Source organism: Mytilus californianus, unplaced genomic scaffold (assembly GCF_021869535.1).
Source record: "Mytilus californianus isolate M0D057914Y unplaced genomic scaffold, xbMytCali1.0.p SCAF_9, whole genome shotgun sequence".
NCBI classification, from domain to species: domain Eukaryota; kingdom Metazoa; phylum Mollusca; class Bivalvia; order Mytilida; family Mytilidae; genus Mytilus; species Mytilus californianus.
The window spans coordinates 68,668,050-68,740,138 of record NW_026262745.1 but is presented as its reverse complement, the minus strand read 5'-3'; the positions used below and the strand labels follow the sequence as shown (position 1 = coordinate 68,740,138).

Genomic DNA, 72,089 nt, shown 5'->3' with positions numbered 1-72,089 from the left:
ATCAACAGTATTTTTCTATACCTACCGTCGGTGGTTAACATACCATATAGTACTCTTATATACCGTCTATCAACAGTATATGTCTATACCTACCGTCGGTGGTTAACATACAATATAGTACTCATATGCACTATCTATCAACAGTATTTTTCTATACCTACCGTCGGTGGTTAACATACAATATAGTACTCCTATATACCGTATATCAACAGTATTTGTCTATACCTACCGTCGGTGGTTAACATACAATACAGTGCTCCATTACACAGTCTATCAACAGTATTTTTCTATACCTACCGTCGGTGGTTAACATACCATATAGTACTCTTATATACCGTCTATCAACAGTATATGTCTATACCTACCGTCGGTGGTTAACATACAATATAGTACTCATATGCACTATCTATCAACAGTATTTTTCTATACCTACCGTCGGTGGTTAACATACAATATAGTACTCCTATATACCGTATATCAACAGTATTTGTCTATACCTACCGTCGGTGGTTAACATACAATACAGTGCTCCATTACACAGTCTATCAACAGTATTTTTCTATACCTACCGTCGGTGGTTAACATACCATATAGTACTCTTATATACCGTCTATCAACAGTATATGTCTATACCTACCGTCGGTGGTTAACATACAATATAGTACTCATATGCACTATCTATCAACAGTATTTTTCTATACCTACCGTCGGTGGTTAACATACAATATAGTACTCCTATATACCGTATATCAACAGTATTTGTCTATACCTACCGTCGGTGGTTAACATACAATACAGTGCTCCATTACACAGTCTATCAACAGTATTTTTCTATACCTACCGTCGGTGGTTAACATACCATATAGTACTCTTATATACCGTCTATCAACAGTATATGTCTATACCTACCGTCGGTGGTCAACATACAATATAGTACTCATATGCACTATCTATCAACAGTATTTTTCTATACCTACCGTCGGTGGTTAACATACAATATAGTACTCCTATATACCGTATATCAACAGTATTTGTCTATACCTACCGTCGGTGGTTAACATACAATACAGTGCTCCATTACACAGTCTATCAACAGTATTTTTCTATACCTACCGTCGGTGGTTAACATACCATATAGTACTCTTATATACCGTCTATCAACAGTATATGTCTATACCTACCGTCGGTGGTCAACATACAATATAGTACTCATATGCACTATCTATCAACAGTATTTTTCTATACCTACCGTCGGTGGTTAACATACAATATAGTACTCCTATATACCGTATATCAACAGTATTTGTCTATACCTACCGTCGGTGGTTAACATACAATACAGTGCTCCATTACACAGTCTATCAACAGTATTTTTCTATACCTACCGTCGGTGGTTAACATACCATATAGTACTCTTATATACCGTCTATCAACAGTATATGTCTATACCTACCGTCGGTGGTCAACATACAATATAGTACTCATATGCACTATCTATCAACAGTATTTTTCTATACCTACCGTCGGTGGTTAACATACAATATAGTACTCCTATATACCGTATATCAACAGTATTTGTCTATACCTACCGTCGGTGGTTAACATACAATACAGTGCTCCATTACACAGTCTATCAACAGTATTTTTCTATACCTACCGTCGGTGGTTAACATACCATATAGTACTCTTATATACCGTCTATCAACAGTATATGTCTATACCTACCGTCGGTGGTTAACATACAATATAGTACTCATATGCACTATCTATCAACAGTATTTTTCTATACCTACCGTCGGTGGTTAACATACAATATAGTACTCCTATATACCGTATATCAACAGTATTTGTCTATACCTACCGTCGGTGGTTAACATACAATACAGTGCTCCATTACAGAGTCTATCAACAGTATTTTTCTATACCTACCGTCGGTGGTTAACATACCATATAGTACTCTTATATACCGTCTATCAACAGTATATGTCTATACCTACCGTCGGTGGTTAACATACAATATAGTACTCATATGCACTATCTATCAACAGTATTTTTCTATACCTACCGTCGGTGGTTAACATACAATATAGTACTCCTATATACCGTATATCAACAGTATTTGTCTATACCTACCGTCGGTGGTTAACATACAATACAGTGCTCCATTACACAGTCTATCAACAGTATTTTTCTATACCTACCGTCGGTGGTTAACATACCATATAGTACTCTTATATACCGTCTATCAACAGTATATGTCTATACCTACCGTCGGTGGTCAACATACAATATAGTACTCATATGCACTATCTATCAACAGTATTTTTCTATACCTACCGTCGGTGGTTAACATACAATATAGTACTCCTATATACCGTATATCAACAGTATTTGTCTATACCTACCGTCGGTGGTTAACATACAATACAGTGCTCCATTACACAGTCTATCAACAGTATTTTTCTATACCTACCGTCGGTGGTTAACATACCATATAGTACTCTTATATACCGTCTATCAACAGTATATGTCTATACCTACCGTCGGTGGTCAACATACAATATAGTACTCATATGCACTATCTATCAACAGTATTTTTCTATACCTACCGTCGGTGGTTAACATACAATATAGTACTCCTATATACCGTATATCAACAGTATTTGTCTATACCTACCGTCGGTGGTTAACATACAATACAGTGCTCCATTACACAGTCTATCAACAGTATTTTTCTATACCTACCGTCGGTGGTTAACATACCATATAGTACTCTTATATACCGTCTATCAACAGTATATGTCTATACCTACCGTCGGTGGTTAACATACAATATAGTACTCATATGCACTATCTATCAACAGTATTTTTCTATACCTACCGTCGGTGGTTAACATACAATATAGTACTCCTATATACCGTATATCAACAGTATTTGTCTATACCTACCGTCGGTGGTTAACATACAATACAGTGCTCCATTACAGAGTCTATCAACAGTATTTTTCTATACCTACCGTCGGTGGTTAACATACCATATAGTACTCTTATATACCGTCTATCAACAGTATATGTCTATACCTACCGTCGGTGGTTAACATACAATATAGTACTCATATGCACTATCTATCAACAGTATTTTTCTATACCTACCGTCGGTGGTTAACATACAATATAGTACTCCTATATACCGTATATCAACAGTATTTGTCTATACCTACCGTCGGTGGTTAACATACAATACAGTGCTCCATTACACAGTCTATCAACAGTATTTTTCTATACCTACCGTCGGTGGTTAACATACCATATAGTACTCTTATATACCGTCTATCAACAGTATATGTCTATACCTACCGTCGGTGGTCAACATACAATATAGTACTCATATGCACTATCTATCAACAGTATTTTTCTATACCTACCGTCGGTGGTTAACATACAATATAGTACTCCTATATACCGTATATCAACAGTATTTGTCTATACCTACCGTCGGTGGTTAACATACAATACAGTGCTCCATTACACAGTCTATCAACAGTATTTTTCTATACCTACCGTCGGTGGTTAACATACCATATAGTACTCTTATATACCGTCTATCAACAGTATATGTCTATACCTACCGTCGGTGGTCAACATACAATATAGTACTCATATGCACTATCTATCAACAGTATTTTTCTATACCTACCGTCGGTGGTTAACATACAATATAGTACTCCTTTATACCGTATATCAACAGTATTTGTCTATACCTACCGTCGGTGGTTAACATACAATACAGTGCTCCATTACACAGTCTATCAACTGCTTTTAGGAAGCTAAAGGTGAAATACCACCATTGATTTTCCCCTATTAGTCTTTGTTAAATTTGCACTTTTCAAAAAATTGTGCAGAATTTATCTTTGTTTAATATAAAGAAATATTTGGCATGAGTAAAGTTTTATCCTGTCCAGTACTATGGAAAAAATTTCACATAAGATTTCATTGCATATAAGAAAATAACCATCACTGCAAGTTAACCAATCAAATTTTCCCCCTTTTTTAACCTGTGTTCAAGCTTTAGTAACCATGTAACCTCAAGTTTCCAAAATATTCTATAGAAACTCGAAATAAAAAAATAATGGTGCTTTGAAATACTCAAGATATATGTTTATGACCCAGAAATGATTTACTGCAATGAAATGTAGGATCAATTACCTACAACTGTCAAATTCAAGGGAATATTTTTTTTCGACCTATTTTCGTATGTAACCGGATGTGACGTACTATGATTTGGTGGTATTACACCTAAATCCCTATGTTTTCTGGAATCTAAGGAGCGCATTAATCCCTAATTTTAGATACAAACTCAAAATAGTCTATATATATATTTATTTTTCTTTCGCCAAAAGTTCATTTCTGGAATTTATTTGGTTAGTTGAAGAAAACAATGACACCAAAAGCACTAGTTTTTGTCAGAGTAGGGCTACTTTTACATACGTTCTAAATTTTAGGGAGTGAAATGGTTGTATCTGTTTATGCTTACCGTCGGATATTATACAATACAATAAAGTACTCCAATATGCAGTCTATAAACAGTATCTGGCATTAACTACCCCTTGCTTATATATATTCGAAATTTAATTCATGTAGAAGCACCTACTTAAAATAATACCGATAATTTAATTTTAAACTCAACAATTCTAATTCCTTTTGCATCGAAAGGTATTAACATTACAAATATAATTTTACGATATTCATAAACAGTTTCATTTGTTTTAGTTTCTTAATTCTATTCAAATCCATGAGATGTCTTATTTTAGGTTACTGTTACCTAACGCTGAAATGCAGGTTTCCATCTGTAAACGGTAAAGTCCAAATTAAAGTTAGAATACTCGGGGTTTTTAAATTTGCTGGTAAAAATATTTCCAAAGGGGATATCCTTTTGGCTGTACGGGATGTATGCATACGTATCCACGTTAAATAAAGGATACGTCTAATCGTTAGCTTCGAGTAGAGAGAGTGCAATGAAATCCGCAATTAGAGAACCCTATCAATAAATCGTTGAGGTATCCGGAGGTCGTCTCTGGCAAGACTAAAGTTCTTGTCAATCCAAAAAAGGGGGACGATTCCAAAGATATATCCAAACAAACTATTAGCAAGTGGCAGTCCAAATTTCCGCATTTATCTCACTTCACTCCGATTGACCGATTACAGGAACATTATATCCCTATTGTATTAATTGTTTAGTTCTCTCCCCGAACTTGGCTGAAATATTTGCCGCTGGACTGATGGCAAACAACAATCAATCAATTTCCTGAGGTGCTTTTAAATCTAAATATCATATTATTTTTAATCTAACCAATTAAGTGTGATCGGTAAATTATGTGCGTATATCAAATGCGCCAATTTTGAAAATATCGAAATATCATAGTTTATTTTTCATTTGCGCCAATTATCAATTTTTTATTTGCGCCAAATTAATTCAAACAGTTTAGATCTGATAAATTTTAGATAATTACATTCACTTAGGTTAACCAAACGCAGCAGTTCAATGAGTACATGTCTATGTTATAGATACATGTATATAGATACATGTTAAGCTCATTGATTTAATTATAAAACACTTCTGTTACCCGAACATTTACTTTAATTTATGCATGTCATAAAGAAAATCCAGGCATTAATCTAATATATGTAAACATGATAATCAGATCTCTCAACGTGGCAGCAACCGTAACATAACATGAAAAGGGAAAAGAATGACTTTTTTTAATAAAAAGTATATGATATATTGTAGAGAAGATATCACAAGGGAAGACTTGTAAATATGCTTTGATGTCAAACTGTTACTATCTTATTTTATAAATTGCTTTTTTAAGTGTGATGTATACAGTTTTAGAACTTTTGCAATAAATTTATCCTGCTCAAAATTCCACTTCCTCCTCCCCGTCATGGGTTAACAAGGGGCAGATGGCAGAAGGCCAGTAGGGATATTTTTGTTATTTTATCAATAAATTCTATACATCTTCTATGTCTCATGACTTGTGTTCACCTATTAATTGGTGCAAATGAAGAAAAACAAATGGCACAAAGAAAAACAAATAGGCGCAAATGAAGTGCAGAGTGGACGCGGTTATCAAATATCAAACAAATTTAGATCATTTTTGAAAATGTAATTAAAAAAAATATTTTTTCTTAAAACATAAATATATTTATTGTTTAAAAGTTCCGCTGATATGTCAACAGTTGCATAAGCATTTATTATGTATTTTGATTTTCGTTGCAAACGACTCATGCAATTGAAAGTTGATTACTGATAAACAGTATTGTAGTATTAGCTTTCGTACATTATAAAATCGTTAACTGTATGATCCTGTATGAATCCACTTCATTTCTTTATATTAATCGTGTATAAATGTTTCACATATAGGTCTTATTTGAACATAAAACAGTATGGAAACAATGAGTACATAGTATAACCAAATATGCATGCAAAAAGCACGATTTATCATGCAAAATATGCTAAGTGTCTACTGTTACTGTATTGTACATAGCTCAATTCAATTCAATTCAATTTCAATTTCATTTTTGTTTTTTCAATTTTCATCAAAAACATGATTTCTAACAATTAAAATGAACTAATGTGCTCTGACGATGACACACAGTAATTGCAACTACTTCCGGCATTTACACTCATGTTTTTATTTACATCGATGTCAATCATCCAGTAAAGATGAATATTCATTTCTACCCTCGGTGGTTAACGTCCCTCGCTGGTTAACTTTAAGTGCCGATCAATTTCCTCAAAGGAAAATTTGAAGCCGCAAATTTCCTCACAGGAAATAGAATTTCCTCAAAGGAAATATTAATGCAGCAAATTCCCTAAGGGAAATCTTTTTCCCTTGAGGAAAATACAATTTCCCTGGAGGAAAAATATTTTTCCTTTAGGGAAATTTGATTTCCCTTGAGGAAAACTACTTTTCCTCTGAGGAAATTGTTGAAAAAAGGGGCATAACTTTTAGGACAAATATCAGGGAACCAATACCAACCAAGTTATCAACTTCATTTTGACTTAACTCCAAAAATTAAGGTGACAACTTTTGCACTCAGCGGAAGTGCAAACTTGTCCCGGAGACTGTTCTATGCCAGACCCAAAGACCTCTAAATTTCTATTGGCACTATTATTCAAATGGTTTCTGTTAGATTGTCACAAACTGACCTTGTTACAAGAATAATTAATGTCGGTGTATCGCAATATTTATTAATATGGTAATACAAGTTTCAAGAAAGAGTTTGTCAATAGAAATGGATGTTTAAATATCAAAATCTAATTTCATTGAATTTTTAAAGTTTCATGTTTTTTATATGATTTCTTCAGTAGTTTTAACATTAAAAAGATTTGTACAAAAAAGTGCCAAACAAGTATACGACAGTGAAAAAGCAATCACACGACACCGAATAACGAAAAATGCATGACGAGATTAATGCATGAGTGTCTACATTATACTAATGTTTATTATTAATAACTCAAAAATCCAATGGACAAAAACATGATTGACAATGTGACAACTATCCACCAAAGTTCAAATCAAGAGGATGAAAGCAATTATAGGTAACCGTAGGCAGGGTTTATATCCCTCCTTTATCTCGAATATCAAAAACAGAGTTTCTATTGCTCCGGCTAAAAATCTATATTTCCGTTTGCAGATGCGCAAAAGTTAAATGTCAATAGAAGTGTCATGTGGCGCGGAATGTGTCCCGGATGAGAAGCCGTATTGCGAACGCGCGTATGCAATGGACGTTTTGAGATTTGGAGATCGTGATTTATATTAAAAGATGTGATAAAGAAAATTAGTGAGATTATGATTGAGATTGTGATTGTTTGATAGACTCTGGAAAAACAGCTTATGCACGTAAACTGAGAGGAATAAAGCGTGGAATTCAACTGAAATTACTAATTTATCCATTACCTTTACCTGTATCAACTGATGGCGGAAAACAAAAATGCACGGGAAAACGACTATAAATCAAATATGTTTGGATGCATTCTTTCTTAGTTCTACTACAACGGAAATCTATGAAAATGCACTGATATGCCTGGACTGGGAATTGGATAACAGGGTTGGTGTGACCCCTCTTCCTTTTTTATTCTGTTTTTCTTTGAATTAGAAATAATGAATGTTTTTTCTCTGTTAGATATTATCGTAAACACAATCTTACTTTTGAGACAGGGTTACTTGTGCCTACCATTTTCTCTTATTTCCTACATGTATGTGTTAAAAATCACCGAAATTTTAAATGAAAAATCGTTCAAAATCATTTCACGACCTGATTTGAACCAAACTTCAAGGAAAAGATAAATTCAGGAACCTCTTTGGGATTCAGATATTTCAGTTAAAGCCATAAGTTAGTGGCCTGATTCGTAACCTTGCAGGAGACTCGTAGACCAACAAAAAGGAGAGTGGTTTTTGCCCCCCCCCCCCCCCCCCCTCCTTAATTCTTTTAGAATAAAACAAATCTGAATAAGCTGTATACTTTGCAGTAAATTAATTTGCATTTTGATTTGCTTTAATGATAGAATGGAATCAATTTGCACAGTTGTTTTCCTCCAATACTAATAGTGACTTTAATTCAAAAATGTATTTGCTGCATATCAATATCTAGATGTTGGTATGCTTCTTTTGATCTCATTTGAAAAACAGTTTATTTTGACGGAATCGGTGTGTTTCATGGATTAACCAGTAGAGTATGGCCGGAATAACAGCATATAAGCAGAGTAAAGCTATCCATCCGTATGGCCAGAAGAATAGACATTTTTGCTATTTTCCGGCTAACCGGAAGAAAAGCCACTGCCTAACAAAAAAGACACTAAGTATAGATCTGAGAGTTCTCGCAGTTACTGACAGCTAGTGAAAACCAATAACAACTTATAATAAAGCATGTGAACATCCTAAGATTATAATATCAGTACATATCCAACATGCAATGGATTTAGTAAAAGCCGTCATTAAAGTCAGAGAAAAACCGTGTGCCATGCAAAAAAATAGGTATCGACAGAAATTTTAGTGATAGCATTGGAAACATATAGATAACTCGAATGTCCTAGCTTTTATTGTTTACAAAAGGTCTTAGACAGCCTGAAAAAATACAAACAAACGTCGTGCTGAGTTACTTTAGTCGAGCGCATGTGTACTTAAATTGGTCCATTTTTAAAGGCAGTGCTTTAATGCCTTTCTGGTTGCCGGGTTAATCTTCCCTTCCGCGATGTCCGACATATCTACGTGGGGGGTCACTTGGCCATAATAAAAATCCGGAAGTGATGAATTTTTTCCTCTTCTTTTTGTGATATAAAATGTTTTTCGTTCCATTTCATTTACATTGGGAAATAAAGAAACGATCAGTGTGTTTTGTTTGTTCTAAAAACTTTTGATAGATTTGTATTTTGCATTATAAGCAGTCAACCGATTGACAAACTAGAATTATTTGAATTCCGTGTGGAAAGAGGTCGGGTTAATTTCGAGTGTAATCTGCAATCTAAAGGTGTATTTAAATCATTTCAGTCGTTGATATAACAATGAAAGGTCGACTGAACATGAATTATATGGCATATTATACAATTTAAAGCACATTTCGGTTTATGCACATGAAGCCGTAGTACGTCATTGTTTTCGATTTCGGCATCAGGTATCAGCTGGTAATGTGTGTTACGTATAAGCTCTTATATAATTTCCCGCCAAAATGACCGACTAACAGCTATGGGAAAACAGTTCAAAAACGTTCCATATAATAAAATGCAAATGCATAATTGATCGTAACTTTTTTTGATAATTATAATATATTATTTTAACAAAATGGATTTCTCAAAAGAGAATAACATTATTATATGGAGATTTATATAAATTTCTTCACTTCCGGGCGCAATAATACGCAAATTTTGAAGGTCGTCACCTTTTTTCAGTATCGCTTTAGTTTCGCACCTTTTAGCTAGTTATTGTTTGAAAAGAGCGTATAACTTTCATCAAATATTTTTATGATATATGTATTGAAAATTTTAAATGAAATTGTTTTTTTAATTTTAAAAATTGATAAAGCTATAATAGCTTGATTAAATAAATTGAATAAAGTTATACGAAAATAAAGCTTAAAATACGCGCTTTAATTTTATGTTGATTTTAAATATGTAAACAGACGGGCGAAGGTGGCAAATTTAGTGGAACTCGAGATCGCTCCTAAATAATGCTGTCCATCTTTCATACCGCGTGTAAATTTCGGAAATGTCGCTGAGTTTAAACATTCGTAAGGTAGGTGTTTATGTACAAATGTTGAATAAAAAAACAGATGAAATAAAATTTAATCTGCAAATGTCTGATGCTCTTTCGATTGCCGATTGGTACAATTTTCGTAAACATATTTTAAGGGGTAAACAACTAAAATAGCATTTTAAAAACTTTTGCAAAAATCGTGACGTCTAACAGAACGTTACACTACACATGCACCAGGCTGGAGAGTTTGTAAACAGAGACAGAACAAGATGGAAGTAGATAATTAAAAACATTTAAAGTGTACAAAATAAAAAAAAGATTCACTTCACACAATTAGTGGGTGGTAACTCAAAACACTGCTGCAACGGTTCAAACTGGGTCAAGTCTAGTCCAAATAATTATGACGTCTTGGAAGGCTATTATATTTTTTTCTTTGACGACATCGCAGGAATTAAGGGGTCAGAGCAAAAATTTAAAATAGACTTCCAAGACGTCATAATTATTTGGACTAGGTCAAGTCTAAAATATGTAAAAATATCCACGTGATTTTATGTAGAAAGTAACGTACGCAATACATCTACCATTTTCTCCTTCTTTTTATTCGTCGTCTTACCAGACAATGTTCATCTTACTCATCAACACAGGTTGTATTTACGTATCTTTTCTCGCAAAATGATGTTCTCTTGCTCATAAAATTTATTAATGTGTAACTATTTCTGAAGGCAGCAATTCTATACTGTAGAGTAGTACAATTATAGTGTTACTAGAAAAGAGAAGATATATTATTACACACGGCTCAATTAGTATTTTTTCATCCATCAAGACATGTAATTTGACCTAAATTGATACAAACACACTCGTGAATGCAAATTATCCGAAATACATGCCAAGATCCAGTGACTGTGATAGCAACAACAATACCAATAAAGGATGTGTGACATTGCTAGCTTCCTAATGAGAGTAAATAAAGTACAAGCGTACTATTGTAGTATTGATTAGAAGCAAGTGATAACTTCATGTCCTTCTAAAGTACACATACAAAATATAATAGGACCAATTATCTTCATAGTTGACAATACACCTTATCGCTATTTGGAAATCTGTCCCGCTTGACCCGAGAATCTGTCCCTCTTGGACCTTTGATGCATACAACAAAAACTTTTCCATTGTGGTGTCAGATATTTTCTATCATTACGTCAAAATTTTACGGGAACTTTTGTGATGTCCAGTAATGGCGGACAAATAGCGATAAGGTGTATTGAAAATTACTAACACTAGTTATTGATCTATCTTGGAAAAAGTTTCTTGAAGTTATACTTGGAAATACTTTATACTTGGAAATGATTTTGCTTGGAGTAATAGTTTATAGAAAAAGTATTGTCATGGAAATAGTTGACATGTTGCAATGTACATTTAACATTATGTTACTTGATGTTCTTGCAATACACACAATACAGTGACTAAGCAATCATTAAGAACTACTTTTGCTAGGATTGAAGTTATTGAATATGCTAATACATTCAATAATAAAAAATAGTCTAAGGAAAAGTTCTTCTACAATGTATGTCTTAAAACTGCGTACCATGGCGAGGTACAGAAAATCATATTTATATATATATATATATAATATATATATATATACGGTGATTATCAACAAGGTTCAAATTTATTTTCTGAAGTATAGGAAGACAATGTGTACCCCATTGTTAAATTTACATTGCTTTTAAGATTAGAATAGATATCTTGAGATTGACCGTATGTTACCATAGTTTACAAATAAAATTAATATAACATATCCATATAAAGTGTATTATATAATAATGCCACAATATCTATTATCATCATCCATGCCAAAATAAATGCTTGGTATATCCAATATGTAACTACACAAATACTCCCATATACTATGTGCGAGTTAATTATATTAAACAGTCATACAAATTGCTCATGAACATCAAAGTGCACTGAGATTTAATACCAACATTCTTGTTGGCATACTTTACCATGAGCTGTGTTGCATATACATGGCATATAATCATGTGTTCACCTTATTTTTAAAGCTGTGGAATCAAGGATAGCAGTTAAATACCATCATACATATATAAAATGATAGATAGACAAAGTCATCTGTGCACGATAAGTTCAGCAGGATTATTCAACATAGTTCTATGGTACCAAATCAAAAGTTTATATAAAAGAAAGAAGTCAAAGGTTTCCCATCATAGTTTAGTTACATACATTTTTTTTTGTACCTGAGGTTGTTGAATATAGATCATTATACAAATAAGGAGATGTGGTATGATTGCCAATGAAACAACTATCATCCATACTTACTAGTAACAAACCACATTTGCAAAGTTGAATAAAATACAGTTGATAACTGGTATTTATTACCAAAAAGAAAATGCCCAACTAATATTAAACAGTATTTTACTATAAACATTGATAAACAAGGTACAAACTGGACATAATGCACTAGTTCATAAACAAGCAAGAACAATCACCTTCATATAATGCTCAGACATTGCTTCATAAAACTTGTTCAATATCATTAGAGGACTCTAAATCTTACATACTGAAAGCCACCTCTGATAAGTACACTGTACTATGCAAGATAATGATATAACTGGACTAAAAATACACACAACCTGTAATTAACTGCCTTAACAGCGCTTTCGCGCTTTGATTTGTTCTTGTTACCAACTAATATTTTTATTTAAAAACTTGTTTTAGAGAAATTATTTCTTGCAAAAGCCATGCAAACAAATGTATCAAATCGAAAGAAAAGTAAAATAAAAAGGAAATCAGAAAAAAAACACAGCTGATACGAACCAACACATTCGTTAAAATAAAAGAATTCGGGTTTGTAAAGTAGGAGTGAAACACAACAGAATTCTTTCCTAAATTGTTAAAAAAAATAAATTTGTAGTAACCCCTGGGGAAGGACGAGTGAAATGAATTGAGTGCTAGAGGTGATCCGCTGGAATCAGACTCTATCCGATGCTATATATATAATACATGATATGGGTGCACAGTTCAGGGGCAATATACCACAAGGTCAGATGCGGATCTGTAAAAAGGGGGAGGAAGCATCGGGACCCCGACGAGACGACGTTCGGAGGTAAACAGTAAACAGTCTGTATAATTATAAATGTAGCTAAAAAGGATGAGCTGGGGCACCCTGCCCCTCCCCTCTCCCATAATCCGCCTTTGAAGGTTAATATTAACACAAAAGTATTAAAAACTAGAAATCAAGTTTTCACATGTATAAAGATACATGTCAGAAATCGTTAATTGATCAGATATTTGTAAAATTGCATTACAAACTCAAATTATATTTTAGTATTATATATTGATATGACATTATATCAGAAGCGTATTCATGCGGGGACGTAGCGGGCGTGCATCTCCCCACCTAAAATTTGCAAAGCATGGGTTGTCTTCAGCTTAATAAAAGACATTTCGATAATTATAACTTAAGAAAATGTTCGCATCGCTCCGCTCGGCGAAAGTTTAAGTTTGCGCCCCCCTCCCCCTCACCTAAGATCCTGGATCCACCAGTCTTATCTGCCTTTTGTAAAATAAACCACATGCGAATACATTCTAAATATTAGAAAAAATATGGTACGGCTGCGATAGCCTCGAGGGGAGGGGAGAGGGGGGGGGGGGGCACTTCAATATTTGTTTGGTAGGGGTGAGCAGCTGAGACATCAAGTACCCCACCATTTTCATATATTTTGTTTGTAAAAAATATATACCTTGTCATATATCAATTAACAAAAAAAAAACCTATAGATATATTTGGATATTTTTCATCTTCTGGTACATTAGTATAGAGATTTTTTTTGGTCCCGCTCATCATCAAGTTCATGTTGAGAAGCAACGCAATTGTACACACCTTGCTTTTCAGTTTCCTCTATTTGACCCTTTTATATCTTTCATTTTGAAGAAATTTCAATTTCAATAGACAATAAAATATGTTTGGTAAGATAAATGTGGTAACACTCCCAGAGAGTTACATTTTCACAGGGTTTTATATTATATAATGAAAAACTGATAAAAAGTTACATTGCTCTTGATACTATGGAATTTCTTTTAATAATTGTTATCATGTTTCATTCATACAAACCTTTGAATGTTAATTAGGTGCACATGTCAAAATGGTCGGATTTATAGCATCTATATTATAACTACCATCAGTGGAAATACCACATTGGAATACATAGAGATTAGTGGATTGACAAATAACTGATGCATTTACGACTCTGGTTTTACCGCACCGAATTAAATACTGACAACTGATTAGTTTCAAATACTTATGATATAATCAAGCAACCTATTGGTATATTTAATCTGATTTTCTCACCCTTTTCATATATCATGGAGCATGAAAAAGTGACCTATTCCAGCGGCTCATCCCTAACACTCATTACATAGTAAGTGCTCCCCCCCCCCCAACCCTAATCCTCTTTAAAACTTTAAAAACAGTGTCATTCCTAGTAAAATCTTACAATCCCCAAAGTACAAACGAATTAAATAAACAACACAAAATTACTAGAAGACACTTTTTTTTAATATATAATTCGGTTAATTTTACACATATTTAATTTTTTTCTCTCGAAAATCAATCAGCTAAAAATTCATTTTTCAGGAAGTAGAAGAGATAATAAAATAAAAGTAACGTAGTTGGTGTCTCTTGATCATGACAAGTTGTTTATGAACAAAATAAGTGTGTATGTTATATACTTTTTTACGATTCACATAACTATAAGGCGGTTGTAAATTCTTAATGAAAATAAACCGAAAAATTAAAGTTAGTAATAAAACACCTGTGACTTGGTAAAAACTTTCTAACTACAAAGAAAGCATATGCCAAGTCAATCTTGGAAGCAGAATTTCTAGCAGAATCAATAGCAAACATCGGTCGAAACGTCATAGCTGGGTAATGACTATTCATATTTTAGTAGATTAACAAAACATGCAGCCATAGAAAGACAATAAAAACCGAAACAATCTACAATATACAATAGCTGCGTTCTTATCCGTGGATATGGATATTTTAACACCCTGAAGTATCCAAGTTCACCCTGAGGCAAAGCCGTACAGAAGAGTGTTTTAAAATATCTACAGCTATGAACCACCTATGAACATATATAACTAATTCATCCCCGGTCTTAGTCCAAATCTGGCGTTTTTTAGATAAATTCGACCACAAAGTGTAACGTGAAAGCAACGTAGGGTACTACTTTTGGTACAACCCTTCAGATGGTCAAATATAAGACGTTTTTAATCCAGAGACAGAGGAACTGGAATGAGTCAAATTTGGCGCCCAATGTTGTGAAAGTCAAACATCAAAGACAACAAGGAACAACCATGGAATTAAGGAAAACGCGCGTGAAGTTCCCCGGTGTAATAGGTAGCAACGTCCGGGTATATGGGTTTGGAACAACCCGGGGCTATGGGTTTTGTGACGACGTGCGTTAACCAATAAAAATTCTAGAAATATACTAGTACCCGGCCACGTCCCCTCTTTGAATTTGTTAGATGTATTTCTATGTGTATCCTTCTGATGTGTTAAGCCTTTTTCAACTGAATTTTTATAGTTCGTTCTTATGTTGTACTGTTACACCACTGTCCACGGTTAGGGGGGGGGGTTGGGATCCCGCTAACATGTTTAACCCCGCCACATTCTATATGTATGTGCCTGTCCCAAGTCAGGAGCCTGTAATTCAGTGGTTGTCGTTTGTTGATGTGTTACATATTTGTTTTTCTTTCATATTTTGTACATAAATTAGGCTGTTAGTTTTCTCGTTTGAATTGGTTTACATTTGTCATTTCGGGGTCTTTTATAGCTGACTATGCAGTATTGGCTTTGCTCATTGTTGAAGGCCGTACGGTGACCTATAGGTGTTAATTTCTGTGCCATTTGGTCTCTTGTGGAGAGTTGTCTCATTGGCAATCATACCACATCTTCTTTTTAATTTAAGCCGGGGATAAATGCTTATATTGTTGTTTCAAATTTTGAACAGAGTGTGATCAATCTTTGAGTTGGAAAATGAGTTCCAGTTCCAGTTCGAATTTAAGTTGAGTTCAAGTTCGTATTCGAGTTTGGGTTCGAGTTTAAAGTTTAAGTTATACTTTGAGTTCGAGAAAAGGTCCGAGTAATAGTTCGAGTGAGAAATCGAGTTCCAGGACGAAGTAGAGTTCGAGTTAAAAATATTGTCAGACAGTAACGAGATATATAGGTTTTGTTGAAACATGACTAAAATAAATACTAGTATATAAAAAGATGAAGTTGAATAACAAACAGAGAAATCGTCAATATTAACATGATTATGAAAAGAAAAGAAAAGAAAAATGATTTTAGAGGAAACGGGAAAAACATACATATTGAACTTAATCGTTAGTCACTAAATAAGTCTAATTTATAGTGTGTTGGTGGTGGTGTTTGGGTCTTGTTTCTCTATTTTTAATTTCTTTGCCGAAATTCTCTATTCTGAATACATTACCACACCAGCATTCTCTTTTCTTTTGAACTATTTTCCTCTATACTGTTTAAAATTTTCGCCTTTTACTTTATTCTCTATTGTTTGCCCTGATATTCTGTAAACCCTATCCAGATTCTTTGATATGTACATGTATTCACGTAAGCAATATTTCATTTTTAGTTGGACTTGAGACTAGAAAACAATGTAATGATTGCAGAAGAAAATGTTGTTTGTTTTTCGTCGTAATAATTATTAAACAAGTTACGTCAAATAGTACAGTAGCGACATTTGGTAACGAAAATAAATCTAGTATTAAAAACAAAATTAATATTATGTTAATTTTGAAAGAGTTTCCATGAATATCAAAATTACAAATGTAAGTAGGCTACAATTGCAATTAAAGTTTCATATAAACGCCTCGTTTTGACGAAGGAAATGACTTGTTATAGTTTTTTCCAGATTTTATATAGCTTGACATATGAATTAGACTAGATTACATTCACTTCATTTTAACTTTGATGGATAGTTGTCTCATTGACAATCATACCATATCTCCTTATTCTTTTATAGGACTCTTATTGAAGACCATTTCCTAAAGATACTTGATAGGTTTTTTGTTTGCTTTTTGTCGTTGGATTGGTTGTTTTTATCATACGATTCATGTTTTGCAAATCTTCTTGTATTCATAGCCTGAATTCTTCAGATTTAAGAATTCAAAGATCAATGTTTGCCACTTTGTGATTGATTGATAGATTTGTATTGGATAAGGCCACATTCAGCACTATTGACTATATCTTGGTGGCCGGGTTGTTGTCTTCAATATTGTATTAATGGAATAAACACATGTTGTTTACTCTGTTACGCCGACATAATCTCATGCGAAAAAAAAAACCCTTACTATTGAGGGGCTTCCGTTGATTGTTCGGGATATATAAAAGAGGGACAAAAGATACCAGAGGAACAGTCAAACTCATAGATCGAAAACAAACTGACAATGCGCAGCAAGGAAAACAGTCAGAATAAGTTAAATTAGATGTCTTGTACAGAATGCACTTGCATGTACTCGATCGTAGTTATTACTCTTTGACTGATCGGAGATGGGCCGGCCGGTGGCGAACCCCTCACTGGTTGGGGACGAACCACGGAAGCAACAGATTTTACCTCATGAACCTGTTGAATCCTAAAAGTTCACCGGACAACAGTTACCGATAAATCAATAAATGAATGATATATACTCAAATCCGAATGGATGCTTACAACTTTCAAGTGTTTACTAGAACCAAGCCTAATTACCAACTGTGAACTGTGAATCGTGTAAATGCATGCATTTTGAATGTTCTAAAACAAATTTAAGTTTACATTGTATTATTCTTCAATTGTCTAAACCTATATGCATAATTCTAATAGTATGGCAAATTATATAACCGAATATGAAAAAAGCACAAATCTACAACGATTGTATCTAATATGTTACTTATACTATCCTAACGTTGACTGATTGATGACTGACCGATGACTGATCGCTAATTCTGTTTTACTAAGTACTAAAGGTTGCCACGGTTCTAAGCGTATAGACCATTTTCAACAACTCATGTAGGTGGCTATTGCAGAGCAGCAGGTCAATTCCTGTAAAACTCTTATGTATACTCTTTTTAAATAGCAGTTTTTTTTTTGTTCCCCGAAACGCCTGATTTTCTCTAGACAAACTGTATTAAGGGAATAAACACATGTTATTAACTCTGTAATACCGAAACTCGGTCAACTCCGCTATACAAAATAGAAAGTTACTATTCTTCCGGTAAGCCGGAAAAATAGACAAAGCATCAGAATAAAACAGACTAAATAAAAAAAAAATGACGTAGATATGATTTTATCATTTCTCTTTTATATAAAAACAGAAAATGTCAGCAGATTTGATAATTTCGTGTAGAATTCAATTTTGGTTGAAAAGTTGCTTATGAAATACGTTCCCACCGTACTAAGTTCAATGTATATTTCTCAAATAGCTGTATACTTCGTTGGAACATGCCGTTTAAGGGGTAAAAGCTTTATTATACAAAATACTAGAAAAAAACTGCGTCTTGAGAACTAATTGAAATGTCCAGTTAGTAGCTTCTATCTCTGTGCTACACAGGTGCTCCTAGAACGGAGAAAATAACTTAGAGAAGAAGACGACAACCAAAACACTGATGATTAAAATATTTCTTAGTGGTGCTAGTTCGTAATATTTTTTATCTTCGAAAGGTGCGAGTCAAGTTCTGTCTCTGTGTGATACGGGTGCTCAAAGAACGGAGGAAATAACTGAGAGAAGACCATGATTAAAAACATGTCTTCAGTGATGCGAGTGTGTTGTATTTTTTTTTTTTTTCGAGTGGTTTGAGTTTTGTCTCTCTGACATGGGTCCTCCGAGAAAGGAGGAATTTACGCACAGAAGAAGAAAACAATTTAATGATCTTCCTAGTTTGAGTGGTGCGAGTTTGTGATGCAACTTGTAATAATTAGTAAGAGTGTTTGAGTATAGCGAGTTGGCCGTTGGCCGAGTTGTCATAAATTTAAAACAAATTGAATACAGAAACATTTCCGCCTGCTTACAATACGTAGACGGTAAGGAACTAGCTACGGAACTTTATTTGGGGTTGAATTAATTAAGCTACGCTAATTAGATAATAATCTATATTGTCATATAAACAAATCAAAAGAAATTACTATATGAAGTTATAAAGTACATTACATACACTAACTATTTATTGTTATATAATACTTCAGACGATCGTCGGCTCGGAGACAAACCGGCTAACACATTTGTTAACAAATGTAATAGTATACATGCAGATAATTATCATATTCCCCATTTCCATTCTCAATTTTATCAGGAACGGACCGAAACTTTATCACTAGACCAATGTGTTGTAGATGCTGTTCATTTTAAGGGCATATAAGTAAATAAACATTAAAATGAGGGGACAACAAAGCTAACAATGCACTATTTATGTGATTCAAGAGCTACACGATCTTCCAAAGGTAATTATTTTTCTATGTGAAACAAGTGTTACACGAGCTTCCGAATGTAATACGTACATGTTTGCTTTATTTATCATTATGCATGAATTATACTTCGGTATTCAGATATGTAAATATTCGGGGAAATCGTATGCTCTAAAAATAATCAAAAAGGAACGAAACCCCGGAAAGATTCTATGTTTGAAGAAGATTTTGATAATTCATGTACATGATAAGAGTGCACATTAGAATTCAGATGAAATTTGGGAAAAGGTTAATATTTACATTATATTCCTGGTATACGAAAATGACCCTATATATATGTAGGACTCTGAACCGCGATGGTACTCCGAACCGCGATGGTCACGCTGAAGTGCGATGGTTTGACGCTGAAGTACGTTTTTGATCACGCTGAAGTGCGATGGTGGCATTGTGACGATATCTTGTTGATAGCTACGCCGAAGTGCAATGGTGGTTACGCTGAGGTGCGATGGATTACCTAACCTTTATTGTTAATGTGTCCCATGTCGACGAAAAGGTAAATTTGTTTGCTAGAAGCAGCGTTTCATGTTTATTACGTAAATTATCGAGAGCAGTAACCTGTTTAATTAAAAACAGTCATAACTAGATTTGTAATTGCGAGCAATAACGTATGGCACCCTTCTCCACATTGCCACGGTAACGGCAGCCATTTTGAAAATTCGAAAGTCAAAGAGCGCATCTACACATGCCAATTAACATTATTGTAAAGTTTCATTAAGGATGGAGCATTTTGAAAGTTTAGACATGTTTGCTGTTTCCATGGTAACGGCAGCCATCTTGATTATGACATACCCCGATTGCAAATCTGCACATGCTGGTTAACATTATGGTATAGTTCCATGACAATTGGTTCATACAATTCCGAGATATAAGCTGGACAAAAAAAAGTGGAAGAAAAATAATAAGAAAAATAAGAAAAAAAGAGAAGTAGAATAAAAATATGTCACCCCGACTCCGTTAAGGGTGCCATAATAAATATTTCCAGTCACAATTGTAAAGTTGTAGTTCGCTTTTGGCAAAAATAAGCCAACGTTCATAAGTCATTCAAGACGCTACATACAAGATTATTCTCCATTAAAACCAATGTTAATTTCAATGACTGATATTGTGATAGCTGTTTAAGATGCAATTTAATAAGGGCCTTATATTAATTTATTACCGTCGGTGTATTTTTCTGCAACTGAAGAAAATATGGAATGTTTTTGCATATTCAACATGAATACAACTTGTATTTTTTTAATACTACCGAAAAAGGGATATAATTAGTAGACAGGGAAAATGGAAATGAGATTCTTTTTCGAAATCTATAGAGGTTTCGTTTTTTTACGTACGATGGTGCTTGGAATTCTCCAACTACATATGGGTCCGCAGAGGTTCTCCCCGTATTATGATATTAGGGTTGACGTGAAAATCATGAGAGCTGAGAGTTGATTTTACTTTCAGTAATCTCAGATGAGAGGAACAAAGTAAAGATAAGCTGTTAACGCAGAATAATGTCCTAATGCAGCAAATTTAAAGAAAACAATCTATCATTTAGTATGGAATTGTAAAAGAGAGGCGAAAGATACCAGAGGGACATTCAAACTCATGAGTCGAAAATAAACTGACAACGCCATGGCTAAAAAAGAAAAAAGACCAACAGACAAACAATGATACACAAAACACAACATAGAAAACTAAAGACTGAGCAACACGAACCCCACCAAAAACTGGGGGTGACCTCAGGTGTTCCAGAAGGGTAAGCAGATCCTACTCCACATGTGGCACCCGTCGTGTTACTCATGTTAGTACAAACCCGGTAATAAGTCTAATTCGGTAGGTCAAATTCGGGAAAAGGGGATAGGATTGTAGTTACGACATTAGGAACATATCCGTTATCATCTGTGAAACGGATATTCCAAGTAATGGCTTATATAGACCACTCGGCGGAGACCATCACACTTCAGCGTGACCATCGGACTTCAGCGTCCTCATCGCACCTCCGAGTCCTACATATATATATAAAATTTATGAAAAAGGGAGCGAGATTTACTGTTTATTTTCATCTGTCAGTACTCATGCTTTTTTTTTTCCGAAAATTTATTTTCAATTTTATATACACTATATAAAAATAAGGAGATGTAGTATGATTGCCAATGGGACATCAAAGTTCAAAACAATTTCCGGAAAACAAATATGACAGTAAAGAACCAACAACAACCACTGAAATACAGGCACATAAAGAATATAGCGGGGTTAAACATGTTTGAAGGCGCCAACCCTCTCTTTACCTGGTATAGTGGTGTGACGGAACAAAGCAGGAACAAACTAATTATGCAAAATAATAAACGAAAAACACATATTAGAAACAGCAAAAAATGACATTCGACGATTTACAGGCTTCTGATTTGGGACAGGCACATATAAGGTGTTGCGGGGTTAAACATGTTGGAAGGCTTGCACTTAAATATCAGTCCTGTTCGCTATAGTTTCTTGCATTGTGTTTTGTAAAATATTCTCATCCCGCCTTGTGTAAGATTATTTATTTACAGTTCTTACCAGGCCGGCAGGATGTTCTTTTCACCCCCACCCCAAATAAAATTAGTTGGACGTCCCGAAAGTACACACTTCGGAGGTATGAATGGATGGGGAAAACTATAAAATATATGGTAAAGTATCCTTAAGTGTGATATGAAATGCCCTGTCATTTTCTTGGTGTTAAGGCTGTTTTTTTATTCACAAATTTCCTTTCTTTTGACACTTTTGTATTCCACTTTTCCAACGCACCACACACGAAACCCAACCAATATTGATCAATATGGGAAAAGGTTACGTTTCTAAAATCAGATGAACTATACAGTTAATAGATTAAAAACTACAATGATTTGTTTGCATTTCCACTTGATTACAATATCAATAGTATTATCGATTTATTTTTGTTTCTCTAATTCTATGGAAATTTATCCCTTTCCGAACCCATTGTATAAAAAAAATTTAATCAACGTGTGGTTGCCGGTGATCTCAGAAGATGATTGGATGAATTTAAGGGTCATAACCTTTATCAGCATACAAGATGAATCAATAAATATGGCAACAGGTGTTAATGAAATTGACAACTTCATGGAATGTGGAAGGCACTCGAAGGTGATTTTCGTTAAACAAAATATAAAAATTAATTTTTTAATCATTAGAGAAACAGATTCTTGCATAGTTACTCGTGGATTATCAGATTTATCCAATCTCGATAGTTAAATTATAAATTTTAAAGTCCTCGCCGAGGCTCGGACTTTAAAATTGATAATTTAACTATCTTGATTGGATAAATCTGATAATCCACTGGTATCAATGTAAGAATCTATATTTCTCTAATTCTTTGACAATTTATACCTTTCTGCACTCATTGTATAAAAAAATTTAATCAACGTGTGGTTGCGGGTGATCTCAGAAGATGATTGGATGAGTTTAAGGATCATGGCATAACCTTTATCAGCTCAAAATATGCTAACAGGTGTTAATGAAATTGACAACTTTGTGAAATGTGGAAGGCACTCGAAGGGGGTTTTGGTTTAACAAAAAATGAAAATGTATTTTTTAATCATTAGAGAAACAGATTCTTACATAGTTACTCGTGAATTATCGGATTTATCCAATCTCGATAGTTAAATTATAAATTTTAAAGTCCCCGCCAAGGCTCAGACTTTAAAATTGATAATTTAACTATCTCGATTGGATAAATCCGATAATCAACAAGTATCAATGTAAGAATCTATATTTAACGCGTTTATAGATTTTGATCCCATATTAATTTTTATAATAAAAGACGTGTCCATTACCAATCCAAGCAACATTTTACATAGAGCGCGCCAAGTTTTTAATTATATGTCATAGATATTAAATATTATTTTCTATTTTGCTATAATATTTTGATTGACTATATGTCAGTGTCTTTCCCACTCAAGTGTTTCGGATCTCAATTTAGGTCAAAACTGTCGACCAAGGCCGTTCATCCTCATCAGTATTTGTATATAATTGTTAACAAATGTAACTAATTAAGTCGTTTTAAATAAGCATGAAATATTTGCCACTGGACGTTAAGCAACCAACAATCAATCATACATTAAGGAACATAAATGTGTGTCTCTTTTGTTAACTAAACGAACTAAACGTTCCTTTTTGGGGGTTGAGGTTTGGGAGGGTGGGGGGGGGGAGGTATTCATGCAAAGCTGGTCATTATATTTCTCCTGCAACCTAAATATTTCGTCAAATTAAAACAAAAATAGACACAAAAATTTCTAAAATCCAGTTGACTGAATGAATATAAGAAATCTAAAGGAAACACGGGACATCTAAAGCACTTGTTTAAACCATCTTAACCTATATACGTATATATTTTAGTAAGGTATATAAGTAAACAATTGCAGAGACATTTGCCTGTGATGACATCTAGCTACACAACTGTAACTATCAGAAGATGAAATCATCTGAAAAAGGCAAGGTGACATTTAAAAATATTGAATGCTCATGCATCTCTTGACAAATACACACAATTTTCAAATTGTAACGTCGAAATAAAGTTTTGTACTTTTAATAAATTTAATTTATCTATGTCCGATATAAGTTGGACGCAAAATAATTGTCAAGGTTCTTAAAAACTTTGTTTTTTGTCCGTAAGTGAACAAAAAGTAGGATGATCTTGCAATTTATAGCCTTTTGACCAAACGAAAATGTTATCGGAATGAAAATGTCAGTGACTTGATTAGTTACCCTCATTTTATTAAACATTACATGTATTCAAGAAACCTCCGACTAGCTTGAAACAAGGCCATTAGTTATTCAAAAATAAGGATTTGTGGTATGATTGCCAATGAGACATCTGAAGTGAGTGTATGCAATTATAGTCAACAACACGGCCTTCAAAATTGAGGAAAATCCATACTGTATAGTGGCTTATAGAATACTGTAAATTCAGAAATTATTGCGATGTTTTTATTATTGCGAAAAATGCGACAGGGTTATAATCGCAATAATTTAAACTCGCATTTTGAAATTTTTTATATGAATTAAACAGGATTTTTCTCAATATCGCAAAAATTAGAATCGCATTTTAGTCTAAAATGACAAAATCGCAATAATAAATGCACGCAAAAATTTCTGAATTTACAGTATAATTTATTTTAAAACTAAAAACATGAAAAGAGTATTGTGTTGTTATATTACTGTAACATAACTGTAACAACACGACTGTCACTGGTTGAGGGAGGATGAAGCGTTCGAATATGATTAACAATGTTATATTTCGTATTATGCCTGTCCTAAATTAGCAGTGGTCGTGAATTACTTTTTCTTTGATTAAATTTTCGAGATGCATTTTATTTTTCAATTAATCGGAATTAAGTTCGTGTTTGAAACAGCAAAGTGTCTTAAATTTCCAATTAAATGTTAATTATTCCTGAATAGCAATCGATTTTGTTTACATTATTTTCTGAACTAAGTCTTCTGGACGTTTACGTTCTGGTATTAAAACCGTGTGGGATGGATAGATACACAGCCACGTACGATCGGAACGTGTACGTTAAATCGGATGGTGCACGAGTAAGAGCCCTTGATGGGTTGGTTAACATACTGGTGACTGTTTGCACTATCAATACCCTAGTGATTTTGCCCTATCCATACCCTACAGTGCTTCAGTGGCAGTCTCCAATTCATAACATTAATACAGATCAGCACCTACTTTGTAAAAACAACATATTCAGCATTTCGTATCTTGTACATGCATGACATATTTGCCACTGGAGGTAAAACCACCAACTATCAATCTAGTATTGCTGTAGCGTACACATCAAGTAAAAAAATAAATGAAGATTGGAACGTAACAATTTCATTGGCACATCAACATTGTTTTTATCACATATATATTTTCTCGTATCTTTCTATTTTCATAGGGTATCTATTGTACAAACATTTTTATTCGTGTATTGTTTTGAAGGGTTTCTATTGAATTATGGCCGATGCTGAATTATGACAGATAAAGTTGTTCATGAAATTAGAAAAAAACGTCTTTTTTTGCTGTATTTTTATCCAATTTAAAAAAAATTGCATTGTTGACTTTTTTATGAAAATTGATACAAATAATCATCATACGTAATTAAACCAAATGCCATTTTTAAAAGAGGGGTCAATGAACTCGTTTTCAAGTTAAATCAGAAAACTGCATCTTTTCCCGATATGTCACAGTTTGACGTCGCGAAAATAACAGTTTACGTTAGCAACGTCATTACCTCCCCTGTAATTGTATCGTATGCCCTTAATACGAAATTCTGTCTGATCTCTGTCGGATTACATTTGGTAGAATCGGGACGCTGTCGGGACAGATTCGGTCCTTTTCTACCATGCGAAAGATAAAAATCGGATTAGAATCGGATTGAGAACGGGATTGTCGGGACAAATTCGCTTGGAAACGGTTGAATATCGACGCTTCCTGAAATTCACTAATATCTGATTGTTGTCGTGTTTAAATATATAATTTCTTTTTTACAAATTTTAATTTAAGTTTAGAATTTCCATCCACGATTCAAAGGATTTTGATCAGACTTTTGACAAATTTTAATCGAGAAATGGTCCTGTTAAGGACGGCATTAAAAATCGTAAATGTGTGACCCCAGCTTAAACTGAAAGACAAGACTAGACAAGACATATCACATACTTTTAAATTATATATATTAAACACAGATGTATTATATCTAATACATATCCGCTTATTGAAATGATGGATTAGTGGAACATGATATAGCATGCGAAGGTCACGAATTAATAAGTAGGTCCGCAGAGGTTAGCTAAACACCCGACAGTTAGGTGAGTTCCGTAACATTCGGGAAGACTCAACTGATATTATTTATAATTGGATTACAATCGTGACTATGTCGTGACAGTTTCTGCTGTATCGGATCGAAATCGTAACAATCGTTATTATGTTCTGTGTTTTCTGGACGGTGTCCTGTTGAACGGATATGATCTGGAGAAATGTGTCATTGCTGTTTTTTTGCCGATTGAGTCCAGATTGCAATAAGATCTTGCCTAGTGGGAACAGTCTCTCCAAAACCGTTCCGGATCAGTCCCGTTATTAATACGAAATTTGGCAATAATACCCACGGATATATATCTTCCGTCAGCGTCGGTTCACTGTCTGGTCACTCTCTGAACTCTGTCGGATCACATTCGGTATAATCGGGATGCTGTCGGGACATATTATGTCGTTCTTTACCATGTGAGAGATACAAATCGGATTAATACTGGATTTTAAACCGTATAATCGGGACAAATTCGGCTGGAAACGGCCGAACTTTGACGCTTTCTGAACAATATCTGATTGTAATGATTCAATATATGTTTTTACAAATTTTAATTAAAGTTTCAATTTCCAGCCCCGATTCACAGAACTCGATCAGACGTTTGACAAATCTTAATCGGGAATGGTTCTGTCAAGGACGGCAGTAAAAATCGTGAATGTGTGACCCCAACTTAAGGCCGTTAGTTTTCTCGTTTGAACTGTTTTATATTTGTTGTTTCGGGGCAATGTGTAACTTACTATGCACTATTGGTTTTGCTCATTGTTGAAGACCTTACGGTAACCTTTAGTTGTAACTTCTACGTCATTTGGTTTCCGTTTCATACCATATCTTCTTATTTTCATATCGTAAATCGAAATCAGTCAAAAATAAACTGTATTAACCAAATCATGAATGACTGTATAAGTTTTATACATATACGGTCAAAGTGTATGAACACATATGTAGTACATGGATGGAAAATAGTTAAATTTAGGCAGCTTAAGAAACGTTTAAAGGAAATGGCGCCTTTGTTTGTTTATTGTCAATAGGTTTAACAAAAATTCCAGAGGAACATAGGCATGAGAGAGATGGTAAAGTTTGTAAAATAGTTAAATGATGAGGAACACGTTTTCCTTCATTGACAAATTCATTAGTAACTACTAAATAAGATTATAAATGAGATTAAGTGCAAACATGTAGTTGGTATTAAGGAACAGTGTTTTGAAACGTCTTACTTGACACGTATGTTTTGTTTTTTTTTGCATTCAACTGCAGATCGGGATACTGAGTAGTAACTATATTATGTTTTTAATCTTCAGCTGGAAATATTTAGATGAGCATTTATCTAATCTTCTAAATCTATTGAAACTTCTTATTGGATGGTGTTAAAACTCTATTTTACGTTATTTTGTATTGTGTTGTTTGATTTGTTGGTCTGCAGTCGAATTAATATTTTATCTTCAAATCATTCTATGATTTCATTGATCAATTATTATTATTAATTTATTCACTATAGCTATGCTTTATACGTGTATATGAATATTTTATGTTATTCTAGTGGCGATACTTTTTTTTATTTAATCTGAATCTGCAAACTGTATAAAAACTTATAAACATTGTGTGTGGACAAATTATTACTTTGAAAAATGCACGGTATTTACATTTCAAATAAAAACCTACGAGTCATGTTATGCAATTCATGTGTATCTTCAAATCTTATTTCTTTCAATCTTTTCCAATGTAGATTATTATACTATTCTATAAAACTGCACTAGCAGTAAGCCTGGAACTGTGTCACTGGTTATTTATATATTTTGTTAAATTATCAGGAAGTACATCTCTCACAGCAGGTGCCCTTAGATAAGATTACCAACAAACACAGATGTGAACCGAAGAAAATTGTATTCCAAATTATTTACATTTCACATTATAAATTGTAATATGATTGTATTTTTTTATTTTTATCTTAATTGACTGCGAATTATTAAATTCTCTAACTTAAATTCTAAGGAATGAAATCAAAATATGAAAATCATTTTAATTTAATATACCCGTTACCAAAGTATCTGATCCAAATGATGCCATGCTCTACCCGTAATCGACAGAAAACGACCCCCTAGCCACCCACCCCACTACAATTACAGTACTGATTATCTCAGATCTTGTTCTGATTTTTTTTTTATTTTAACTAGCTTGAAATATCACTTTGATTAAGATAATTTATTTTGCCTGGTCAAAAGTCATCACTACGTGATATCCTGAGGTGGGATTGCCGTGAGGAGACTTCATGACCTTACTTATGCTCTGTTTTTAACTGATGTAACTGTTTTGAATCAATACTTTTCAGTTTTATCCTGCTTTAACTTAATAAGCATTTGTATACAATCACTTCTTTCATATAGAAATACCTGACAAATGTACGTAGAAATATGCACATAATACGCATTTAAATGTACAAACAGTTTGACATTTAACTGGAACCATGGTGAACAAATTGTCATCGATCAATTTATGCTGAGTAGTTTCTTTCCAAATAACAATAGGTTATTTGCCAAATGTGTTTTATCTCCATGAGCATGTGCAATTAAAAAAGATTAAAGGTATAAATATTCTTTGTTACAATTAATTCACCTCAACTCAGAATTCTACGTATATATAAAATATTATGGACATTTTGCTGTTTGTTTTTAGGCTTTTAGTGAATTTATTTTCTTTATCAGATAGCCAATGTCCATCATTTGGACATTAATAATTTGCTATGATGCAAAGAATTACTTTTCAGCTTTGTAGATTGTTAATGTTGTAATGTCAGATCCGCATCAATCGCATAAATGTCTATGCTTGTTTGTACACAGGCTATTAACAGAACGTAATAATTATTGTCATAGTTATCAGTTTTTGTGAGGAATTCGATTGTTTGTTTACCTCCCGCTGTTAGATTTTCAAACATATTTTACAGTGTTTTTTTTTAGAAATATTTTTCTGTGATTTTGCATAACTTTTCGGTCTTTAATTTGTTTACATAATAAATAAACTGTAAATACATTCGCAATTGACCTCAACATGCATGATTTGCTATGTTGGAGACTGATAAAATAGTAATAAATATAATGATTCTTTCTAGTACATTACACCAGATTTTAAATAATCTTTAGTCGAGTTTAATTTATCTAGAGTTACTCCTTGTATATAATAAAACCCATGGTTCGAACCCAATTTAATAAATTCCTAAATTTTTATACAAATTTATATTTTAAATGTTAACGTTTTATAATAATGAGTTGTCTTCCTTTCGACTTCGTTTAAGACAAAAGTTGTTATCTCCCCTGCCCATTTTGACACTAGGCGTCTAAGAAAGACAACTCCACTTTGATCCAATATATCAATAAAATTATGAAATTTTATAATATTATGGTATTTCCTATTTGCCTCGACTGTTAAATTTTGTTGATTATTTGTTTTTTCTTCCGCCACTTTTTGTCGAGATTTTGTTTGGTTTCGCAAGATATTGAAACAAATTTTGTTACATGATATCGATCAATAAATACGCTTTCGCAGTTGACCCTGTGTAACCGTACACTTTTTCCTGTGAGAGTTATCATCCCTGTCCACTGTTTTTCTTGTTATGTTTACCTTTTCTCAACCGTAAAGGATATCGATATTTTTTTTCCAAATTGCTCTTTATATCATCCGGAAGTTTTGTAACATTTTGTTTTCAGCGATATGGAATCTCCAAATGAGAATTATTTGCACTTTTGTATTTGAAATAGTGCTACACAAAGGTTACTCATGAACTGTAGGTTATAAAGATCTGGGATATTTTAATTTGGTCCACAAAAAAAAAAACAAAATTAAGGTTAAGGTCAAAGGTCACGGTCATGATCTAAATTTCAACTTTAGATTCCTTTCGCATTTCCTCACAAACCGTAGTAAATCATGACAAAAATGTTTTACCAAATTGTTCGTTTCGACAAGTTGTAACTTTAAAATTTTGTTCGAAAGATTACCATCTCTTTCTTCCCATGAAAGTTTAAAATAAGTTGTATGGAGATATAACTCGTGTACCATACACAGTAGAGACAATGGGTATATTGATTTGAGATCCTCCTTGAAATTGGTGTTGAGGTCGAATGAGAATCTGACGTACTAGATTATAACCTTTTGCCATATCTTCATACTTGTACATGATTCAGGGTTCGTGTATATTTGCGTATGATTTATGGTTCCATAAAACAAAACAAAAAACGAAATACGAAAGTATTTTCGTTTTTCATACTTTATTTTTCAAAAACCAAAACGGAAAACAAAAGTGTTTTCGTTTTTTTTTTAATTTTGATATGCAAAAGGGAAGTGTTTTCGTTTTTCGTTTTTTGATATCGCAAAATAAACAAGAAAAAACAACATTTGGATTCAATTTCTATATTCTGTTCTGATTGTTATTAGTTCTAAACTAGTTGGGTTTTTTCAGAAGAAATCTTTAGCCTTGTTGCGCAATAGTCATAGACAAAGGCAACACTAAACAGACTCAACAAAATATGCAAACCACAACAACCAAGTATTTATAAATGGAAATATATAAAAATATTTACAATACAAACATGAGGATATATGGTTTAGTTGCCAATTACATGTCATCGTACTACCTTGAACAAGGCACAAAATCTGTACAGAAGAGTAAGCTATAAACATCATCGGGTTGACAGATGTGCAGAAATGAAAGATAAAGCGAACAAAAAAATGATTTACGATCATTGTATATAGCGGGGTTTGTTTTATTCATGCATATTAACAGATTGGGAAAACTCAATAATCTGTAATGTCTATGTGCCTGTTCCGAAATCAAGACCCTTTAATTCAGTGGCTATCATTGAATTTTTCCTGTCATTTCTGTATTTCATTTATTGTTATAACTAGTAAAATATGCAGTTTATTGATATTACTAATCAAATATGCATTTTATTTTTCATAACAAGTAAAATATCCATGTAAATGTTTTTGTTTATTCAAGGTGTTGATCCTTTTAAAAAGTGTATTAGCGTAAAGCGTCATTTATTTCATTTTTTTCTATTTTTTTATTTCTATCTTTCGACAAAAGGTTAAAGATGTCGTCAGAGATTAAATTGTAGTATACATGGAGATATATGATACAATGTGTTCATTCATTAAAGGTAACTGAGCGGTAATGTCGTCACCCCATAAACAAGACTGACACGCCTGGGTCGGAGGCTAAAATCTAGATGTAGGGATTGAAAGCAAATAGAAAGAATGTGCTGTATTTTCCATATTCTGATGTAGGCGATTCCTAGAAACATTGTAGGAGGAGTTTCTGAAAATTAAATGCTGACTTGCAAAAATACAATCATGTATTTTCGGAATGAAAGAAAAAAAAATCTCTTGACATTGACAAAGTTGATCACTGTTATGTAATATATTGCTTAACCAATATTACCATATACGTTAGGGCACCTACTTTTCATGTTTTTGTTTGGGGCGGGTATTTTTCTTGGGACAAACACTTTTTTCTAGACTTAAATATATATTTTTTTCAATATCACACACATGTTTCAGCAGCAGGAAATCTGTTGTATTAGTTTTAACCTAGTTTGCAATGGACACAAACAATTTTTTTTCACTTCCCTTCGAGAAAAGCGTAACGTCATCAAATTATAAGCTGTAAAACTTTTTTTGACGTTTTAAACAATCAACTGAATAAAAGATTGGTAAAGTTTGTAACTCTATAGTTATTTTATGTCAATCTAACGGAAAAATATGTATCAACAACATTGCAATTTTAAGACAAGTCCATGGATTTGTAATCGGACATTTGATGATTAGCAAACTATAAGAACGCATTTAGCCAATTGTATGTGCTTTCTACACAAATTTACACTTATTCTGAAAACACAAATGTATTGATGTTATCATGTGGTATTTTGCATCCACTATTCTACATATGTTAATAATGCTAATCAGATTCGAAAGTGTTCATTATATCATTTTCCTTGGCTGAATAACATTTTGATAAAGGTTATTATAAAACAAAATAACAAATATGCCGAGGCAAGTTCAAAAAGGGGAAAGTCCACAAAATCCCAAAAAGCCAAACGCGAGACCCTGTCAACCAACGGATCAAATGGAAAAAAGTCTTTCTGTATACATTTTTTTATAGATATTGCACAAGATGATGTCATCTTTAACGTTTCATGGCGTGGCTGTACGATATCTTTTTAGTTTTATGAATTTGACCAACAGATCTAAGGTGTACATTTTTGTTCGATGAATGGTGTTTACGGAAAATTTTGAATTTGGTGTTACAATTTTTGTATAGACCAATTGAATATTTTATATACACTTGTCTGTTGTAAAAGACTTAAAGTTTGTATTATCGTCTAAGATATCTTTCTGGGCATATTTGTCTTTGCACTCTCACTTACGTATACCTTATGTCTCCTTTTAGTCCGAGTCGTAAACGTACAAGGAGTATGTTCTGATGTACAAAACAGTTTTTGAAAAGACTCAATATGTTAGATTATTTTGGTATATGTGTACTCATATTCAACCTTCACGTATGGGTAGTGAAGAACAAAAAAATATCTGTGTCTTTTTCTCTTTTTTTTTTTTTTTTTGTATATATTTTACATGAATTTTGATGATATAGCTTTACTCAGTAGTATACTCGTAAACTTAATGTTACCTTCTTTATAATTCAGTCTTGTTCAATATGCATGTACGTAATTGACTATAAATAGTATTCCTTTGCGACCTTCAAAACTTCATCGTTGTATTTTGTCAATGTGTACATACCATGAAATAGATTTGTGAAGAACAAAAGGTATAAGACGTCACCACAGTTTGAATTGCATAATATACTACATGTACTAGTCGACAAAAGTAACGATACACAAGTTTGAAGTCCAATTTATTAAGTAGCAAAAACTATTAAATTATCCAATGAAAAACATTCATTTGGAAAGCAAATGCATATGATTAAAAGAATTTAAACTAATTGGATAGGAAAAAATACCGTGTTATTGCACAAAGAGGTCAAATATATTTTGCGGAAAATGATGACAAAAGTCGGCACTTTATTTTGAAAACGAAAATTAGGTATTCAAATATCTGCGAAGGCAATAAAAATATTAGGCATACCATGTTTAAGTAAAGTTTAAAGTTCAAATATAGATTATTTTATTTTTAAGTGAAAATACGATTGTTGAAATAACAGAAATTGCCAAAAAATAATGAAATTCGCGTATTTGCCTGAATAAATGGTTTTGATAAGAAAATAACACTCTGAAAATATTAGACAAATTGAGCAATTATCTACCATGGTACAGTGTATCCAATTTCATTATATATAGAAAATACATTGACTTGTATCGTTTCTTTTGTTGACTAGTATACATAAAAAGTATGATTTACTGTGTTCATTCATGAGAGTTAACTTTGTCACCACCCATTACAATCATGAATTGCACATCTGCGTGGGAGATTAATTAGAAATAGAAAGAATGTACAGCACTTAACACATTCTGGTCTGTGCGATTCTGAAAAACTTTGTAAAATGAATTTCTAAAAATTAAATGCGTACCTGAGAAATTACGATACATATATTCCAACAATCAAACAAAGGAAATCTGTAAACTGTTTAATTGTGTTGTATGACATACAGAAATACTACAGCATAGTTAAAAGAAAAATCACGACTTTGCAAAGGCAATCTTTGTTGAGTTTTGATTTAAACCATTTTAATTTAGTAAGCAAAGGTAATATCCTCCGCAATTTTCTTGTATTCCATATTTGTTCAAAATGCAATATCTATTTACATTGGTGGAGTATGAAGGAACCTTTAAATGAGGGTTTGCAAATGCAAATGACAGTTTTCGTGCGAACGAGGTTTTAAAATAACTGTGTATATCTATTATATGGTCATTTTTATAAATTTACTGTAATGCAAAAGTATGAATTATTCTAAATACTAAGGATTTTCTTATCCCATGCATATAACCTTAGCCATATTTGGCACAACTTTTTTGGAATTTTGGGTCATCAATGCTCTTCATATTTGTTTGAATTTCTTTACTATTTCAACCTGAGCGTCACTGATAAGTCTTATGTAGACGAAACACGCGTCTGGCGTATTAAATTATAAGCCTGGTAAATTTGATAACTATTAGCATGTCGTAATGTTCTATTGTATTGTTAATTTGTGTATTTCTCTGTCCTGAATGTTCTTCCATTTATTTTCATTGTAGTCCTGTCATGTAATGTTGTCATTTTATTGTTATATTTAACATTGCCATAAAAGTGGGAGGTTTGGCTAGCCACAAAACCAGGTTCAACCCACCATATTTCTTAAAATGTCCTGTACCAAGTCAGGAAAATGGCAATTGTTATCGTATAGTTCGTTTCTCTGTGTGTTGCATTGTCTTTTTTTTTTTTTTTGTTGCACTTTAGTGTTTCTGTTGTTTCGTTGTTTTCCTGTTATATTTGATGTGTTATCCTCAGTTTTAGTTTGTAACCCGGATTTGTTTTTCTCAATCGATTGATGACTTTCGAACAGCGGTATACTACTATTGCCTTTGTTTATTGATTTAAATTGTTTTATTCCAGAATGAATAAACTTTTCAGTAAAGACTATATACGACGGAAGTATTAATAGAATGCCAATAAAATTCAGTGTAAAACTGTATGTATTAACAAGACTAAACTTTGGTTTTGGCGGAAGATACATTTGAAAAAGGACAACCAAAACTCTTAGTCGAAGAGAAATTGGTAATGCCATTGCTAAAATATAAAATAAAAAACATACATAGATTTAATTTCAGAGGAAAATGATTCTTCGTGAGAAACCACATTTATGTTAAGTTCCTATAAAGGTAGATATTTATTTTCTCAAAGTTATTGAGTAAATTTATCGTTTATTTCGCTATGTAAATCGTATATTATCAAATGAAAAAAATGGAACAGTTTTTACCGGCTCAGATTAAGGCAAAGAATATAATTTCGTAGAGAGTGCTATAACGTGAAACGTGGCTACTGTATCTATTTATCTCAAAAATAGTTTAAATGGTACAATTTATGATAAATCCTAGAAATGAATATCATTTTTACATTACCGATTGTACATTCTTAGAATATATATTGTATGATTTGAGAAACGTATTTAAAAAATGTGCTGACAAACATTTTGAGGCACACCCTGTCACTTAAATTATGAAGAATGATCTTAAAAATTTCTAGCGTACATTTAAACATATTTGGTAAGTCTTGAGTGACGACCTTTAAGAAAACTAAATCACTATGTTACACGAGAACTTATAAACATTAAATTCGAACATGTATGTTGTATCTAGCAATTAATGGTATTTATAAGCTGTGTATTGATTATATACTATACTTGGATATTGACTAGTATACATTTAACTATAGGTTATCTGGATAATACTTACTACTTGATCCAAAGAAACGTATACTTTGCACATGAAGAATATACAGAAAACAACGGACAATTGATTTAACAATGGACATATTTTATTGTTTCTAAAACTGCATGAAACTGGTAAATCTTATAATAATAAGCTAACAAATTGAACTCACCGAAAATCTAAAAGAACTAACAATTGTAACATGTGTAATGCATAGGATGATGATCTAACAGAAAAAGTTAAGATATTGAGATAAACAATCCATTCTTAATCACTTTTAGACGAGACACTTTAATACTTGGTGACGTCTTTGTTTTGAATTTCTTAATTTCATAAGTGTAAATGATATATGGGCGGTGGTGTCATTTGGGTATTAAGTCAACCAAAAGTACATTGACTCAATATAAGTAAAAAAAGGTGAGAATATGTATTATCGGGTTTATTTTTGTTGTTTGGTTGATGCATAGTTAACCTATATCATCGTTAATTTAGAATTAATTACATCTTTTTGGCGGAATGTAAAACTTCAATGGTTATGTGTATGTCCATTGAAAGGTAGCAAATTAGTACATTTACAACAATGATAAAGATTGGGAGTACATTATCAAAATACCTGCATTTTATTAGAAATTATCACTGGATGGAGTATACGCATTGCCTCAATGATTTTTTTCCACTATGTCAAAAACGTCCAATCGATTATCAACAGCGATAAAAAGGAGGATGAAGATACCAAGTGCAGTTTAAAAACTCTTTAAGTGTGAGAGAAACTGGCAAAAAAAGCCCATAAAACAATACAAAAAAAAACTGAACGACTTAGTGTTAAACAAGTAACTATCAATAATAATAACACGAATAATTAAAACAATAATGATATGTAAAAATACACTTAAATAATCATAGGTGTAACATATACAATCTGACTGAGAAATTGCTTCACCAGACTTTCGAACAATAACCTTCTTTATTTTGATGTTTAAATGTAAGTTTAAATTCTTTATCATAATTCTTGGAATTCCTATTTGTAAAGATGAACCAGTACGTGAACCGTGTTAATGTGTTGGTTAAACTAAGGCAACGGTATAAAAACTGAGTATGAAGTAATCCATTTCAGAGACGTATTTATTACTATATAGGGTAAGTAAATTTTTCTATTGTTCATTTCAATTATGCAATTTGATTTAAAATTTGGTTTTACAAATTTTAGATTATAATTATCTACAGGTTAAGTAGAAATCAGAACATGTGGTATGAGTGCCAATGAGACAACTCTCCATCCAAGTCACAGTTTATAAAAGTAACCCATCATAAGTCAAAGTACGGCCTTCAACACAGAGTCTTGGATGAAAACGACTACATGTTCATTAATTCATATCACTCTTTTTTTGATGGGTCGATTTATTGCGAGTATAGTTATACTTAAAAGAGACATCGATTAAGATTTTTTTTTTTTCATTTTTGGAAAATGGTTTTCAATTACAACGGAAGCAGTTCAATTCTTACAAATGTAGTATTTAGAAGTAAAAAAAAAACATGTTTTAGTTTAAAACAAAAAACCTAATAAATGTATTATCTTTATTCTTTACTGTTTAAAAGGTACATACACAAATAACTTTTAAGTTATTAAATATTAATTGAGGAAATTATTACTGTGATAATTCTATTTCGAAGTCAGAACGGACAAAAGTTGTCCTGCTTACAGTCAAACAAATATGTTAAATAAAGGCAACAGTAGTATACCGCTGTTCGAAACTCATAAATCTATAGAGATAACAACAAATCCGGGTTACAAACTAAAACTGAGGGAAACGCATCAATTATAAGAGGAGAACAACGACACAACAAAAACACAGCATTTAAATGTAACACACACAGAAACGAACTATAATATAACAATGACCATTTTCCTGACTTGGTACAGGACATTTTAAGAAAGAAATGGTGGGTTGAACCTGGTTTTGTGTCATGCCAAACCTCCCGCTTTTATGGCAATGTTAAATGTAACATTAAAATGACAACATTACATGACAGGATTACAATACAAATAAATGGGAGAACATATAGAACAAAGAAACACACGAATAATAGCTAACAAAAGGCACCAGGTTTAAAATCCAATACGCCAGACGTGCGTCTCGTCCACACAAGACTAACCAGTGACGCTCAGATGAAAAGAGTTTGAAAGCTAAAACAAGTACAAAGCTGAAGAGCACCGAGGACCAAAACTTCCAAAATGTTGCGCCCAACAAGGCCAGGGTTTTCTGCCTGGGACAAGAACATCCTTATTATTTAGAATAATTTATAATTTTACAAACAGTAAATTTTATAAAATGACTATATAATAGATATACATGATAAAACCGAAGTGGGGACTAACTACAGAATAAAAACGGATACATTACATAAGACAACTTAATACAACACATAAAAATACACAGCCGAGTTAGCCAAAGCCTCAACGCACAAAGTGACGTCACATTTGAAATTCTAAAAAAAACACACAAAGTGACGTCACATTTGAATTTGTAAAAATATTTCCTAAAAATAAGATAGGATTAGGATTGATTCAAGATTAGATTTGTAATACTGACATTACATTTATGAATAACAATGAAAATTACAATACTAATTAATATCAAATTGTGGTAGTGATTAGATAATTAATTGTATTATCTAGCTATGTCGGTGTTTCTTCTGAATCAAACTGTAAACCAAATATATCGTATAAATTTCGTTGAACCAAACTAAAATCTAATAAATGAAGGGGGTGATTCATTATCTTTACCATAACATACGAATATAACAGAAACGACGTTTAGACATTTGACCAAATCCGACGAGAATAACAAATATAACATCAAAATTAAATACATGAATTTGGGATAGAAAAGTACCGTGACACGTCTTATACCAATGCGGTTTCACACTCAGCAAAACAGTCACAATCGAGAATAAGTCACGTTCGGTAATCAAAAGATCAGACGACGTAATGACAAACCACAATCTAACACGTGGTAAAAATGTCCTTAGTTAGTTTGGACAAAGATTAAAAGATGTTCAAATTGCTCAATATCTCTTATCTACAATTCATTAAAATAACAATAAATATGAGAAAAATGACATAACTCAGGGGAGGGAATTACGCCTCAGTTAATGTAAAAAAAAATTTTCATAGATAGATTTTTTTTACAATGATAATGATACTTTGGTACATAACTCACCGAAGACCGTTTTACATAAAGCTTTCATACTTTGTGAAATAGTTCGCCATCATGTGTTGTTGACCATATGCTATCCTTATTTTAATCTTACTTTTCCTTGTGAACGCAACTCATCTAGGAAATGTATTAGAAAACGTTCAAATTAGGTAGGAAAATTAAGAATCAATTATTGTAGACATGTCATACCGATATATTTTTAGCATTATTACGAGAGTAATGGGAATTTCTTCATATTGTTGTACCAAAACGACACATTATGGCCTTTGAACAAATCCTCTCATACTTGGCAAGAATGTTTACAATTATATGTAGTCGACTTTATCATACTGTTTGATAAGTTTAATAATTTTTACGGAAGTTATTGGGCTAACTTTTCTGTCACAAGGACTCTTTATGAATGCAGCCACTTTGGCAAGATTTAATAAAACAATGTTTTCCTTGTTTTGTTTGTTTTTAAATCTTATGTTGTTGATTATGTTATAGATAATGCATATTTTAAGGTTTTTCTTGTCGTATAACACACCGAGGGGTGTCAGGATTGGTAAAATGAAAGACGGATTGAGGAAATTATTACTGTGATAATTCTATTTCGAAGTCAGAACGGAAAAAAGTTCTCCTGCTCACAGTCAAAACAAATATGTTAAAATTGCTCAATATCTCTTATCTACAATTCATTAAAAAAACAAGAACTATGAGGAAAATGACAAAACTCAGGGGAGGGAGTTACGCCTCAGTTAATGTAAAAATGATTTCTCATAGATAGATTTTTTTTACAATGATAATGATCTTTTGGTACATAACTCCCCGAAGACCGTTTTACATAAAGCTTTCATACTTTGTGAAATAGTTTGTCATCATGTGTTGTTGACCATATGCTTTCCTTATTTCAATCTTACTTTTCCTTGTGAACGCAACTCATCTAGGAAATGTATTAGAAAACGTTCAAATTAGGTAGGAAAATTAAGAATCAATTATTGTAGACATGTCATACCGATATATATTTTTAGCATTTTTACGAGAGTAATGGGAATTTCTTCATAATGTTGTACCAAAACGACCTGTTTGTCCGTCGAACAAATCCTCTCGTACTTGGCAAGAATGTTTACAATTATATGTAGTCGACTTTATCATACTGTTTGATAAGTTTAATAATTTTTACGGAAGTTATTGGGCTAACTTTTCTGTCACAAGGACTCTTTATGAATGCAGCCACTTTGGCAAGATTTAATAAAACAATGTTTTCCTTGTTTTGTTTGTTTTTAAATCTTGTGTTGTTGATTATGTTATAGATAATGCATATTTTAAGGTTTTTCTTGTCGTATAACACACCGAGGGGTGTCAGGATTGGTCGAATGAAAGACGGATTGAGGAAATTATTACTGTGATAATTCTATTTCGAAGTCGGAACGGATAAAATGTTGTCCTGCTCACAGTCAAAACAAATATGTTAAATTTGCTCAATATCTCTTATCTACAATTCATTAGAATAACAAGAACTATGAAAAAAATGACAAAACTCAGGGGAGGGAATTACGCCTCAGTTAATGTAAAAAAAAAATCTCATAGATCGATTTTTTTTACAATGATAATGATACTTTGGTACACAACTCCCCGAAGACCGTTTTACATAAAGCTTTTATAGTTTGTGAAATAGTTTGCCATCATGTGTTGTTGACCATATGCTTTCCTTATTTTAATCTTACTTTTCCTTAGAAAACGTTCAAATTAGGTAGGAAAATTAAGAATCAATTATTGTAGACATTTCATTCCGATATATTTTTTTAGCATTATTACGAGAGTAATTGGAATTTCTTCATATTGTTGTACCAAAACGACACATTATCGCCGTCGAACAAATCCTCTCATACTTGGCAAGAATGTTTACAATTATATGTAGTCGACTTTATCATACTGTTAGATAAGTTTAACAATTTTTACGGAAGTTATTGGGCTAAATTTTCTGTCACAAGGACTCTTTATGAATGCATCCACTCTTGCATGATTTAATAAAACAAGGATTGGTCGAATGAAAGACGGATTGAGGAAATTATTACTGTGATAATTGAATTTCTATAAACCTGCGTCAGCTAATACATTTGATACTTTTTTTATGAAGGTCATAAAGACAACAATGATTTATTCAATACATTATGCAATCAATGTGTAAGAAATGTATATTTCAATAAAAAATCTGATAACATTAACCTGTAGATATCAATTAAATGAATATGTCATCGTTTCATATTATAGTTATAACATTTCAAGTAACTCCATACCTAATGCATGTACTTTTGAATCTTAAAATCGTCTCTTTTGTCGTAATGTTTTGTTCTCAACCATTGTCAAACGAACCTAATTGCTAATTTCAATATGAACGTCACGGTTTAGGGCAGACTTCATTGTATCTTTTGTATCCATTGTTTAATTATATGTTTAGATACGTTATAATTAGTCACCTAACTTTGAATTATATAATGAGGACATCATCTTTTTAAAGTAGAAAGAAATAACAGGAAAAAACAAGCTTCGTGGCATTCTTCCTACGACTTTTCTGCATGAAGGCAGCCGTATATATTATTTTACTAAACATGTATATTAGTTATAAAACCAACTTTTCTAATCTCTTTTTGAATCCGAATTTATTGCTACCTTTTCACCAAGGCTATTGCACTTTTTAGGACCGATGTAAAATAATTTGTGATTATAGGTCTAATTGTCTATGAAAAAAATCGTCGGTTCCCATTGAATGATATTTCAAAATTGGATAAGATATTTTATAAAGTTCGTTTAGCGTTATTATGTTAAGTTCGCTTCTTTTCGTATTTGGTGTCAGATCTATGTTATGATTTTTTTACCACTCTCGAACGTCTAATATAGTTTTATTTACACAAAACAAAAGCAAAATAAAAAAAAAAAAATTTCTTGGAATCTCATTCAATATCAATAATATTGGTAAATCATTTAAAAGTAAAAATTCCATTATGCAATTCCTTATAAATACTTATAAGGATTGTATTGCATCTTACGTAAGTTTTTTTTCCCATTTCATTTACTCGCTAAATCATAAATACAAAATATGATGTATATGTAAAACAACTCTAAGAATTGTTTCATTTCAGGGAGAAGTTTAGATAAAAAGCAATGAATAAGTATTTTGTATATCTTGTTAGACGGTTGGCGTTATCTATCAAATATCTCCTGAATTTTGGGGACAGACTGGTTTCAATGTATCAGAATATTTTATACACTGTAAGGTGGTTGGTATGGTATATCAAATATCGATTGAATTTTGGAGACAGGTGGCATACCATACGAATATCCCTCCAACCCCCAAATGGCTATCCAGAAGCTGCAAACTACAATATTACCGCATTAGGGAACGGAATAAAAGCTCATATGAATCAAATCGAAATAAATCAGGAAAATGGTATACACACTATTCAAGCCGAGGCTGATGTTGTTCTCCCATTAGATATTTCAACTATAACTATAAATAGAAATGGCAATGAAGAAGGCACTGGATGGTTCTTTCGATGGATAGAAATTGATGGTGGACATCGGTTTTCATTTCATAAAACGATAACGGTTCGTGGTTTTTCAAGTAGAAAAGATACGCTTTTACCTCAAGATGAAGGCAGTCAATATAATTCAGATCTACGAAAGTTTCATCTTGCTGAGCAAAAACTGAAATATGGATATGAATTGTACAATGGTGGTGATATAGAATTACCTGTTAAGGTAAATGCAGATTTTTTTCCTTTCCTAATTATCATGATTATCTTCCGTCGTTTTTATATACAATGGCTAAAATTTACTGATTTTGCTATTTATTAAATTGTATGACATTCATTAATTCAAACATAAAAAAAAAGAAAAACGAGGGACACCAAATCGACATTCAAAGTCGAATATAAACTAAAAACGCCATGATTAAAAAAAGAAAAAGACAAACAGTAGACCAAACACAAAATATAAAATAAAAAATGAGCATCACAAGCCCTCTATAAACTGAGTCTGACCTCAGGTGTAACTGTTATACTAACATAGGTCAATCCATCAGATGCAGTATCGTCTGAGGTAGCTAAAACCCGTTCAAATATTCCTTCTTGGTCTATAAAAACGAAACAAAAAAGTCATACCAATTCGCTTTGTCTTAATACATAAAAAAGCAATGATTGCATTTTTTAGATTTAGATACTTCCATTTTACATTGATGTTTACAAACAACAAAAGCCATACATACTTATATCTAGTTCTATTCTTGCTGATTGTTTTCTATTAAAATTTGTATAAATCTGTGAAAAAAGTAAAAAAATAAAAGTACTAAACTCCGAGGAAAATTCAAAATGGAAAGTCCCTAATCAAATAACAAAATCAAAAGCTTAAACACATCAAACGAATGGACAATAACTGTCATATTCCTGCTTTGGTACAGGCATTTTTTTATGTAGAAAATAGTGGATTCAACCTGGTTTTATAGCTAGCCAAACCTCCCACATATAGTCTATATTTTAGAACCAAATAAAAACTATTGGTAAACATCGTATTTGTTTTTTGTTTTTAGGGGCAAAAAAACGCCTATAAAAAAGTCGACAAACTATTTCGAAAAATTTACCTATATGTAGATTTGTCCTCTGGATTATTTTGCATCTGAAACATTCTCTCTATTTGTTATCATTTATCAAAGCAATAACGCAAAACATTGATAAAAATATTCCTTCAAAGCCAATAATGTGAGTTCAACTGACAATATAGGTAATATCAGTTATGTTGGAATGTTGTCTCGGTTATGATATGCTTTTAAAGTTTTACTTTACAAAAATAATGCTTAAAATTTTAATTCGAGGGCAATAACTGCAAGGCGATTTGCAGATTTGGCATCTAAAGTGTCTTTCTATCTATCATAGTTTCAAGATAATAGATACAGTGGTCAAATTCGTAATTTAAGGCATACGCGGTTCCAAGAAATCGTCTCAAAGATTTTGATGTAAATTGACAGTAGACAGATCTCATCATTCATATCATTTAGATCATGCCATATTTGCTCTGCTTTGGTGGTTTTAAGGATAATAGATAAAACTCCAAGATTCATTGTTATGTCAGTCATGCTGGTTAGCAGTGGTATACAGCGGACACACTTTGTAATTTACTTACCAAAGTGATAATCTGATGAAGTTTGTCCCAAAAGTTAACGGATGCAAGTGATTACAATATTTCACTTAATCCATCGGTTGTTGATCATTATTGACAGATGTACAGTGACCCGTAACTGCTTACATCAATATTATTTAGTCTCATTATTTCAATCAAATATCCCATTTTGTTTTATATTTAAGTGTCTACGGTGTATTAATTTGAGATGCTACAATAATACGCCGTTACTTGGATATCTTGTATAAATTATCAATGCTCACGTCTGGCTTATTTATTCAATGTTTATAAAGTTGGACAAATTGTAGGCATTAATCAAGGTAGCACCGGTAAATTCAAGCAACACTTAATTATGGTAGAGTGGAATCGTTTTGATAAAACTAAATGTCATTTGTTATCAAATTGTCTTTAAATATTATCAAAAGAATGTCATTTATCACAGCAATATTATATTTAAATTATTTTCAACGTTAATGAATATCACTTAATAATATTTTGATTAATGAAGATCAAACCAGAAAAATAATAATAATAAATCGTTTATGTCACACATTTTATCAACTAGATTCTCGAATAGTTAAATTACACATCGTCTCAAAATTTGCATAGCAATTAAAATAAATTTCAACGAATGAATGTTTCACTACTTGTTCTTTCAATATATCTACAGATAAGGAATTTGCCAATGGAAGAAAACTTCTCATTCCACTATTTTGTGGTAAGTATGTTCAAATTATACTTTTTATATTTCTTTTTCTCATATGATTTTGAATTATGTGCAAAATTTACAGGTTTCGCATTTGATTATATTGCAAGTTCATGTTAACGAGATAAAGGTAGAATACCATTCGTACCTTTTTAACAAAAGTAACGTTCCCAGATTTAAAAAAAAAAGAAAAATCATAAAAAAATGTCAAACTCAATACTGCTCCTCCCAAATTAAAACAAAAAGATGTGGTATGATTGCTGATGAGACAACTATCTACCAGAGATTTAATGATATAATTGTATAAGTTACTATCTAGAGGTCATAATACGGCCTTCATAAATAAGTAGAACGCATACTATTGACGGAAGTTTTGTATGTTTATCCGGATCGTTTCTGGTACTTATTGAGTACAGTCGAGGGTATTTGAAATGAGCATATCCTACATGTAGTTTTTTCATCAAGTATTGACTGCGACAGAATATTTATAACAAATCAAATGAGAAAATTGCAGCTCAAGTTAAGATATTCGACAAATAATAATGATTGAATAATTCAGCTAATACAATTTTACAGAAAAATAGTGTACTGCCGGAAGCTAAATTGTTTATATCCAAAGAAATCGTAATCTTGAAGAATTGGCTGCCAGCAAGGTGGAGAGCGTTCGTCGAAATAAACACAGCTTACCAAATGTATTTCAAAACACCAAGAGTAAGTAGAAACTAGTATATATCGCACACACGTTTTTGAAGTAATGTAAATATGTATGACATTTTTTTTCTTCTGAATTTAATAATATTATCATTTGATACTAAATCAAATCAAACGAAAGTTATGTCAATTTTCAAAAGATTTTTTTTTTGTTTTACGTTTGACTAACGCAGTCTTCGAAAAACACAGTTTTGGAGTTTTGTTATGATCTGAAAACTATCAACATTTATTATGACAGCAACCATCTAATAAAGATAAAATGGTGGAAATTCAACATTATGATTAAACTGTTTGCTTAACACAACATAAGAGATACCAATAAAAGTTATTAATTGCTCATTGCATGTACAATACTTTAACTTATTTATGAAAATATCTCTATGTTCTCATTGATAGGCGTCAAATTAAATTTTCAGGGTAACATCAATTGGGAAGACAATCTGCATTTTGCGCAGCAAAGACTTAATCAGTGCAACTCGTCGTTAATAAGGCGAGTAAATGACCGAAATGAGATTGCAGACATCATGAACATGTAAGAGAGATCCCATTTATATATTGTGTATCTTGTGTTTTCTTTAAAACAAAAATTAAAGCTGTATGCTTTTTACCTCCTTACATTTTATTTTATTTGTACCGCAATTGGCTGAACAAACCACGTTTGAAAGGTTTTGAAGTACAAAAATGATATGATACAGATAACAGTGCACTAGACATATTTTTATGCATTATTGTTTATCATATATAGTACACTAGACAGTAGTTTCGAAAGTTAAAATACGAAAATTATAAAGACGTCAAAATAACAGAAAATACGAAAAAAACAAATATTATAGGACTAAATAAAATTGAGAAAGGTAACGTGAAATTTGTCTAATATACATACAACAACCCGAATTCTATTGACAGAAATAATTTGATAACTAGGTTTTAGTGTAGGTATAAAATCTAAGCTGCACGTTAATGTATCACATATCCAAGACTGCACATCGACAATGACTATGAAGCCAAAAGGCCCACTCCTGGTTTGTCAGTTTACCAGCGTCTGATGCGACATAGTAGTAATAACAAAAATATCCGTTATATAATTCAGTGAAATCTTAGGTTGATATTTCCAAGATATGCTCGATGTTCTACATTTTCTCAGCCAAATAAAACGAATTGAAACAAATGTTTTACTTTTTGTCATATTGTTACATTTTATAGCTTTTAAACGTTACTGTGATGCATGTGTTTGGATAGTGGTGGGAGTACGTTTGGTGACAAATAATTGCCTTTATCAAAGTATTCGATCTTTGAAGGACACTTGTCTCGTGGTCAGTGCCAATTATACGACACCTCATTAATTTAAACAAAAAAGTATAACGTCCATAGCTATCATTTGGATGATGTTATATCATAAGCTAATAAATGTGTTTTTCATTATTCTTTCATGTCTGTACATGCTTATTTTTCTTATTCTTAGTCTGCCTAATGGTGTTCTCAATGCTATTGTTGACGTCAATACAGTGATAGAAGACGGGCAGTTATACTTCACCAACATCAACATACCGGAAAATCTAGCGGTAATGCAATTAGTAAACCAACAATTCACTCACACACCCACATTTTGTTAGAAATCGCATTAACTTCAAAATGTTTTATTTGTATCAGGGTTGTCAAAACGCAGGTTTAATAAATATTGAGCCTTATACTTTGAAGTATTGGAAAAGACCGGGTCTGCTTGGAATAGTGGGTCTTATTGGGCAAGGATAAAATACCGGTTAAATTTCGTGAGAGGATTTAGTGACCATTTTTTAATGCTTAAAATGCTTATATAAATTTTGTGAACTTACATGTACATCACTACTTTATCAGTAATAGTTAATATTGAAAAGCAGATTTGATAATTTTAAAATAATTTGCCCTTTTATCTTTACATGAATATGTATAAAATTTCAATTTAGGGTTTTAAAAAAACACATAATGTATAAGAAATACATTGTAAAATTCACTGATGCAAGTATATTTGAAACAATCAAAGAACGTAAATAAACAAAGTATCCAACAGTGTGAATAAACTGTGTATTCCCTGTATCAGGTTTTGGGAGAAAAATAGGATAATGATATCTGATTTCTCTGAAATTAAAGTGATCACTATTTTTATCAGCACACAATAAGTATGTTTTGCAATACTATTATAAAACTGCAATATGTCTTAACTATTTGGTTTAAACAAAGGCTTGCAGAATATCAGCCTGTGATTGCAAATTTTTTCTCCTTTCCGAGAGTATTGTCCAGACCGACCATGTTTTCACAACGTGTTTTTCCTTGACACACCTGATTTGTAATGACAACTGCTTCTTACCTTTCCAAACAAGTCAATTTTGAAAATTCCTGACAAACGATTAATGAGTCAAATAGGTTTACACATGTTAAAACACCATTTTCATCGGAAAATGCCAGTACCTAGTCCGGATCGATATGATCGAACTTTCGATTTTGTAAGTTTTTTTAACGTTGTACAGCACCCTTGTAAGACAGATCGCTGAATAATATCTTCACTTTTTATACATATCACGATTGTACGTAGTATATTTGGTTTGGGTGTATATACTCGATTATACACATACGACAAGTTCAAAAATGAACGATTATTACACATTTATTTGTTATGTATAGTTACGTTTCTGTTCACATTAGCCGATTTAACGGGAGATTGGGAAATTGAGTTTGTTTCGAAATGTCTTGAATATAAATATTGAGAAAATGGTGTGTTTCCATTTTAAATAAAGGGGGCAACATTGTGATTCCCAAAGAATTTTTTTTATGCATACATGCTATCGGGCATTTTGTTTTTATTCCTGCATGCTATTGGACATTTTGTTTTTATTCCGTCATGCTATTGGACATTTTTTTTTATTCCTACATGCTACTGAATATTTTGTTTTGTATGATGGAAGCCTAAAACAATTGTTTGTTAAAAAATGACATATAGTGACTTATAGTTGTTAATTTCTGTGTCATGTTGGTCTCTTGTGAAGACTTGTCTTATTCGCAATCATACCACATCTTCTTTTTTATATATACATAGCCCCACCAACACATAAGATGAGTGATTGGTGCCTTATGAAACCGTTCTACTGATTTTGAGTACTATGAGAGTTATAATGATCTATATCTGATTTATATTATGTATATAGCATTAAAGAGGTACAACTATACCCAACCTGAAATAAATCAAAGGCTTTTGGATACGTCCAATCGTTTAACGAATAAATTAAAAAGAATGATAAAACATAAAATGCATACATGTATATCCAAAAACTTAAGGATTCTTCAAAAACTCTGGGCTATGAATTACAAATCTTTGTTATCTTTCGCCACTCTTTTGTCACTCTTAATTTCTGATCATGAAATGTATAGTTCGTTTGAAATGTTTGGTTTTGTCTTCGCCATGCATTTAGAAAAGTTTTGCACAGTACTTAACCTTCAGCTTTTTATCCGTTTTAGTTTGTTACCCGAATTTCATTTTGCTTAAACGAAAATATGACTATTGAACAGTGGTATACTAAATAAATGTTGCCTTTATTCAAATGCTGTTTAACTTCATATTTGATTTTGCCTTGTGACTGTTATGATTTTAACGCCACAAATAAATCTTATGATAATAAAAGGTATGGTTTACCTCACTTTCTGCCTACAATAATTCATTATTTAGTTTAGCCTACTGCAGTTTATTAATAAGTTTTAAAAAAAGTTAATAAGTAAACTAATGCTCTTTGCAAAACAAGGAGAAATCAATAATGGGTTAAAAGGCGACAAATAAACAACTGTTATAACAGCAATGACTGTCATTTCCATTGGACATTTGTTTATTTGAGTTTAGATATATAAATCAAATTGAACACAACTATAATATGTAAATCTACACAAGTGTTTGTTTTTTAGATTCCTAGTCCAGTAGTTTTATTCCAACAGATAGATGGCGAGGGTTTTCAACCTGTTGCTATTAAACTGAATATTGCTAACGGAGGACAAGTTGTAAGTAGTAAATGCATTCGGACACAAAATAAACGTACATGTAAATAGTTCATGAGATTTTTTTTTTTTTTGCGTTTATCTAATTCAGTGACACTATTCTACTAGGTGGATTATCTTAAACAGTTCACTGCAAGTTTTGTATTACCAAATTGAAAATCCATTCCCCGTTTAAGTTACATTGCTGTCGTATAATTTATTGATGTGTTCTCAATAGCCCTGCAATAATGATATGATGATGTCTTTAGTGACCCGATGCCTTTTATAAGGGACACTACAGCATTCCAGACGAATTTACTAGCTAAAGACATTTATAGGTCTATTCTGAAAACACCAATTACTTAATATATTAAATAACCATCTATATAGCGTAAATGTTTTATTGACTAATTAGAATTAAAACAATGTTTAAAAACCAATACGGCATTATAACCAAACCGTTTGGGTATGGCCAGTTATTATAATTTTTTTCAACCAATATAAACACAATTATGACTTCATTATCACAATTTGACGAAGGTAATACTGGGCATGGACGAGTTCGATATTAAATAAACATGATAGATGTGTCTGAAGTTAACGTCGCAAAATCCAATTATCCGGTAATACAGAAGCCTTCATAATAAGCAGACGACATCCTCGAAATCTTAACACGAATTGCACAAGAGTTAAATGTCATGACAAGGTAGCATGACATATTTCTAAATGCAGAGACTCAAGATGTGGCCTTTGATTTACTCTGAATTAATTTATTTTCTTGACTCTCTATTTTTGTTGATGGAGGAAAAATTGTAATTTCGTGGAAATTTCATTAAGTGGTTTTACGAAAATATGCATATAAGCCTATGGGAAATTTATAATCCGTTTAACATTTAAAGCCGCGGCTCAATTGCACCCATAAAGTCCACGATAATTGATATGCCACAAATAATAATAAATCCTCAGTTCTTGAAACCCGGACTCAAATAGCATTTCTAAATGTCAAACGCACCCTTTTTAGAACAAAATATTAATTTCAAAACCGCAAACATGTTAGAATGTAAGACATGAGCGAACATTTGGAACATGCAGTGGAGGACATTTAAGATTCAGTCCGTTGATCATCATTATTGACTCTAATATATACAAACGATTGGCAAAGAAAGCACTCTGTATACGAGTCTTTTAGCCGAACATTGAATCTATACCCCTTTTGCATTATCGACATGTCATCAACGCTACAAACAACAGCGTCGTCAAGAACATTATTTAATCATTTCATGAAGATTTGCACACGGCATGGAAATCGGTATTAACATCTTTTTAACTGCATTTCATTAATGTTGTGTTATATACAGTTTTTCAAACACATACATTTTGATTTATAAATAAGCGCTTGGTATTTACTTAACAATTGGAAAACATATATTTGTATATATTGTATGGTGTATTTCAAACGTTTCATGTGAATCTCCTATAAATTTGGTATATTTAAAATCAAAATATACTACTTTTGATAAGGTTAACTGAAATTGGATTCATAAATAGGTTCATATTGCAAACTTTCATTTACTGATATTTTTTATCGCATGCATTTCAACTAAAGGTGTTTCAACCAGACGATGACCCGAATGCTTGGAGACTAGCTAAGATGTGGGCTAATTTAGCAGATGCATCGATGCAACTAAGCGTTGTCCATTTAGGTATGCATAGTTTTAAAATGTTTAACTTAATACGGTGGTTTTTAAGAGAGGCGAGAGATACATAATAGATCAGCAAACTCATGATTCCAATACACTGACAATGCAACAAGAAAAAAAAAGAAAGCAAGCTAAAAAAACAAACAAAAAAGAAACATTTCCCAGGAATAGATTACCTTAGTCTTATTTAACACAACTTTTTGAAATTTTGGGTCCTCAATGCTCTTCAACTTTGTACTTGTTTGGCTTTATAACTATTTTGATCTGAGCGTAACTGATGAGTATTATGTAGACGAAACGCACCTCTGGCGTAATAAATAATGATCCTGGTATCTTTGAAAACAATAGAGAAAACTACAGACTAAAATTACAACTCAATTAGACAACTGGTTGATCGCAGGTGCTCCGCCACATGGCATAACTGTTGTATTACTCATATATATACAAAATCAGTAATAAATCTCAAATCGTTGCTCACTTTGGAGGAAAAGCGTATTGTTGTTACGACATTTGGAACGTACATGTATCCTTCGTCATCTGTGGAACAGATATTCCATAATGATTGACCAAGGTATGATCTCAACTCAACCACCACGAACGTTTAGTTCAATGGCTTCTTTAGAAGCAACCCTCTATCAAGATCATTTCACAATTGGAAAGCTACAACTATCTCTTTTGTCCTGGTAATATTTAGATGAATCCATTGATATTTTCAAAGTGTATTTGAAATTGATAATATTTTCTAGTGAAGGGTTATAATGTTCATGTCATCTGTAGTAATTCGTCAGCCTGCATATTTATAATTCGGGATATGGCAAAGGTTAAGCAAGAATTTTTAGACTTGAAGTATTTACTATTGAGACCCTACAACACATGTTTGAAATTGACAATTTAAGTCACAATCGGTTTGTTATTAGTTAAATAGATAATAGGTACAAGCTGGTCCTTAAAAAGGGAGAAACTTTCGTTTGAACTAATTTGTGATATACGATATTGACTAAGTTGGTGTCAATGAAACCTCTTTTTGCAAAGAAAATTTGAGATTGAGTCAGTACACCGTTTTATTGTTTCTTTTTCTTGAAATATTCAAAATTATAGCCGTTGATTAGTTTGAACGTGAATTTATAACAGTTGTCTCCAGACATAAGTTGACCAGAGATGGAATTTAGTTTAATAGGGGTTGTGAATTCAGTTTTGTGTGGATGTGTTGAATTTCCAACGGTTTCTTTATATTATTGCAATAATTTATTGATTAAAACATAACCTAAAATAGGTTATGTATTGATGAAGATGACAGTGACTTCGTCTATATCGTTCAGCAGTATGACAATTCAACAGATTCACCGAGTAGGGACTATATATAGTATCCATACCATAAACTTTGTTACTGAAACACTATTGTATCATAGTTCTCAAATCCCAAATCCAGCAAACTTCCTTCTGTCCTCAGAGAGGTGTTGGGAAATTAGATTGTTAATCTTGATGTATATTATGTCGACTCACTTAGAAATGATTGAGTGTTCAGATTGATTAAATGGTTGATAAACAATTGCACGCTTTAAATGTCATTCTGTGTTGTTGGCCGCCTTCTTTAATATTATACTGATATCTATGTATACACAGTTAAACATGCCCAAACCGAACACGCTCGGGACTTGATTTTTTGTTCCGTTTTCACAGATGTTCAGATTGAAACGGTAAAAAATCGAGTCGTCACCGACTGACGACGGAAATAAAGCACCACAACAGACGACCATTGTATGATATCGATTTCAATGTAAAAAGATAACGACATATATGGAAAAAGAGTTCGTTTTTGAAAGATGCAGATAAACATAGTTAAATTTGCAAATGCAATTTCATCAGTCAAGCTCTTATTAAGAAATAAAAAAAAATGTCGGTATGTTGAATGTACGATCATATGCATGGTATTAAAGTGATAGTCCCGCATGTTTACATTGTCGTTTGATTCAGTTATAGACGAGTGACATTAATCATAAAATTTTATTTTTAATGCACCCACCTAACATACGACTAAATCATATACCATTCGAAAGCACATCATCTGCACTACCTTTTTTGCCCGGTCGTCAAAAATTCGTATGGTGCAGTTTCTATCAAATCACAACGAAAGGTCAAGGACGGACAACTTCTAATTTTACAAGAAGTCAGCATTTTTTTGCATATTATGTCTTCTGAATAATGATATTTTGTATGGACATATGGAAATCTGTTAGAACATATGTTAATAGTGGCTTATCAAAAGCACTTTGAAATATTAATGTCGGATTTTTAATAAATAGCGCTGTTTTCCAGAAATTCCATTGAAAATGCATGAAAACCAAATTTTATGTCTGTGATTCAACTGTTATTCACCATAAAACCAAATAACATATTTTATTAAGTGCTATGAATGTGTTTGACATCATAAAATAACTGCAATTACGCTTCTTGTTAATTAAACAGCCAATTATAACAACCATGCAGTTACCCAAAATACCGCCATCTGCAAAAATAGCTTTTTAGCTGTTCTTTGTTAAAACAATTTGTATGTAGTCGATAATATGTTGAAAAACACAAATTTTAAAAGTGATAAAATGTTAAAGGATGGAATACACAGAAAATTCGTGCATTTAGGAAAAAGTTTGTGAGCGAAACTTTGATAATTCAATATTTCCATATTTGTATGTTTTCTTGGTTGCTTATACTGCATCTTGCATTTATTGAGGAAGTGAAAACTATTATAAGCTAGCCACTGAAATGTTCTGCATGCCTGGCCAACATATGTAATCCTATCCAACTACGTAATTTCTTGTAAATAAATTGAGACCCTCAAATTATTTTTACTTACATTATTTTTTGAATTGGGAAATCTAGCAATTCGCAATAACAATACATACATTTCCATTAATCAAATTTACTCCCTGAATAGTTTACATATAAATACATTTTAATATAAAGATGATTGATTGGTTGTTGGTGTTTGACGCAATTTTCGGTTTAGAACTTTTGACTTCTAAAGTATTTTGCGGCTATCAGTTATAAATGGTTTAGGCCCATGGAATGCCCAAGGAACCACCGACCTTCGAAAGGAAAACTGGCAATCCCCATCAACAATACATTAGTTATAGCTATTAGTATCAACGACGAAGTTACTGTGTAGGTGTCACGACACAAATATACCAATCAGCATTGATCACCTTTTGTAAAAGTAGGCAACCTCTAACCAAACACAGCAGTGTTAATGTTGATGTGTAATTTGGCTAAATGTTACAAGTAACGTTTCTTAATAGAAATGAAAATATAAATGCATTTGAAACACTTTTATTTCAAATTTAATGCTTTTGCATTAAAATTTCAATATAGATTTGCCACATAATATCTTCATTTTAGGCATTTAAAAAAAAAAGAGCACGATCTACTATTTTAGTAGATCATCTGAAAAGCATTGGTTGATTATTGGCATATTAAAGATAGTACATGTATATTAAGAATACATATGGCTAAAATGAAGTTATTTTATTCTAAAATATCTATACAATTGTGAGAAATGAAAAAAATTGTGGTTGAATTTATCCAGTTTTTTTAATTGGTTTTATGTCATCTGATCTAAAATTATGTTCGTGGATATTAATTGTGCACTGAGCCCTCTGTTATTGATCTGACAGCAACTTTTTGCGATTTTCTCACTTTATTTTCATATTTTTCGGTTCAAATTTCTAATGGTGCGAAGATTTTACAACAATAATAAGTGATATAAGTTGACATGAAAAAAATCGTACAAAATGTTATGTATAAGTGTTAAAAACATGGGTTAAAACAATCTGACTAAAATTAAGATCAATCACGACTCGCCTGCTCATATATCGCATGAGAATAACGAAATCAGAGAACTACATTTTAATAAGATTAGGATTAACTAAGAGAAAGCTTGAAAGCAGGTATGTTCAGGTAAATGTACATTGTAAAGCGATTACTGTTTTTAGCGCTATTTGAATATGTCTATTATGAAACAAATCCCTTCACGTATAACCTCCATATGTGCACTTTGAACTTCCATAATTCTGCCAAGTTGTCGAAGGAATATTGTTCATTACAATTTTGAGACTAACATATGGATATGTGAATGGAACGAACAAAAGGGAAAAGGACGTAAGGACAAGATGATTCCTACATTTCCGCTATATCATATAAAGATAGATAGAGATGGAGAGAGAACTACGAGGTATATCACAACTGTTTTCCAATCGTTTGATGTGTTTCAGCTTTTGGTTTTGATATGTGATAAGAGACTTTCTGTTTTGAAATTTCACTTGGAGTTCGGTAATTTATGTTGTTTTACTAACTTATTGTTTGCATCAATATCTGAGTTTTAAGTTCTGTTGTCATTTTTCGCTCAGCTTTGAAATTTATGGTTTTCTTTTCTTTGATTGAAAGAAGGGATAAAATAATATGGAGGCAGTCTCAAACCATGGTCGAAGAAAAACAGATGACAGCATGACCATGGCGAAAAAGTAAGACAGACAAACAAATCTTCTTAAAACACTATACCGAATTGTGTGAACAATACATAAACCAGTATGGTGATTACAGTTGTTCATTAAGGTTATTCAATTTTAAATAATCTGAATTATTAATTTTCAGTCATATTTAATAAAACAACTAACAAAGTATATTATAATGGGTTAACATTAAAAGGAATTCGCCGGATTTAACATTGAAAAGCACATGGTACAGACAGTTTTCTTTCGAACATTGAACGAGCATAATCTTCGTAACATGTCTTTCCACATCGGGAAACTAATTGTTACCAAATATACTTCTTTTGTTCCTTAAAGTTCTTCCATAACCTCTTTTTAAATATTGTTGATAATTATCTGCCGATATAAGCAAATTTTATCTAGCAAAAACAAAGCTAAATGATCCCCATTTGCAGATTGTGTTTTTTGGGGCAACTACAAAAGCTTCATTAGAAGGCTCCATCTGGATCTACATCATTTTAATTGCAGTTTAAAGTAATGAAAAAATTCCCTCGGTCCATACACAATACATCTATTCTATTTTTGACATACAAATATTCAAATGTCAGAAAACATTTAGATTTTATTGCAATTTTATCATTTTTGGAAGTTTTTTCAAGAAATGCAATTTTTTGTTAATATAGCGCAATCAACATTTAAGTTTGCACATGATTTGAAATCATGGTAATTTTGTTTTATAAGGTTTAGATCAATTTTAGGGAATAAAATGCCATACAAGTACCTGAAAATGGCATTTTGTGTAATTATAGCAAACATTTGGAATGCTCAGTTTAGACCTTTGATATTGATTTAACGAAAATTGCACCGTACGAATCATTGACTACCGGGCAAACATGAAAGTACAGGTAATAAGCTTTCGAATGATATATAATATAGCCGTATGTTAGGTTGGTGCAAAAGTCGTTAACTAAGCGTCTTTTTGAAAATTGTCACTCGCCTATTATGTTTTCCTCCGTAAATTGAATGTTTAAGTCAAATTCCCAATCAAAGTTAAATGCCGTTTCTGTGGTTAGACTCTCTTTAAAAGCGGGTTTCTATTATTTATTCATCTAGTTGTCTGATCTAATCAGAATGTACTTTAAAGAAAACTAAAGACTGAGCACCACAAACTCAATCAAATCTGAAGGTGATATCAGTTTCTACGGAAGGTTAGAATATCATACAATAATCATATTTTTTGGTAAAGTATTTGATAGTTCACAGATGTGGTTCTGATATTGTTGATATAATGACACATTTCCCTTCAACAAAATTTAAAAGAAGAAACGTAGTTAAACACTGTATTAATCATTTACATTTAATTCATTATGTTTTGATCAGTTTATCTATCACTTTGTATCTCTCATTTATATACTTATATGGAGTTATTTTCTTTCAGAACGATAGGTCATTCTTTCGAAGAATCAACCCGGACGATACCATGTTTCAATGAAATATGCTCCAAGGCATAAAATAATGACCTGTGTGAGGTCATTATTTTCCTTGATAAAACTGCAAACTATAATTTATTTCAAAATTATATTCGTCTGATAGTTTTTTGTTTCCGATTTGGGAATTTATTTTTTAAAGTTCAATCTATTATAGGTGTAAAAAAAATCGTCATTGCCCGCATTTTAATTTTAGAAACACATAACGTGATGTTTTGTTAATTTATCGCTACAATACAGAGACGTTATCATATATGTGAGATGAATTTTAATGTAAAACTTTCATAACACTTTAAAATAAAGCCAGATTTAACATATTCGTGTGTAAGATTTTGACTTAAATAGGTTGATTGATTGTTGGATGCTTAACGTCCAGTGTCAAATATTTCATGCATGTTCAGGACGATACACAATGAATAGGAAATCATGTATTGATATTCTTTTTCGTGTTACATGTACATGTATCACGAATTCGTGCTCCCTTCGTGCCATTTTCTTAACTTTTTTCAATTTATGTATACCTTTTACTCTATCAAATGATCAACTAATAAAATATTCTTATATTCTATTGAATAACATTCACGTACATGTACCTCACAATAGGGTCGGGTGGCGGGGGATGGGGTGGGGGGTATATAATTATATCCTGATTATCTGTTAAAAAAATTCATTGCTATTCAAAAGAAAATCTTTCTGAATATATCATTCGATTCAATTAAAATTGTTGAATAAATAACAACTTTTCCGCGATAGAAATGACATTACAAATAGAAAAAAAACCCAGCAACATAGCAACCTCCCCCCTTTTTCCATAAACAAAGTTGGTACAATAAATTACTTACAAAGTGTCTTGTATGTCTTTTCATACAGGGTTATCGGATGGTAACAATTCATTTGTGTCTTACTTCATGCAGTTACAGTAATATTTTTATTGTGTATGGATAATAATTTCTAAGGTTTATATTTAGATTAATTAGTGAGTTTTATTTCACATTCTAAATGAGCCGTAGGGCGTATTAAACCTGGACGCATTAGAAAGGAATATCCCACTTTAGTGTGGTCGGTAAAATACGATGCTAAATTTTGCAAATCTTTATTACACCTCGGGGTGTCAGGATTGCCTAAAGAAAGACCTCCCTACGGTCGGTCTTTCATTTGATAAATCCTGACACCCCTCGGTGTGTTCTACGACAAGAAAAACCTTAAAATATGCATTATCTATAACGTTATTACACGGTACTTTCGTCATACACATGTTTTTTTTTAATGGAAGAACAAACAATTGATATTGCTGCATCATTATGTTTTGCCTTCGTGTTTTCCCAAACATTTACAAAATATATGATATAAATATATACATGTTCCGTTGATATAATAATTTATATTTATTGCAGGGCTAACTCATTTATTAATGGAAGGCGTTGCTATTTGTGTACACCGCAATCTCTCAACAAGACACCCGATTTATAAATTGCTTGTTCCACATTTTTATTATAACCTTGCAATCAACGAGTAAGTATCAAAAGCTTTTCGCTATACAAAGGAAGAGTAATTTGTCAGCTTATTGATTTTGAAATAAGAAGAAAAAACAATTGTACAAAACAACCTCCGTCAGATGTTTATGACTCATTTTATGACTAGTAAATACATTTTGATATCTTGAAAATTTGTCTGAAAAACACTTTCAATTTGGGTTCAATCTTCTTGTGTGTAGTGCAAAACTGTAACTACCACAAAAAAAGCAACATTTTGAAATCATGATATAACTTGCTAGATACATTAAAACATATTTGTCTACAAGATTTACTTTTTAAGTACCAACTATAATTGGGGTAAAACTTTGTACAAACAATATTTATTTATAATTATATTTATCAACTATCCATCCTTTTGACGCGCCAGAATAATTTTACTGCTGATTTTAAAGTTTAAGGGTCCAAAAAAGTTTCTTATCATACTCCTTTAACAAAATGCATGTTTAGGGAATATTAACTTTGAGAAAAGATATTGTATTATAGGAAATCATCATGGGTAGGTTGTAAACATATTTTATTAAAGAAATCGTTATATATATATATAGCTACAAGGGTAAAGACATAAATACGAAATATACAAAAGATTCAATAATTGGGATTAGGAAACAAGAGCAGTGCTGTTATATAAATCCGTCTCCCTAAATTCAAAAATAAAATTACAAGCTTTGAAGGCATGCTGAATAGCGAAGAAATATGTATGTAACAAAATACAGTCAATGATTACAATAACATAAAAATATTCATAAGAAAAAAAATAGCAAGGGAAGGGGGTGAAAGGTGTTTTCAGAAAACATGAGAGTGTTATTAAAGAATGAAATAATATTTCATGGTATGATGCATTTGTTTTGAGGATATCGATTTACAGTACTTGTCTTTAAAATTAAGCCAGTTCAACATGACCAAATATGTGATTTTATAAAATAGTGTATAAAGGTTTATTTAAAACTAATTTGCAGATTATCTACAATTTGAGTGTTTTATCTAACTGTAACAATTTTTTTTTTGGCAGAATGGCACGCGATTTACTGTTTATCCCTGGAGGATACCTTGACACAACAATGAACATTCATTCAGCTGGAGTTTTACAATTGATTCAACAAAGGTATGTGTACAAACTTCTAGGAGGAATATCAGTTTTTAACGAAGATCAGAAATGATACGCTGATTATTATTTGCTGGTAAAGCAAGTTATGTCTATTTGATATATTCAAATGTTATTTTTCTATATTGTTCAATATAAAAACGCTTGTTGCAGTAATAGTTCAATACAAATTAATACTATCAATTAATACTATCTATTGACTTAAAGGGTTCAGAACTAGTAGTTATGTAATGGAAATTAAATAAAGGTAGCTACGAAGGTTAAAACACAAAATTATAACATGATAATCTAAAAAAGGCAGGGATATCATGAACACGAAAGAAAACGTGAACAGTTAAACAAGTGTTTTGAATCTTTCGTTTTATACTAACAATAAGATTTCTGTAATAATTTTTAATGAAACAAATGCATTTGGCATGCCGATCAAATTTTGACCATACCAAAAAGAATATGTATATTGACCTCTGTGACAGATATATATAGAAAACGGTAATTGTCTTGAAATAGTGAAGGTTCACCTCCATTTTTTCACATACTTCGCCGAACATCAGCTAAAAATCCTCACTGACTAACTATTGGCATGCAAATAAATAATTCAACTCTATTTCAATCCGTATTCTTGCAAACTTTAGTTTGACCTAAGCAGTGTATGTAGTTATTTTGTTGACTGATTCAGCCCATACAAAAATCATTCTTATACACTCAGGTGAAAAAATATACAAATATTCTAAACAGGAAGCTAAACAGACCTAGAAAAATCGCCGTTATATGATTGCACTTTTTGTCTGCAACTTTATATCTAAAGTTATATGTATCTCTGGTTAGGTTATATGACCATTAACAGTCTTCGGGGTCATTAGATGGCGTATAATCTAAAATACGCACGAAATGCTAATACCTATATATAAAAAGGTGTTCACGCATTGTTAGTTGTTTCTTCTGATTTTTTTTGTAATTTGTATAAACGATGTTATAAACCTGATCAACATATCATAAAAAATTGGGTCAAATCAGTACCTTTTGAAATAAGTAAATATTCAAATAAATAAAAAGTAACCTGGTTTTTTTCCCTCGTTTTGGAGTTAAAAACCGACATACTTGACAACTTCCTGTTGATATTTTAAAAGCAGAATTCAAGTGAATTAGCCACATGATAACGTCTCTTGAAAACAGGAAAATGGTGTTTGGTTTAAACATATAGGTGTTTATCCTTTACAAGTCAATCAGGTTTACAAAGAGAATGAATAGGTGTTGTAGACTATTTTTGTGTAATTATAGGTTGGGCGATTGGAATATGAATATCGATGGCACGTTTCCAGTAGATCTACAAGAAAGAGGAGTAAGTACATGTTGTATATAATTAAATGTAACACTACGTTTCTAATTGGATATACTCTTAAATAGTTTAATATTTTTTTTGGTATGCTTGCACGCTTTTATACATGTGTATAGATATAAGAAGATGTGGTATGAGTGACAATGAGACAACTCTCCATCCAAGTCACAATCTATAAAGGTATACCATTATAGGTCAAAGTACGGTCTTCAACACGGAGCCTTTGCTCACACTGAATAGCAAACTATAAAGGGCCCCAATAAATTACTAGTTTAAAACTATTCAAACGGGAAAACCAACGGTCTAATCTATATAAAAAACGAGAAACGAGAAACACTTATGAACCACATCAACAAACGACAACTACTGAACATCAGATTCCTATATGTGAAGTCTGTTTTAAAAGTCAGTTTTAGTTATGTGGGACATGTAGTTATACGGATAGCGAAAAAGCTATCATTGTAACAAAAATATGCAAACATGCAACTCTTATTGAATTGTATGCGTCCTGGGCGCTTTTGGGGATTAATCTTCATCGAGGATCCTCTCAAGTGAAATATTTGAAACTAAGTATGTATAAGAACTGCACCTTAAAATTGTATTATGACAGTGAAAAGCTTAAACGATATCTGACTTACACATTATAATTTAGCTTGAAAAGGGCCTGTAAATATGTCAAGTGAAATTGTTTTGACTTTTGAATTTTGATACATTCCGCATTTTGTAAATGATAACACTGTGAATTTTTATTATGAATAAATGATAATGTTAGTCCTTAAAAACTCAAATTTCCCACAATTTTAACTATGATTAACACCTCCTTCTTCGGTACATTTTACAATGATGACATAACTCAATACTAGCATCTCAACTAAAAAATTGTCTACTTTCTTCAAACTTATGGTTGTGTCTTTCATATCCATATGTATTATTGACAGTGTTGAATATTGATATTTCCCTTTAGTAAATAGATTTCAATTCTAATGTATTTGCGCATCCACATGCGTAGATTATCATTGAAAGGGAGTTAAGAGAACATTTCTCTGTCCATTAAATTCTATAATGTCAGGTTTCCAACAAGTCCATATGTGTTGATCAGCATATAAATATGAACAACCGGTACCTAAAATTCTAAAAATTGATAACCGCACCGGAATTTAGTTACAAAGCTGTTTGAACAGGGCTGGATTTACTTACTGCAGTGGGTACATGTATGTTTGAAATTAATGGAAAGATTCAGATAAAATAATATATTGTTCAATCTTTTAAGATAGAGCTAGATCAATGCGCACCCTGATCACACTTCAACGTACTTCTGAATTCGTCGCTACATGAATGCCCGGTTCATCCAAATAAATTAAGAATATATGATAAATTATAGAGATAGTTTAATGTATTTGCAGCTTACAGGTGATGATGGAGTTAACAAGGTTAACATACCTGGGTTTTTTTATGCCGAAGATGGTTTGCGACTATACAATGTTATACACAATTATGTAGAGCAATATGTCCATCACTACTATTCAGGACTAAATGACGAGGGTAAGTTAGTTTTATCTGGTAAAATTAAAATATTGACCTTTATTACATCATTGAAAGAGATGAAATCAGTTTATGAAGTCTATGTAATGAATTCCGTCATAAATATAAATAAAAAGGAATCTGGTTGTACATTTTGGATCCTAACATTGTAAACAAATGTTTATTCGCTGGAGGGTGGACAATTCATGAAATTATGTCGTTATTGTCATAAATAGGAAGACAATAAAAGAGGAAGTATCCTATTTGTGCTGCCTTGTTACAAAATGAACCCGTAAAGAACCTGTGAATTTATGAAAAAGATCTTACTCATCGTCATTTATTAATAATATCTAAGATATCTAAGAACGAATCCTTGAATTAAAACCATTTCTTAAAAAAACAAAGCCGGCAATGCACGATCATGTTTTTCTCTGACTGTTTATGACGTTTTTACACTAAACACATTGGATGCTGGATGTGTACTGATTGATAATTTAGTCATGATTTTTATATTATATGTTATTGGTTTTGAACAAGCTGTGAAAAACTGAGGTTTTAAGTGTAGCCTTTTTCAACTGATTTGTATAATTTGTTCTCATGTTGTACTTTTACACCATTGTCCCAGGTTAGGGGGAGATGGGGATCCCGCTAATATGTTTTACCCGACACATTCTGTATGTATGTACCTGTCCCAAGTCAGGAGCCTGTAATTCATTGGTTGTCGTTTGTTGCTGTGTTACCTTTTTCTTTTTGTTTATTATTTTGTACATAAATTAGGACTTTAGTTTTCTCGGTTGAATTGTTTTATATTTGTCATTTCGGGGCTTTCTATATCTGACTATGCGGTATGGGCTTTACTCATTGTTGAAGGCCGTTCGGTGACCTTAAGTTGTTAATATATGTGTCATTTGGTCTCTTGTGAAGAAATGTCGCATTGGCAAGCATAAGACATCTTCTTTTTTTATATCAAATGTTAAAAATGAGAATGATTGATTTTAAAGATTTTAGGTAACCCGCTCCATTTACGAGTAATATCATCTGTTACCTTAAATGATTCGAGAACTCTATATAACTGAATGAAACAGATCTTAGAAGGATGCAGCTGTAATATTTAGTCCCTTTAGGTAACATAGTTTGTTGGCAGTTTCAAGACGAGTGCCATATTTGGACAGGATCTATTTACCTTTCCAGAGCCCCTCAGATCTCCAGGATTTTTTTTATGGAATTCGTGATTTATTAAAATCTTAATTCGCAGCGTTTTTCTATGTTAAACTAAATAAAATATATGAGAAGAACATAACCCGTATCATGACAATAACTGGTTTTAGAATAAATGTGTTTATTTCCGATGCAAAGACCCTATAAGTGAATCAATATTAAAGCCAAAATATGCAATCTTTAATGACCTGACAACAGTATCGTAACTATATCCCTTCTTGATAAGTCTGTGTAAAGGTTTGTTAGCTTTGAAGGTGAATGCCGATATTTTTGTGCTTTGTAAAGAATATTACAATAAAAAATTGGATGTGAAATACCTGAACGTATAAGATGTCTGCATTTGAATTATATTTACAAATGATGTCCTTGTATCGATGATAAAATTTAGTTAAAGTTTTGACCAGTTTGTGATATCGAAAATCCTGGTGTAATAATTTTTCAGTAATACACAAATATCTCTCGCTAAAATCTAACACGTTGTTACCATGGTTACATACACGAGCGAATCTTACAAGTTGAGATATATAAACACCATAAGATGGTGACAAGCTGCAAGGATAACTACTAGTCAAACAATATTTCGACCCAACTGATCTGTGCTGCAGGTACAATGTGGTTATATATTTTTCTAAAATGATTAACAGGTTTTACTTTCCTATCTGAAATGAGTGTTGTTTATATAATAGTTTCAATTATGCCCGTGTGTTTGGAATATCTTTCACTTTGAAGAGATATCAAGCTTGTTATTTGAAGTGTTAATTTCTAACATTTCCGTTCATTTAGAAATAATGTTTTAACTTGGGCTAAAGTAAATTCTTCCTTAAAAGCGCTGTTCAAATCAGAAATCAACATATCTTTGTAGCAGGCTACATGAACTTTCATGTATAATTTTCAGCCTCTGAGGGTTTGCCTTGAAATATTTACAAAAATACTGAACTCTGAGGAAAATTCAAAACGGAAAGTCCCTAATCAAATGGCAAAATCAAAAGCACAAACACATCAAACGAATGGACAATAACTGTCATATTCCTGACTTGGTACAGGCATTTTCTTATGTAGAAAATGGTGGATTGAACCTGGTTTTATAGCGCTAAACATCTCACTTGTATGACAGTCGCATCAAATACATCGAGAAGCAATTACGACCCACCAATTTTATAAACTTGTTTATTTGATTTGCATGAAATAGCTAGATAGATCATCGAAATTGCACATGATAAACTTTTGTTACGGCCAGACATCACCGTTAAATTTAAGCCAACAAAATACAAAAAAAATCAATAATAAATTAAACACATTGTATTATACAATTTTACAAGAAGAATTATACAAAAAGAACTGTCATTTTATCTGTACAAAATATCTAAATGTCCGATCCTTTTTTTTTTTCTTTATTCGAAATTCTTCTCTCAACTATTGCGGAATGTAACGGAATTCAATTATGTTCTAAAACTAGTTTATTCCATATGTCCAAAAACTAGTTTCTTCTATATAATTTGTCCTTGGTAAATATTTAATTCTAAATATATAATCAACGTTTTACCATTAGAATAAGAGTGTATCATTAAGTGTTTTGACTCGGTACACATAATATATCGACATATTGCATAGTCACTAGCTAGAATCCCGGGTCCTCAATATTATTCAACTTCGTTTTTCATTTGGTGTTTTCGTAACTGTTTGATCACGGGTGAGTCCTTTGTATACGAAAGGCGCTTCTAGCATACACAAGTTTAGCCCGGTGTCTACGATGAGTTTATTGGTGATTGTTAGATCCAATTTATAGGTGCCACATACATGTGTATAAATAAATGAAACAAAATAACAAAGAAATAAGTTTATGTGATTCTCAATTTTATTATGTGATAATCATGATAATCTTAACAGTAAGGATCCTTCTTCACGTATAGAAATTGTCTGCTCTGATCAATCATTACTGTAGAATTTGGTAACATCTTTTTAATTCTATTAGGTTTGTCTGATTTTTTTTTTGTTTTTGGTATTTAGTGATCGTTTTTTGCAGAACTTGTTTCAATTTTCACTAAAGACGATCGCCATTAATAATCCTCGTTTGATGAATTGCAAAATATAAGCAATAACCGATACATGTTTAACGATGTCATCATGAGAACTGACGAAGCACACTTATAGTAAGTTTTATTTTAAAGAATATTTACAGGATATGTTTGCAAACACTAATATTTGTATTGATTGATTAAAGATATCATGACTAGGTTGTTAGGCGACACTGAGATACAGGCCTTTTACGCAGAACTAGTCCTACCACGTGCACAAGAAAATGGAGGAATTGGAATGCAGGTGAGTTAACTACTAAATTAGATTTCACAGTCAATGTTATAATTATTCTCACCTCGACGAAATGGAAAAAAAAAAAACGTGCGATAAAGGTATGGTGTTTCCAATGGCAGCGGCATTTGCAATTATTAGATTGTGAGTTTGAAAATTTAGGGAGATTCCCTAGAGGTAGGTTAATCTAAAAAGTTATGGCTTTTGCTATCGATGGCATATGTATACATACACAATGTCACATTGAAAATCAATAAAGTCTTGCAGGTCCTATAATAAGCTTACCCATGCTTTGACAAGACCGTGAAGGAACTTCATTAAAAAATAGAAATACGATAATTGAAAAATTATTATTTTAAGTAGCTTGTCGTCGCAGAAGAAACATATTTGGAGAAGTATTTGTTAAAAATATTACAATTTATACATTAAAAACTTAAAGTTACGGAAGAAAAACAACAGTAAGTGTTTGGTACTTGGGAAAACTCGACATCACAAGTACTACTTAGTTAACCATTTGTCTGAAATACTCAATTTAAACTTGCAAGTTCTACAGGCAAATGCAATAACTGATACAGAAGTCTTATTTTGTTTTGAATATGAATATGACTGTTCTGCCGATAGAAAATATACAATCTTTGATACTTATCAAGTAAAAACAACTTAATTTTACAGGGAGTTCCAGGAAACAACGGCAGATTCGAGACAACTGATCAGCTTATTGATACCCTAACATCAACAATATTCATATGTTCGGTTATGCATGCTGCTACAAATTTTCCACAGTATGATCAATATGGATTCCCGCCAAATTATTCAACATTACTGCATGGAGCACCACCTCAAAATGCGGTATTGTTTGTTTTTATTTGATTATACAGTCACGTGTATTCTAATGGTCGAAATAAAAAATATAAAAAAACAAATAACTGTATTGTTTGTGTTTAAAATTAGTTGAAAGCTATTTTATGATACTTGACTGATGATTAAATTAAAAAATTTTTTCAAAGAAAGGATCATTCTTGTATTTTAGTTGATTTATTAGCATAACATGTGACATGGCACCAACATGGTTTATAGATAGATCCATATATTTATGATGAATTATAATATCATCGCTTGTATTTTTTTAAGAATGAGATAGACGACCAAGCTGTATTAGATTGTCTTCCATCAGTCAGAGAAACCTTTGACATCATGACGAATTTTACTCTTCTCAGTCAAGAAACAACACAACCACTCGGACAGTCTGAAGTTCAATTAATTGAAGACCCAAATGCAGTGACAATCCTTAATGCGTAAGTAGTATAGAGTGAAGTGTAATGTTCTTCAATCCTAGTAAGACCTCTGGCTTTTGCAACTACCCAAAGCCAGGTCTGCATTGAATAAGCTTTAATTCTAACTAAGTGTTTGGTAAATTTTCCAATATTATTTGACTTTTTGTCCTGAATTTCCTGTCCTCCGATTCCTTTACAAACACTGAATTCAGTGGTGTTATGCCTTCTTAAAAACTAAACAAAAGTAATATATTTTAGAAGAGTAAAGAGATATTTTAAGTAATTTATAATAACTGAATCAATGGCCTAATAATTTACCATTCATGGAAAGTTAACGTTCAATACTGACACGAACACAGCGAAAGAGAAGGGATCATCATTGCACAAAAAAAAAGAAACAAAACCTCGTGTTTTGTGTCCACAAGTTATTTACAACATTTAGGAATTTCTTTTATTCATACACATTTTTTGTTTGGAAGCTTGTATCTACTTTTTAAAATATATATTCAAATATGATATCACATCCTTATTTTTTACGGTGATGTTTTTATAAAGCCAGTGCATATAAGTACTATCAATTTAAAGTAATTGGTCCTTTGAATAATTTAAGTTATTCGTAAAGGTTGTCAATTTTACACTACCGTAAGGTCATGGAATAATGTCGTCATCAGATAAAAATTAATTTTATTTTTCATTAATTTAAAAAATAAAATTATCTCAATCCATATGATTGTATAGTTCTACATCCTGTCGATGCTTATATGCTGAAAATGCGCAATGTCATGCTTCTCAAAGACTGTTTATGGCCCAATCTATTGGATATGTACTGATTCAAATTTTAGTTTTGGAAAACAAATATTTATTTATCAATTGGAATAGACTGGAAACTCATTTTCAGTACCTGCACGAACTCTTGGGTCAGTAACCTGTGATATTTTTGTCTTTTTATTAAGGTTTTTTTGTGTGCTGATTGTTGCTCTTCTGAGTCCAGTCTTTTCCGACTGATTTTATTTAGTTAGTTCTTCTGTTGTGCTCTAACACCACTGTACCAGGTTAAGGAAAGGTTAAACGTTTACAAACATATTTAACCCCGTTCCTAATTTACATGTGCCAAGGCAAGAGTCTGTTATTTGTTTAAGCATAAATCAGGTGGTTTTCTCTTTTCAAAGATTTCATTTTATGTCATGCAAAGGACATTTTTATCTCACTATACGGTATAATTTTTTCTCTCATTTGCACAGAACTCTATACTGTAGATACCTTAGGTTACTGGTGGATCAATGACAAACATACCACATCTCCTTATGTATATATCTATACATAAGGAGAGTTTTGAATGTCAGAGAATGATTGATAAAGCTTTTGTCAGAATATTTTACAAAACAAAACTTTCTGCAAGCCTTTAGTTTTCTCGATTAATTTGTATTAAATTTTGTCATGTCAGGCCTTGTATAGCTTATTTTGCTCTTTTTTGACGAACGCACGGTGATCTATTGTTGCTTTAACTACGTAGTTTGGTCTTTGCTTGACGTTTGTCTCATTTGCAATCATTTCGTATCTTTTTATTCAAATTAGTAAACGAACAAACATTTAAAAATGAGGTAAGTCAAAAGCGATTGTATTATATCATTTGATTCCGATTTATGTGCAGTATAATGGCACAACAATTTTCTAGTGAATCCTATAAAATATTTTTCATAATCGATATCATTATTTATTTGAATTAAAACATTTCTTTAAAGTCACTTTATATTATAGGTTCAGAGCAGAATTGGCCCTAATTGAACAGGAGATTAATGTGCGAAACCAAGAAATCATAGCAGGAAACCAGAATCCGAACTTCATTCCGTATACTAGACTTTTACCAAGCAATATTCCGAATTCAATTGCAATATGAAAAACGTAGTTTTCGTAAATGCACAACGACATATACTAAGTATCCAGAAACTTTTAAGTTTAAATATTAGTCGTAACAGTTTCTTTTGTTGTAACTAGACGTTAGCACTTCCAAAAAGATATATAAAGAACTTTGGCAAGTTATTACTTGAACAGTTGTTTATATCGTCGTCTTTGGTCTCTGGTGGATATTTTACTCTTGGCAGTCTTACCAACCTCCTTATTATTGTATACAAAAAAAAAAAAACATATGTTATATCTTTCGTAGATGTATGAAAAAGAACAGTAAATGTCTTTTAAACGTTGATAGTATAGAATTTTTTATCTAAAAGACAACCGACACAACATAAAAAAAGCATCAAAGTCAAATATCTTTCAAAGGGAAACGAGTCTCAAAATAATTTTATTGAACTATCTCAAAACCTGTCAAAGGACATAACACTTTATAGATGGCAATGACTGTCTTCATAACACCCATTATGTATATTTGGCAAATTAGAAATAAAACAATTATATCTCTTTACTAATCGACGGGCTACCCTTTAAACACCGAAAAAAGATGAAATGATTTTTTTTCTTATTTGCATACCCAGAAAGGATATCGAAAATGTGAACCTGTTTTTTTTTTGGGGGGGGGGGGGGGGGGGAAAGACATTATTGGAAGATATTTACATAATCATTTTATCGCCTGTGATAATATATAGATAACGCATAGCTGAGATGATGATATAGCAGATTGAGTCAAGTTTACAATGTTTTCGAGTGGTAACAATCTGATCTATCACCCATTTAACTCTGTGGTGTTTTTTTTTACATATTATACTGAATGTTGTTTTAATTGTCTTTTAAAGAGTATGACCTATTTTCCCTGAATTAATTTCACACAAGGGTCATTTTCAAAAAGTGTTCTAATCTTTACTTACCTTCAGTAGAACACATCTAAATATTTGTGTTTTAAGGTTGGCTTATTGCTGAACAAGTTAACAATGCTCAAAACTGCAATTTTGAGAGATTAGGCAAATTTTAGTATTAATTACAAAAAGATACAAAAAGGACATCGTTAACTAAAAGCTAAATTATGTTGCCAGTAAAGGTATTTATTTCATATTAGTTTTCTCTCTATGAATTGGATTTAAAAAAAAAAAGCAAATTCACCTGGAGAAAAGTGACATTCACCGCGCTGAACGTAACGCGCTTTTACCTTTAACGTTATTGTAAAATGTCTAATATACAATTGGACTTAGTAAATATTTAACATCAAATACATTGTTTTCTCTCGGAAAATGGAATATGTCTTTTGTTTCGGTAAATATGTGGTTTAATTGACTTTTGACGGCCTCAGTGATTATCAGTTTTTCAAGTCAATAAAACCGACTACGACACCAAAACAAAAGACAGTAATTGTATAGTATTATCACGAGCTTGATAGATCTACGAGTTAGAATGTGCATGCCATAATCATTTAATTGTATTTAGCAAACTTTGAAGAAAAAAACTGTTGAACACATATTTGTGTTACTGAAGACATCGCTAATTTGAGGTTTTATTTGCACTAGTGCAATAGTGGGGTATTGTTGCACGCAAATTTTTGATTACATTCTGTATGTAATATGTTGTTGCTATGCAATACCAATGTATATAACTATAGCAATAAGGAGTAAAACAATCCTCTTTTCTTTGTTGATAAAAAATGAGAATGACTCGTTTGATACTCTTTTCGTTAAAAGATGTCCAGTTTGAAGAGTTATGTCAGAACTTTAAAAGAAAATTCATACTCATAAAAGATATTTACTATCCAGCATCTTTATTAATTTTTTTATTTCATTATTCTATTTTCCTTTTTGACTTACTAAGTGTGTTTTATATAGTTTCAATGTATACTGTATTTATTTTTCATGTGCACAGCAGCGTTTTTCATATACTGTAAAATTAATCATTTCAATATTAAAAATAAAATACGTTTTTCGTGATTATTTGTAGTTATACACTATTGATTTGCGACTAGAAAAAACAACGTATACAAACATCATCCTTACATTTTTTTATTGGACCGTCCTACATTTACAATTTGAAAAATTGCCAACACAGGAAATGTCCAGGTTTTGAAACAGTAAAGCAGTGGTAGGAATTTTAATGCAGAACATGAAATATACAAAAAGAGAGAAAAACTTTGTGTTTTAGATTTAAGGTCATTCAAATGTTCTTCCTCTCTACCTGTTTGCTCAAAGTTACTTCAAATAAACAATGAAATAAAAATAAAAAGAACCATAGTGTTCGACTGTGTGCTGGAATTGTTATTGCAGATATGACTTTCAACTTTTTTTTAACCATCGGAAGATTTACCTGTCTAAATGTTTATGACCATGCGGTATGGGTTTTTCTCATTGTTGAAGGCCGTACGGTGACCTATAATTGTTAACCTCTACGTCA

The 72,089-nt window shown here is 32.1% G+C and overlaps 1 protein-coding gene across 1 annotated transcript; it reads left to right on the top strand.

Annotated features, from left to right (window-relative positions):
- The first annotated feature begins 35,939 nt into the window (after positions 1–35,939).
- Positions 35,940–71,629, top strand: LOC127715163 (polyunsaturated fatty acid lipoxygenase ALOX12-like). Its single transcript, XM_052221201.1, has 17 exons — positions 35,940–36,151; positions 37,048–37,154; positions 42,358–42,976; positions 45,060–45,107; positions 45,672–45,806; positions 46,223–46,338; positions 47,269–47,368; positions 49,734–49,826; positions 51,409–51,505; positions 58,865–58,982; positions 60,015–60,107; positions 61,386–61,446; positions 62,847–62,985; positions 66,404–66,501; positions 67,162–67,338; positions 67,621–67,784; positions 69,522–71,629. Exons 3-17 carry the CDS (start codon positions 42,380–42,382, stop codon positions 69,658–69,660), a joined length of 2,175 nt encoding a protein of 724 aa, XP_052077161.1. The 5' UTR covers positions 35,940–36,151; positions 37,048–37,154; positions 42,358–42,379; the 3' UTR covers positions 69,661–71,629.
- The last annotated feature ends 460 nt before the right edge of the window (positions 71,630–72,089 follow it).

Bases quoted from the DNA above. Each gene is read 5' to 3' on its own strand.
- LOC127715163 (XM_052221201.1), top strand. From the start codon at position 42,380: ATGAATAAGTATTTTGTATATCTTGTTAGACGGTTGGCGTTATCTATC. The intron at 45,807-46,222 runs GTAAGTAGAAAC...TTAAATTTTCAG, and splicing joins TGTATTTCAAAACACCAAGA to GGTAACATCAATTGGGAAGA. The intron at 51,506-58,864 runs GTATGCATAGTT...TATTTATTGCAG, and splicing joins ACTAAGCGTTGTCCATTTAG to GGCTAACTCATTTATTAATG.